This window comes from Bos indicus, chromosome 11, assembly GCF_029378745.1.
Source record: "Bos indicus isolate NIAB-ARS_2022 breed Sahiwal x Tharparkar chromosome 11, NIAB-ARS_B.indTharparkar_mat_pri_1.0, whole genome shotgun sequence".
Taxonomy (NCBI): domain Eukaryota; kingdom Metazoa; phylum Chordata; class Mammalia; order Artiodactyla; family Bovidae; genus Bos; species Bos indicus.
Window position 1 is genome coordinate 69,398,087 of NC_091770.1, and position 71,904 is coordinate 69,469,990.

General features: G+C 45.9%; 1 protein-coding gene across 2 annotated transcripts; it reads right to left on the reverse strand.

The window, feature by feature from the left end:
• Nucleotides 1-15,970: 15,970 nt before the first annotated feature.
• Nucleotides 15,971-43,093, reverse strand: LBH (LBH regulator of WNT signaling pathway). Of its 2 annotated transcripts, none has more exons than XM_070798936.1 (3): nt 42,950-43,093; nt 39,542-39,644; nt 15,971-18,602 (listed from the first exon to the last, which is right to left on the reverse strand). In XM_070798936.1, exons 2-3 carry the CDS (start codon nt 39,617-39,619, stop codon nt 18,414-18,416), a joined length of 267 nt encoding a protein of 88 aa, XP_070655037.1. In that variant the 5' UTR covers nt 39,620-39,644; nt 42,950-43,093; the 3' UTR covers nt 15,971-18,413. The 2 variants fall into 2 exon arrangements, with proteins under 2 accessions (XP_070655037.1, XP_019826040.1); XM_019970481.2 differs by lacking the exon at nt 42,950-43,093 and adding an exon at nt 42,172-42,398.
• Between the last annotated feature and the right edge of the window lie 28,811 nt (nt 43,094-71,904).

Consider the following 71,904-nt stretch of genomic DNA (forward strand, 5'->3'; position numbering starts at 1 on the left):
CAGAAGAGAGCAACGCCTCAGTGGGGTCACTGCTCAGTCCTTCCCACCCTCTCCTCCCGAGTGAAGCCATTTGTTTTTAAACAAGCTTTACATCTGTGCACAAACGCCGGCACCAAGTGGCGGCCCAGCTCCTGTTGACCATGATTCCCCCTCATTCCTCCCGGTATGCATGTGTGTGTGTGTGTGTGTGTGTGTGTGTGTGTAATGCCAACGTCACCAGTCAGCCCAGAGCCCCGAGCTCATAAAAGAATGACCCTTCAAGCCCCACTGATCCCTTCAATAGTCTAGTTTAAGCCCCCAGAGTCTTAGGTGTCGTGCGAGGACTTCTGACCAGGCTGGCACGTCAGGCAAATGCCAGCTTGCAGGGCCCTGCACCTCCCTGCATTGGGAGGGGAGGCGGCGAGGAGAAGGGTCATAATGACTGGGTAATTTAAAGGCTCTGAAGAGTGACTCAGACATTCCAATGGGGCTTTTATTTTTCCTTTTGGTTGATGTGTGAAATGTAATTGTAGTCATTTTTTCCAATGAGTTGATAAACAGTGATTATCCGTGGCAGCTTTTGAGTTGAGCCATTGTGAATCAGTTCACATGCCAACATTTTTCTCTCTCCCACCCCCAACCCCTAAGGTAAGCACCCTCCAAGCCTAAGGTCAGAGGTTTCTTGGTCCCAGGAATTTTAGCAAAGCTGTAGGCTGCAAATGGTCAGAGGCTGTCTGAGAAGGGTAGCCATAGTCATAGGCTAGAAGGCTGTGAGCTCAGGCCTGACCCTCGGCCCCACCCACCCCTCCTTTGTACTTAAGATGAAGGCAGAACACAGAAATGGCTTGTTCTGCATCAGAGGGACCGTCATCAAGAAAGGCAGAAGTGACGCATAATATTTGGTGAGCTCCTTCTGTGGCAGGAGCTGAACTAACCAACCCCTTCCACGTGGATCACTTCACGTAATCTTCCAAACAGTAGAGGATTGTCCAAACCTAATGCATGCTAAACACCACATGCTGTAGGTACCTGATCTTTACGATCATTACTGATTGATATTCTCTCCGTTCAATTTATAGATGTAGAAACTGAGGCATAGAGGATGAAGTAACATGGCCAGTTAGGGAGCAGAAGAATTAGGGGTTTGAACCCCGATCTAACTATTAGGAAAATCCATCGCTCACCAACACACAGGCTGCCTCCGATCAGAGAGCTGGGCTTGATGGACCACAGTAACCCCTATGACAGTGCCCAGCTATGACAGTGTAGTAGAGCCTCTCTGATAATTCAGGAAGAGTAGCAGATCATGGTTTTCTCCCCACCAACTACAGAGACACAAGCTTCCAAGGAAGGCCCGTTTTATTCACTAACTGGTCACTGGTTAACAGCCTGCCAGGCAGTGTCCATGGACACAACTTGCTAGGGAGTCCTTGTGACTGTCACTGATGTAGGCTATCATCCATCCTCCTTCATGCAAGAGGAGGAAATGGCAACCCACTCCAGCATTCTTGCCTGGGAAATTCCATGAACAGAGGAGCTTGGCGGCCTACAGTCCATGGGTTACAAAGAGTCAGGCACAACTGATCATGCACGCTTCACGTTTCATAAGGTCATTCTAGTTGGACTGCTCTGGCCACCTCTGTTGGTGAGAAGCCCTGGGATGTGGCAGTGGGGCCAGGCTGGGGTGGAGCAGAAACACTGATGAGAGATGTAAGGGGCATTTGGGAAGGAAGTTTGGTGAAGGCTTGGCTGGCCAGGGAATCAAAAGTGAACAAGAGATCTGAGGCAGAGATTAGAAAAATGGCAGGACCTTTTTCTAATTGTTTGCAGTAAAGACTGGGTATGGTTTGGACTCCCAAGGTAAATTTTTATTTAGATATGAAAGTTTAATATTCACAATTTTAAAAAGGGGCAGGTAGGAAGGAGCAGGTTGTTTACTCAAAAAGAGCCTATTGATGCCTTTGCGTTTAAACTGCCATTAATATTATGGGCTTCTGAGTTATAGTTTCTCATCATTAAAATTGAGGCTATCATTTTTCAAAGTTAGTATGTTGGGGGTGGCAAGGGTGCCAGGGAGAGTTGAGGAGTCACTTTGCTACTAATTCCACTGAAGTTAATCATCTTTTTATCCTGGATGCTTTTAAGATTTCCTTTATATATTAGGTATTCTAAATTTTAATTTGTTGTGTCTAGGTGTGTATTTCTCTTCATCTTTTCTAGGGGGATTCAACAGCCTTTTCAAATCTGTAGATTATTGTATTGTAACTTATAAATCCTCATTGTTCTCATCCATTTTCCTTTTTTGTTTCTTTAAAATTTGATTAAAAATTGTTTCTTCCAGTTTTATTGAAATAATTGATAAATATAGCACTGTATAAGTTTTAGGTAGGAAGCATAATGATTCAACTTATATGCTCATGAAATGATTACCACAATAAGCTTAGAAAGCATCATTTCATATAAATAAGAAATTAGAAATGGAAAAATTTTTTCCTTGTAATGAGAACTCTTAGGATTTACTTTCAACAACTTTCACATATAACCTATAGCAGCGTTAGTTATATTTATCCTGGTGTGCATGACATCATTAGTATTTATAAGTGGGAGTTTATTTATTTTGACATCTTCATCCAATTTCCCCTCCCCTTACCCTGTGCTTCTGGTAATCACAAATCTGATCTCTTCTTTCCTGAGTTTGTTTTTGAAGTATACCTGACCTACAACACTATGATAGGTCCTGGTGCACAACTTAGTGATTTGATATTTCTATACATTTCAGAATGATGACTACAGTCAGCCTAGTTAGCATCTGTCACCACAAAGATATGACGTTATTATTGAGTATATTCCCCACTATATCTTTCATACCTGTGACTCACTTATTTTGTAACTGGACGTTTGTACCTCTTAATCTCCCTCACCTGTTTCTCTCCTCCCCAAGTCCCCACCTCTCTGGCAATCACCTGGTTGTCCTCTGTATCTATGACTCTGTTTTTTTTTTTTTTTTTAATGCTTGTTTTTTAGGTTTCAGATATAAGTGAACTTACTTGTCTTTCTCTGCTTTATTTCATTTGGCAAAAGTATCTTCTAGGTTCATCCATGTTGCTGCAAATGCCAAGATCTCATTCTTTCTTATTACTGATTAATATTCCACTGTATATATTGCTGGATCATATATGGTAGTTCTAGTTTAAATTTTGGGAAGAATCTCCATACTGGTTTTCATAGTGGATGCACCAATTTACAATCCACCAGCAATGAACGAGGGCTCCCTTTTCTCTACATCCTTGCCAGTACCTCTTATTTGTCGTCTTCTGGACACCAGCCATCCTGACAGTTCTGAAATGATATCTCGTCGTGGTTTCGATCTGCATTTCCCTGATGATGAGTGATGTGAACATCTTTTCATGCGCCACTTGGCCTTCTATTGTCTTCTTTGGGGAGATGCTTGTTCAGGTTCTGTGCCCATTTTTTAAAATATTTTTTTTAATGTGGGTTGTATGAGTTATTTGTATATTTTGGATATTAGCCCCTTTTCAGACATATCACTTACAAATATCTTCTCCCATTCAGTAGGCTGCCCTTTTGTTTTGTTGATACTTTCCTTCACTGTGTAAAATCTTTTTAGTTTGATGAGGTCCCATTAGTTTATTTTGCTTTTGTTTCTATTTTCTGAGGAGACAGATGCAAAAAAAATATTGCTAAAACCAATATCAAAGAGTGTATGTTTTCTCTATGTTTTCTCCTAGGAGTTCTATGGTTTCAGGTCTTACATTTAAATCTTTAATCCATTTTGAGTTTCTTTTTGCATACTGTGTTTTACTGTGGTCCTCTTTGGGTTGATCTTGTTTGTAACTCTCTACTTCCTGAACCTGGATGTCTGTTTCCTTTTCTAGGTTAGGTAAGTTTTCAGCGATTGCATCTTCAAATAAGTTCTCTGTTCCCTTTTCTCTCTCTTCTCCTTCCGAAACAACTACAATGTGAATGTTAGTATGCTTAATATTGTCCCAGAGGTCTCTTAAACTATCCTCATTTTAAAAATTCTTTTTTTCTGTTCAGTTTGGGTAATTTCCAATATTCTGTCATCCAGTTTGTTGATTTCTTCCTCTGTTACATCTAATTTACTGTTGATTCCTTTGGGTGTATTTCAGTTGTTATATTCTTCATCTTTGGCTCTTCTTTATATTTTCTGACTCTTTGTTAAACTTCTCACTGTGTTCATTCATTCTTCTGCTGAGTTTTTTGAGCATCTTTATGATCATTACCTTGAACTCTTTACTGGGTAGAGAGTTGCTTTTCTCCACTTTGCTTCTTCTGGGTTTTTATCATGTTTCTCAAACATATTTGGAACATATTCCTTTGTCATCTCATTTTGCTTAATTTGCTGTTTTTAGCTCTATGTATTAGGTAGCTCAGTCATGTTTTCCAATCTTGGAAAACTGATCTTATGAAGGAGACATCCTCTGGGACCCAGCAATACACTCTCCTCTGGTCACCAGACCCACACACTCTAGCAAGGCCCTTTATGTGGGCCTCATGGACCTTTCTATTGTACTGGGCTGACTACTGTGGGCATGCTATTAGGTGTGGCTGACCTCTAGTCTGGTTGGTTGCCAGGCCGTGCCTAGTGTGGAGGCTGCTGGCCAATGATGGGTAGTGGCAGGTCCTGGCATAGCTGGCTGCACAGCCTGTGGAGTCACCAGTGGGTGACCAGGTCCTGGGTTAGCTGGCTGAGGGGCCCTGGCAGTCCTAGGGCTAGTCCTGGCCCACAGGTGGCTGAGACTGAGGCTGAGTCCTTAGCCCTCTGGTGGGTGGTCCTATGATAGTGGGTCTGCTGGTAGGTTGGGCTATGCTTCTGCACATCTGTCTGTTTGGACTGGAGTTTCCCAGGACTGGGGATGACCAACTCATGGCCAGGGTCACATCCCAATGCTAATAATCTAGAAGGAGGATTCCACAATGGTGCCCACAGTAAAATGATGTCCCCCAAATGGCTACCGCCAGTGTCTCTGTCCTCAAGGTAAGTTCCAGGTGCCTCGTGCCTCTCTAGGAGGCTCTCTGAAATCAACCAGTGGGTCTGACCCATGCTTCTTTCAAATTGCTGCCTCTTCCCTGGGAGCCAGAGCACGTGAGATTTTGTGTGTGCTCTTGAAGAATGGAATGTATATTTCCCACAGCCCTCTGAGTCTCCTGAAAGTAAGCTCCCCTGGCTTTCAAAACAAATATTCTGAAGTCTTGTCTTCCTTGTGAAGGAGGCCTGGGCTGGGGATCCCAGTATGGGACTTGGACCCCTTGCTCCTTGGAGATAACGTCAAGGCAATTGTAATTATCCTCCCATCTGTGAATCATCGATCCAGGAGTGTGGGTCTTGACCATACCACATCTCCATCCTCCTACCCATCTTGTTGTGGTTCCTTCTTATATCTAATTTTAGAACATACTTTCTGCTAGTGTTCATCTATAGCTACTCTGTAAGTAGTTGTAATTTTGGGAAGAGGAGGAGGTGAGCTCAGGGTCTTTGTACTCTACCATCTTGGCTACTCCCTTCTTATCCATCTTCTTGTTGAATATTTTGTCCCTTTTGTTTTCCTTCTCATCACCTTCATAAGCTCCAGTTGGATGTATATAAGATATTATATCTCTGTTTTCTAGGCTTCTACTCCATGTTTTCATGTTATTAGCCTCTTTATTTCTCTATCCTCAAATTTACTGGGGGACAATGTTTGGCACATAGAAAGCACATGATAAATCATTGTACTCTTTCCTGGTCAAGGTGGATAAACATGTAATTATTAGGGTATGGGCAGTAGGTGAGCCTTATATTTAAAAGACAAACTGAAAAATGCATGACTGCAAAGTGTATTTGTATGAAGATAAAATGGGATACAGAATGGTCCTCTAAATCTTTGCTACTCAGGCATAGTTCCTGGACTGTAACATCAACCATACCCTGCATCTTGTTAGAAAGGCAGAATCTCAGGCCTTACCCCAAGACCTGCTGAATCAGAATCTGTGTTTTAACAAAAGCCCCAGAAGACTCATATGCATTGTAAATTTTGAGAAACTCAGTTGCTTTACAAACTTGCCTGAGTGTCGAAATTATAAACTACTGGCACTCAGGTCTCACTCCCAGAGACACTGATTTTGTTGGTCTGGGCACTGAGTCTTTTCTAACATGCAGCCAGCATTAGGAACCAGCACTCTGCATCCCTGGGGTTTCGGGTGCTTGGTGCATCTGGGCAGGGGGTGAAACAGAGGAAACAGGTTGCCTGCTCAGCTTTCTCAGACAAAACCTCCTTGCCACAGAAGGAGTTGCCCTGGCTTTTGCCCAGAAGAGGATGCAGGGTTTAAAGGAAGGAAATTTGGGTACTAATTTCAACTCTGCCTCCCCAGTAGGCTGTATCCCTGAGTCTAGTCACTGCTGGCCAAAAGAAGGACGAGGAAGTGACCTGTCCCTCTGAGTCCTGGTGTCATAACTGGAAAAGGAGGCTATTTATTCCCTCCAGCCATATGGTGTAAAGTTTTCCCCTATATTTTCTGTCCCTCCTGCTTTATGGTCCTGCAAAAGAGGGCTTCTCCCAGCTGGTCTGGCAACGCTGGGACCTGAAGCAGCTTCAGGCAGAGCAGGTGTGCTTCTGAGGGGTGCAGAGAACGTGATTTCATTTATAGGAAGGTTGTGAGGGTCAGAAGAGTGGTTACCCTTTGGAGGAGTAACTGACCACAAATCGGCACTTGGAAGACTTCTGGGGAAGGATGGTATTCTATATCTAGATCTGGGTGGTGGTTTTATGGGTGTATAAACCTTCACTGAGCTATTCACCTGGGAACTGAAGACTTTATGCAAATTATATCTCAATTGAAAACAAAGAGCCAGTAGTGCTCAGCAGGCTTGCAGGGAAATAAAAAGTTCAAATCACTTGATGGCTAGAGGCTGGGAAGACTGGCTTGGGAGCTAAAGCAGAAATTGGGTAGATGGGGTGAGGGTGAGTATGGACAGAGAAGATGCTTAGGGGAATAAGCTAATCCAAATTTCAAGCAGTTGAATTAGTTCTAGGTAAGAAGGGTGGGGTTTGGCTTCCAAGTAGGGTGAACAACAGTACTGGTTTGCCCAGAACTCCTGGTTTTGGCCCTGAAAGTTTTGTATTCCGGGAAACATCTCAGGCCAGGACAGTGGGGACACCACATCACCCTGCTTCCGGGCTCTGGGCTGAGGCTGGCAGGGAAATGGAGCGTGTCGAGGGCGCCCAGGAGGGTTAGGTAGATGGGTTCTCTCCTCTCGGGCCAGAGGTGGCTATTGCTCCAGAGTCTGATGTGAGGTAGTGGCCACCTACTTCATGGCTGCCCTGCACATACATGGCTTCTGTCCAATCGCTGCTGTCATGTTACCCATCAGGCTAGTCTGCAGTGACTAATTTGCTGTGAGTATTTCTCTTGGCTTTGCACCCCTGTGGGTTGTGGATGAGGCTCCCTTGCCTATGCAAGTTCAACTCTGTCTGCTCAGGGCCCTAGTGCCAGCCCCTCAGGGGATTCCTCACTGGCTCCCTGAAGACATTTTAATCCTCTTTTCAGAATGATACTATAAATGCATAAAATGCAAAGAGTTGCACACAAAATCAATTGTGCTGACATACAGCCACGCACTTGTGACAAAGTCATAAATGTCCTTTATTAATGCTTTACCTAACAAAATGCAGCAGCAGGTTTGACTTTGAGGTAGCCATGACTACAAATGGTAATTCCTGATCCCTGCAACAAGTGTACCGTGAAAATGAAAATACTGGTCATTTCTGTTGGTGACAGTCACGGTGCTGCTGACACTCCTGTGATTTGTTGCCAACATCTCTAATAGCAGGACATGCTAAATTTTTACTTAACTGTTGTTGTTCAGTCGTAAACCGTGTCTGACTCTTTGCAACCCAGTAGACTGTACCCCGCCAGGTTCCTCTGTCCATGGGATTTTCCAGGGAAGAACACTGGAGTGGGTTGCCATTTCCTTCCTCAGGGGATCTTCCTGGACCAGGTATCAAACTCATGTCTCCTGCATTAGCAGGCAGATTCTTTACCATTGAACCATCAGGGAAGCCTTTCACTTAGTCAATGAAAATATAGATGTTCTTTTGCTTGCTTGCTAAGTCACTTCAGTCGTGTCCGACTCTGCATAACCCCATAGATGGCAGCCCACCAGGCTCCCCCGTCCCTGGGATTCTCCAGGCAAGAACACTGGAGTGGGTTGCCATTTCCTTCTCCAATGCATGGAAGTGAAAAGTGAAAGTGAAGTCACTCAGTCATGTCCGACCCTCAGCGACCCCACGGACTGCAGACTTTCCACACTCCTCCGTCCATGGGATTTTCCAGGCAAGAACACTGGAGTGGGTTGCCATTGCCTTCTCCGAGATGTTCTTTTAGTCTCCTCCAAATTCAGATGCTCCCGTGAATTCTACCCATGTGCCCAGGTTCCAAAAGTGCTGTGTAAGTGAGTGAAAGATCTGAAGTAAGTATGGTAAACCATAGAGTGCAGTGCCCGTATAATATTGTTATCCCTGGGGGATGTGGGTACTTCTGGGATGGGCAGGAGAGGATGAGAAACAGACTAAGAGCAGATGATTAGCCAACAAACAGTGAGGCCAGAAGCCAACAGGGGTGCCCAGTCTCCATGTTTCAGATCTGGCTGCTGATCCTCACCAGGTTTTGCCGCAGTAAAATAGCATTTGGCCTGACCCTTGCCCCTTCCCCTTCCATTCCCCAATGTGTAGGAAACTAACCACTGGCCAAGCTCGAGCACTGAGGGGAACAGGAAGCCTGTCTCTTCAGCCTGGAGAGAGGACTTTTGGGGCATAGTAGGAGGTGCGACGGGGTCAGGCCCCGCCCATAGCCAAGGGAGAGAGCTGCAGGGAAGGTCTCCGTCCTCACCCCACCTGCATCCAGAGACAAACCTCAGGTAAGCCCTCCTGGGCTGGGGCCCTCTTGTAAGATGAAAGTCTCCCTGGGAGAGGTGGGGCACTGAGATCTCAAGACCTCAGCATGAGTGATCTTTTATATCACCCTGTGTAAGAGTGCAGGGGAGCAGAGACCCTGGGGGCAAGGGGCCCCATTCCTGGCACCAGCCCAAATGACCTCCAGCTGGAAAACTGCCCTCTAATTAGCAATCAGGAAATGAAGGTATCGCACAGCGCCAAGGAGCACGACCCCAGCTGTAGCCTGGTGACATTCCAGCCCTCGAGACGGCATGCCCCTGCCCCCGCACCGCAGGGCTGCAGACCCTGTGGATTATTTTTATCTAAGGGCGCTATTGTTGGTTGTGTGGTAGCTGCTGTGGTGGGTCCCAGCAGCGGTGAGCTTGCAGCCAGGATTTCCTGTGCAGCTTCCTTCTCCTCCTCCCTCATGCAAGGGGCCCTCCTTCCAGTGCTCAGGAGACAATCTGAGGGCTGCCTGGAGCCTAACCCTGGCCTTGGAGGAGGCCAAGGGCATCGTGGCCTTCTCTGGCTTCTCCCGGCAACACTGGGCCACCCTGGCCCTGCCCTTGGGTGCCTCAGCCCCATTTCCTCTGCAGAGAAGGGTATAAAAGGCACTGTTTCTAGCTGCCTCTCTTCTACCCCACAACTCTAAAAGGTAAAAGCACTGCTTTCTACAAAGCCAGATTCACTCAATGACTCTATTTTAATGGCAACCTACAGCAAGAAGAAAAATTTCTCATGATCCAGTACATACATCCACACACATGTAGGAATGAAACAGACGTTTCAGGAAATAACACAATCTTCCCATGTCTGCTGCACTCTGATTTTTTTTTTCTTTCCTGTTTTATTTTAGTCTTTTTTGTTGTCTTTCTTTTAAAAAATTCTTGTTGCAACTCACAGATAAATCGGTTTCACAACCCAATAATGATTCATGATTCCGTTGGAAAAATACTGTGCCAAATACGTCTTCTGGAGCTATTTCTCTTTTCTGATTGAAGGAAGGGCACGCACTAGAGTTTATAGAGGGCTTCTTAACTAGGCAGTACCCGGTGTTGGAATTAAATTCATTTTCTAGAAAGGGATGTTGAGACTCTGACAGGCTGAGTAGCTTGTGCACAGAATCAGCCAAAGTGGGATCATTTACCCTATGGAAATTGCCAGAAGTTTTAAATCAGGTTTGTTTTTTGTTTTTCTTCTCTTGAGAGCCAGCTCTTACACATTTACCAGCACATCACTGATTCTAACCCCACTCTTTCAGACCTCAGCTTCTGACCTCAGCTTCCTCATCTGTAAAATAACATTAAAAATGTCTACTTCATGGGAAAAATATATTGAGTACCTTCTGGTAAGTATGAGGGACAATGACTGGAAGGAAACAAAGATGCAAATCATCCTGTCACTTGCCACTGGATGGGATTTGAAAGATGAGGTCCCCAAACTCTGTCTTCTACCTTGCTAACTGTAGTTGATACAGAAAAAAAAAAAATCTATATATAAAAACCCACATTTTAAAAAGCTGTTGTGAGAATTAGAAGAAGTGATAGTAAACCTAGAGCCCAGTGCTCTACAAACGGTAGCCAATATTAGAAAAGAGTGAATTCATGTTTTCCTGATTGGAAATGGCAAAGGAAGTAGTGCAAACAAATTGCATTTCAAGCAGGACCTTCTTTGCAGATAAATGGGGAAAGGGGAGTGTTGTAATGAATATTCTCATATGCAGGCTATAATGACCAATATAAAAAGTGAAAGTCGCTCAGTTGTGTCCGACTCTTTGCGCCCCATGAACTGTAACCCGCAAGTCTCCTCTGTCCATGGAATTCTGCAGGCCCGAATACTGGAGTGGGTAGCCTTTCCCTTCTCCAGGGGATCTCCCCAACCCAGGGATCGAACCCAGGTCTCCCGCATTGCAGGCGGATTCTTTACCATCTGAGCCACCAGGGAAGCATCCACATGTCAATCATTAATTCTTATTCTTTCTAGAAATTTGAAAATTAGTGAAAACATTTCAATCACTAATTTTCAAATTTCTAGAATAAGCACTTTACAGCCTCAGATTTACCCAGTCCAGAGCAGTGGTGCCCTCTCTAGCTGACAGACACCTCTGCCTGGAGACACCAAAAGAACATTTAGCCTTAAGACAGCGTGGGCTTTAGAGCTGGACAGTGGACTTGGCCTGCTTAGAACCCCTCCTGTCCACTGACACCCTGTTCTCCGAGGCCACGCAGGAAAAGTCTGTCTCAGCAGTCCCCAACCTTTTCGGCACTGGGGACTGATTTCATGGAAGACAATTTTTCCATGGACCAGGGTTATGGCGGGGGGGAGGGGGGGATGGTTTCAGGATGATTCAAGTGCTTTACTTTTATTGTGCACTTTATTTCTACTCTAACGTGGCTGCTGATCGGCTCCTGTGGTACCAGCCTGTGACCTGGAGGTTGGGGACCTCTGGTCTATATCATCATCACCACCACCATATTATAACAATGGCTGTTTTGGTTTCTTACTGTGGCTCAAACAAATTACCACAAATTTAGTAGCTTAACCTGAATTTATTATCTTACCGTTTTGGAAGTTGGAAGTCCAAAATATCACTGGGATACAATCAACATGTGGGTAGGGCTGTCAACCTTCTGGGGGCTTCAGGAATTGTTTCTTCACCTTTTCCAACTTCTGCAGAGAGGTACCTTTACTCCTTGAGGCTCCTTCTGCCATCTTCAAACCTCTCTTTAACTCCCAAACTAGCTCATCTGCTTTCCCCCACCCCCTATAAAGACCCATATGATTAGATTGGGCTCACCTGGATAATCCAGACTCTCTCAAGTCAGTCAGCTGATTAGCAACATTAATTTCACCTGCAACTTTAATTCCCACTTGCAGTGTAACATCAGAGTCACAGGTTCCTGAGATTAGGATGTGGACAACTTTGGGGAGTCAGGGGAGGGTATTATTCTGCCTTCTGCAATGATTAACATTTGAGAACTTACTTTGTGCCTGGTACAGCTCTAAGCTTGTTACTACTTGTAACCGCACTTAAGCCTCACCTCAACCCTGTGAGGTAGGTACCCACTTTACAGAGGAGGAAAGTGAGGCCCAGAGAAGGAAAGTAACTTGCCTACGGTCACACAGATAGTAAAAGGCAGGGCTGAGCTACATACAGATCCAGGGGCCTGAGCTCAGTGCCCATTCTCTTAGCCATAACCACTTTTCAGTAACTGGAGGACAGATGTACAACCAGACTTCTGCCTAGTTTAATCCTTCTTTGATGATCCAGAAACCCCTTCAGGCTGTGACACTGCCTCAGGTCCATCAATCCTGACTGCCATTTGCACTGGTGAGACACCTTTGAATGGGCTGAGCAGTGGATTTCTTGGGGCTGGGATGCCTGATGAGCCTGCTTCCTTCCCCAGTGGGCTTCTCACAACAGGCAATAGTGATTCTAAACTCCACTCTGGTATCTGACCTCAGCTACTTCTCTTTTCCTCTGCTCTAGCCCCACTGGCTTCACAGACATTTCTCCAAAAGAGTCAAGTCAATGCCTACCACAGGGTCTTTGCACTTGCTGTCACCCACATGTTGAATCTCTCTCCATTTCACACAAAACCATCACTTCCAACAGGTCTCTGCCCAAGGATCTCCTCTTATTTAAAAAGGAGCCAGACATCAGGCCTAGCTTGATGGGAGATGTCTCCCTCTCCCCTCTCCAATATTTTGGTGGACAGAGGCTTTAATGTTCCCTTCATCTCTCTGCTTTCTCCCCGCTCATGGTGATAAATAAAAGGGGCAAACTAAGAGAGGAATTTTTTTTTTTTCCTGTTTAAATTTGCTTTAAAAAAGAAAGCAACTCTGAATTATAAAAAAAAAAAAATTAAAATGCATTTATCTTCCATTAAGATCAATTAATCTCATCATTAATTGATCAATTAATTTCAGCATTTGTGGATAGAGAGCTGTCTTCACCTTGAAGCTCTTCTTGACTCTTGGTGTGCACACAGGACTCAGTGTGAAAAGCAGGGGAAAGGCAGGGGCTAGTTCCTCAGCTACCCCATCTTTCAAGGGGAAGAGAGGTAAAACCTCGACTTGTGGAGTGCTTACTGAGTGTTCAGCCTTCCCATCCCTGCACAAGAGGTACTAGAAAAGAAACCCGAAGATCCTGGACATTGAGAATCTGGCCCCAGATAACATACGGACTGAGCAGGATGGGAATACAAGTCATCCCGAATAACACAGCAGAGTTCACCAGTTGCCACCAATGCTCCTCCTTTAGGGGGAGAGGAGGTGACCTGTGGTGGAGTAGGGCAGCACTGAAGCCACTGACCAACCATGAAAAACAAATTTTTTTCCTAAATGAGTAATTATTCTATTTAGAAAGTCACATGGAGACAATAGGAGGCAGAAGTAAAGACTCATGTTTCCATCCCCAGGGGATATTTGCATGAGGATATACAATTTTTCAGAGAAGACAATGGCACCCCACTCCAGTACTCTTGTCTGGAAAATCCCATGGACGGAGGAGCCTGGTAGGCTGCAGTCCATGGGGTTTCGAAGAGTCGGACACGACTGAGTGACTTCACTTTCACTTTTCACTTTCATGCATTGGAGAAGGAAATGGCAACCCACTCCAGGGTTCTTGCCTGGAGAATCCCAGGGACGGGGGAGCCTGGTGGGCTGTTGTCTATGGGGTCGCACACAGTCAGACACGACTGAAGCGACTTAGCAGCAGCAGCAGCATACAATTTTTCTAGCACCAACTGTTGAAAAGATCATCCTTTTTTCACTGGGTTGCCTTGGGCCCTTTGTCAGAAATCAATTGAACATAGGTAAACCTATGGCTGATTCTTGTTGATGTTTGGTAGAATCCAATGCAATACTGTAAAGCAATTATCTTCAATTAAAAATAAATTTTTTAAATGTTACAACTACTTAAAAAAAAATCAATCGACCATTTATGTTTGGGTCCATTTCTGGACTCTATTCTGTTCCGTGGATCTATTTGTCTGTCGATGCCAATACTAAATGTTTTGAATACTTTAACTTTGTAATAGAGTTTAAAGTTGAGATTTGGGTTCTCTAAGTTTGCTCCTTGTTGTTTTGGCTATTCTAGATCCTTTGCATTTTCACATGAATTTTAGAATCAGATTGTCAATTTCTACAAAAAAAAGAAAAAAGCTTACTGTTATTTTGTGTTGAATCTACAGGTCAATTTGGAGAGAACTGACATCTTAAGAACATTGTGTGTTTAGGCCCATGAATATGATATATTTGTCTGATTAAGTGTGAGTGATAGTTGCTCAGTCGTGTCTGACTCTTTGTGACCCCATGAACTGTAGCCTACCAAGTTCCTCTGATTATGTAGGTCTTATTTTATTTTTCTCACTAGTGTTTCATAGTTGTTATTGAACGGGTTTTGTACCCCTTTTGTCAGATTTCTCCCTAAGTAGTTTTTTATGCTAATATAAGTAGTATTTTAAATTTTAATTTCCAGTTATTCATTGCTGGTGTATAGAAATACACTCAATTTTTGTATATTGATTTTAGATCCTGCAACCATGCTGAACTCATAGATCAGCTCTAGTAGATCTTTTGGGCAGATTTCATAGGATTTTTCTACATAAATGGTGTCATCTGTGAATAGAGATAGTTTTCTGTGGGGCTATGTTTAAGGAGGCTGTGTCCTAATAAACTCCATCCTCAACTGTTGGGGAGACACAGAGGGACAACCCAAGATGAGGATGGTCAAGACTTGAACTTTATCATCAGGGCAGCAGATCCATAGAGCAAATGGTCTGACAGGCTAATGTTAAAATGGATCAATCTTCCATTAAGATTAATCTCAGCACAGATCACTTGATTATCTATACTCTCCATGGTTAAGAGCCCAGATATGGGCTGAGTAAAGGCAAAAATATCCAGCCCCAGGTTCAAGGTGTCCAAAACCCTTTTCCACAAAGCACCACCATCTCTCACTCTGATCTCCACATAGCCCCCTTCCTGGTCTCTGGGCCTTCCATCTTGCCCCCTCCAATTCCATCTCCACTGAGCCAGATTGTGTAAAAATGTAAATGCTACTATCCTAGGCCCTGCTCTTAAAATAAAGCCCAAACTCCTCACCCAGGTCTGAGAAGCCCTCCTTGCACTATTTCCTCCTCCCCTATCCCTCCAGCCAAGCTCATTGCAAACCTTCTCTGCCGGAAGCACTCTCTCCATGCACCTCACCTGCTCCTTGTCACGTCTTCAGACGCCCCTCCTGACCCTTCCAACAGACACTCGCTATGTTTTTCCTGCCTTGCACTCAACACATTTGTCCTTTAATTTCATACTAAAGCAGTGCAGAGGGCTGGGACACTGCTGTTTTGTTTACCTAGCCTCTTAACAATGCCTGATAAGTCCTAGGCATTCAGTCAACGGTTTGAATGATTCCTGGAGTTCTCTTGAGCTACATACACACTCATTCACTCTCAGTCTTTGTGAAAAACTTTGCAATATATTGGGGGTGTTTCTTTCCCTGGGTCGGGAAGATCCCCTGGAGAAGGGAATGGCAACCCACTCCTGTATTCTTGCCTGGAGAATTCCAAGGACAGAGGAGCCTGGTGAGCTACAGTCCATGGGGTCACAAAGAGTCAGACATGACTGAGTGACTAACACTTTCTTTTCTCTTAGAAAGGTGGTTTAAAACCATGGCTGTGTGTTAAAATCTCCTCCAGGTGATTCTAAAAAATCCTAATGCCTGAACCTCACCCCAGACTATTCAAATCCAAGTCTGTGGGGGGTAGGATGCAGGTATTTATAACTTTTTAGAGCTCTGCTGATGACTCTGATGTGCATCCAGAGTTAGAACCACTAGTGTAGAAGAAAAAAGCTGTTTTCATCCAACCAGCTGATAAAAACCATAAATGGGTTCATCCCAGAAGGACCAACAGGTAAGGTACATAAGGACCCTCACACGGGCCGGCTATGCTGAACTCAGCCTCCTGCGAGAGTAGCTCCTACGCTTTGTCGGTTCCAACAGAGCAGCAAGAAAAAAAGAAACCAGACCAGAGTGGAAAGCATTTTCAAACTTTATTTACAACTGTCACAGTGACAAAAAGTAGTTTGAAAAAAAAAAAAATGCTAGTTTCTCCCTGAGCCTCAAAAAAGAACAGATAGAAGTTACAGGAGGTTCATCTTACAACAGGCATTTTTACTGAAATACTAGGGTTGGGTTTTTTTTTTTTCCCCAATAGGATCAGTTAGAAATACACACAAGTTACTTTAAAAAAAAAAAAAAAAAAAGAGGAGGCCAGACAGGAGCTCAGCCACTTGTTCAAGAGCAGCTGGGTCCCCACAGCAGGCTCACCGCTGAGGGTCCTGACTTAAGCTGTCAGCCCCTGGCCTGCTCAGACTCCATGTGGTCATACAAAGGGATCTAGCGACCAGCAAAAAATAATAAACCACCCCCATAAACACACATATACACAAAGCAGATTTGTTATGCAGTTTACAAGCACGTTCCCATCACACGGCAAGACTGGAACAGATGATACAGGGGAGCATGAGACGGGGACACAGAAACACAGGATTTTCAAAGGCAAGACCCCATCCACGGAGGGAGTCATGGGATGAGAACTGCAGCTGTGAGGGGTGAGAGGAATGGGGAAAGGCTCCCTGCGGCTGAAACAGGAGGAGATGGAGGAGGAGAGGGAGAACGAGAGAGAGAAAGAGAGAGAGAGAGAGAGATGCTCCCTCGCAGGGCCGGCTGCAGGCCTCTCCCACTTGCCCAAGGAGCTGGAAGAAGTTATTGCCATCGGTGTATGCAACATGAACAGACAACACAGAGGGTGGGGGCGGAGGGGCGAGGGGATGAGCATCGGCTGCCCAGAACCAAGTCCTGCTGATACAAGTAGCCACGCTGGTCCTCCCGCCCTAGCGTTCCCCAGAGCCACACTAACCTTGAGGTATTAAGTACAAGTCTACACGCATGTCCCAACCAAAAGGGCTCAGCCTGGACGGCCTGGGGCCCTCAGGGGACGAGGTGGGTGCCTCAGTCGGCTGCGTTCAGCCCCAGGGAGGGACTTGAGCTCACTTCTTGGCTGCACAGTCCTGCTCTGAGATAGAGATGTGTGAAGGGTTTCGTCCTGTAATCTCTGCAGCTCCAGATGGCTCTTAACTATGATAAGAAGCTCTAAGTCCAGGTTAGCTTTCTCTGCAACTATAGCCCTCGTTGAGGAAAGGGATGCAGCTCCCTCCCCACGCCACCCACCTTCTGCATCCAGGAACACCAAGGAAGAAGCCCAGGATCTCATGACACCCTTGAGTTTCAAATTCCATCCCCGGGCTGCCTGTCACCGCCATCCACAACTCCCAGGTTCTGCCAGCTCTCAGGACCTGCCTTAATGCTCACTTCCCAATGAGAAACAGAGAAAGTCTCCCCTGCTGGCCACTCAGCCCCCACCAGAAAAAGAAGCCAAGATCCCACATGGGAGGGGGTACTGCGGCTGGTCAGGCTGGCTCGAACCCACAGCGGGGCTAGCAGCCACCCAAATGGCTGTGCTAGGGCTGGGAGGGTGGGGGTCAGGAGGAGGAAGGGCCAGCCCTGGGGGAAGGCCCTGCCATGCTGTGCCTCCACCCAGAGGGAGAGCGAGTCTGGGGAGAGCAGCGGGGGACGGACCTCGGTGTCCAAGCATCTATCTCAGCCCTCCAACAAGGGCGGGAAAGGCCCTCGCTATTTCCAAGAGGCTAGGGTGGGGGGCAAAGAGGATAATCAGGGGAACGCTCAAAAGTGCAGCCTCTTAAAAAACCTCCAGATCACAGTGGGCAGGTGCACCTGCCAGGGCCCGAGGGGAGGGTCTGGAGAAGGAACCAGGAGACTTTTCTCTTTCCCGGCATCACCTCCGGCTGGCTCTGCAGGAAGCCAGGCTCCATGGCTCTCCTTCACCTGCCTCCCATTACAGACCAACACACCCAAAATAAAAACAAAGGTGGGCAGTGGGCAAAACTAGAGAGAGAGATGAAGACTTTGCGGGGTGATGTCTCAGTGTCTCAGTAGCCAGTGTGCTGCTGGGTCCATCCTTCCTGGCCGCACTTCTCTGCTCGATGTTTTCTCTCAAATGTGTATTTTCTCTTTCATCTCCCATTTGTTTTTCTTGCCCCAGACGCCCTCCCCCGGAGCCCACTGGAGTCCCAGGGCTGCCCCCAGCCCGCCTGAGTTCAGATAATGATCTCCAAGACGCCCACCTCCCCGCACCCCACCCCTGCTCTAAGAAGCTTCCTTTCTCAAAGGCCTGGCACGTAGTCGCAGAGGGCTCCGGTGCCCGACATCTCAAAAAAGGAAAAGAAAAGAAAAGAAAACCAACTCAGTGATTTGCAGGTGCAGAACGGAAGCCATCATCTGGCGTGTGCAGAACTGCAGTGGCTCACACACGCTCTCCTTCCATGGTAGTGGGAAAGAACACAGTTCAGGTACAGAGGCTGTCTGGTGTGACCCCGAGGGAGCTGGCATGGACTCTACTGCTCCTTGTTTTCACTCGCTGTCTCTTCACAGTTGTCCTGCGCATCCTCCTGGACCAAGAACTCCTCGGGGGGCCACCGGAGCTCCCCACTCTCCACCTCCCCCTCTGTGGGCTCCACCACGATGGACGGCAGACGGTCCTTCAGTTTGCAGCAGCGGTCAAAGTCTGACGGGTCAGGGAAGATCTGAAATAAAAGCAGAGGACCCAGTCACGTTCACGTGCAGGACTGAGCCCCCACTGTACACCAGGGACCATGCTATGCCCTGGGAACACCGGGGAGCATCAGGCAGGGGCCAGGGAGCAAACTCCAGGGCAACAGAGGCAATCAGCCCTCAGCCGACTAATCCTGAAGCTGAAGGCTTTCGTGGCAGTGCTACCAAAATTGGTGTTTGTCCTTTTTGGTTTTGTTTTCAGATAAAAGAACTCAAGAACACGTCCTCCACAGTAAGTCACATCTCCAATTGTGCCAAGCATTTTAACTGTAAGTCCAATGCATACAACAGGTGCCACAACAGCAAGTTCCTCCCAGGATAATGATCAGCTCTTGATGTGAGCCAGATACCAGGTATTTTATGTAGGTCATTTGCACCCAACACAGTCATGTTGAAACAAAGGTGCTGCTAATGCCACTCAGGAGATACCTGGAGAAGGAGGGTGCCCAAACCATTCACTCTAGACATGTGCAGTGGCAGAAAGGCATTCAAACCCAAGTCTGTTTGACTCTCAAGTCCATGCCCAATACCACCTGCCCCTTAAGGAGACGGGTTCTAATCTCACTACAGCTGTGAAGTTGAAGTCAAATCAGAGTTGAATGCATGGTCCCAGATACGGGCACGTGGGAACACAATCCCAGGCTCCTTTTCCACTTGTGAACAACCCCTGGCTCCTTGACAGCAAAGAGATCAAACCAGTCCATCCTAAAGGAAATCAATCCTGAATATTCATTGGAAGGACTGACGCTGAAGCTGAAGCTCCAATACTTTGGCCACCTGATGTGAAGAACTGACTCACTGGAAAAGACCCTGATGCTGGGAAAGATTGAGGGCAGAAGGAGGAGGGAGTGACAGTGGATGAGATAGTTAGATGGCATCACTGACTCAATGGACTTGAGTTTGAGCAAACTCCAGGAGATAGTGAAGGACAGGGAAGCCCGGCATGCTGCAGTTCGTGGGGTTCCAAAGAGTTGGACAAGGCTGAGCGACTGAACAATACCCACCTTGACAATTCTATACCTGAAAGAGTCTACTTCTCTTTCCAAAGTCCTGTCCACAAGGTTCCTTTTTCTAAGCCTACTGTGTGTCTTGCCCAGAGCCAGGGGAAACCCTAAACTAGGCTATAAAATCCAGGCTCTGTAGCTTCCCTTTGCGCATGCTGCCCTGTGACTACAGATGACCCAATTCTTTGCCCAGCAGCTTAAGTGCTTAATCCCAAGGGCTGCTGGTCCCCTGCTACACACAGCCCTCGGGGACACACCAGAGAGCTGGAGAGAAGAGACTGTCTGGGCTGTTGGGGCTTACAGAATCACATAGCACCTATAAGATCATCTTTTCCCAACCTGTCCTTTTAATAGATACAGAAACTGAGGCCCAGAGGGGTCAGGAGACTTGCTTAGGGTCACACAGCTTGTTCATGGCAAAAGAAAACAAAGTGAAACAAGGAGGGGGTAGAGACACATTTGAAGAGAACCTGGGGGCTCCCTGTGCCTTGGAGGTACTAAAAGGGCTCTCCTAGAACCTCAGGCCTTCCCAACTTCTGGGCTGTGATGAGGGTGCCCAGTCTTACTGCACCTGACCCCAGGAAGTGTGGTCCCCTGACCATGTCAAGGGGCCACGTGGGGCTTCTGGGAATCATGGGCCTCAACACAACCTCCCCAATCCCTGCAGACGAGTGATTATTAACCATTTATCCAATAAAGCCCTATTGCTGGGGATTAAGTCTTAAGCCAGCTGCACAACCAAGCATCATTAAAGATTTAACGAGGCTTATAAAAAGTATCCTAATGGCAGCCAGGAGGAAAACAAGGAAGGGAGGGGCTCGGCTGGGGGTGGTGGTGAAGGGAGGCCTGGGGAAAGATGACCCCACCACAGGCTTCCTCTTCCCGAGGCAGCCAGCCCTGTAGGTCTGGCCCTGGACTGGGCTGTGCACTAGACTGCAGTGCCGAGCAGGGAGGAGGTCATGGGGCTTACTCGGGCCCCTTCTGGCTTCTCTCATGTGGAGCTGGAGCCCCTCCCTGCGAGGGGGAACCAGATGCCTTTCCAAGCACAAGCCTTGGGCGTGAGTGAGGGGAACCCCACAAGTGGAAAGTATGCTACGGTTTAACAAAGCTCTTTCAGACATCACCTGCCTTAGGCCTTACTGCCACCACACCACATACCACACCCCCCACCAGGAGCAGAGAGACCCTGGGACTCTGAGGGCTACAAGGAAGAGCCAGGATTCAAACCAGATCTGCTGTTTTCAGCACCTGCATCTTCTGAACAATGAATGGATGCCACTGAGCCAACATGTCCATTTCCTGGAACGCTGAGCAGGGATGGTGGGTAAGACCCTGGGCTTTAATGGCCCATCTGGCAGTTCAGGCCCCAAGATGACCATCTGGGCAGACAGGTCCAGAAGATGAACTGTCAAGTCTGGACAGTTGTTCTACATCTTCAAGGACAGAGCTGCGAAATATCTGGAGGGGATGGACACCAGGCCAGGACAGCCCTGGACCTCTGCCTCTACCCTCTGACCTCAAGCCTGGGGCTGTACCTATGCTGCGACTCCCCAGCTGAGAGAGGTGGTGACCGGCTTCTCATTACAGTCGCCTATACTGAGGAAAAGCTGAAGGGACACGCAGCTGCAAGGCTAGCAAAAGGAAGCCTAGCAAGAGGAGGACAACAAGGAAAGGGCATGTGGTGGAGAGCAGGTGACTTTGTTCTGAGCTGGGAGGGGGTCTCTCATCAAAACTAGGGAAAATGTGAAGATAAGGATGATGCTGCTGATGATGGAAGATACGGCAGGCACATTTGCTGAGCCGAATCGCAGATCACAATAATCCTCTGAAGTATGCAGTGGTGTGATCACTATTTATAGATGAGAAAACTGAAGCACACAGAGGGCAACTGACTCACTCAAGGCCACAGAGCTAGGAAGTGGCTGAACGGGGACCCAAACTCAGACCCACAGGACTTCAAAAGAGGCACCCATTTGATAACACAAAGGGTCAAGCCACAGACCCCAGGTTCTATGTCCTTGACATCACTTGTCCAACCCTACCTAACCAAGACCTCTCAACCACCTGGGCCTGAGTTTCTCCATTTAAGAAGTGAAGTGGCCTCTGGTCTTACTAGATGGATACAAATCCTGGGCAAATACAAAGATGATCAAATGCTTTGAGGACATATGTTAAATTCAAATTGGAATGTCCTCTTTGGAACAGCTGGTACTCTTTGGACTATGGTAAGTATTCAACCTCCAAGCAAGAGGAAGAAATACTAACACAATAATTAAAATAACTCCAAACAATTTCATACCAGGAGCTGCACAATTAAGTCTTTAAAGTCCTTGGGGGAAGTCTGAGCATTGAACTTCTGATACTGCTTAGTTGCCAGAGAACTTTGCTCCCTGAATTGCTCAGAGCAGGCGCCATGGAAAAAAAAAAATTAACAAAGCCTGTTAATTACTTAAAAAAAAAATCACTATAATAATCTAACCTTCCCATCAGAGATTATATTTTATTATCAGATAATACCAATTTATGTCTCTAAAAATTGTAGCTGTCTCCAAAGACAAACAGGACGCACCCAGAACCAAACAGCTTCTCATTTCCTCACATCCAGACAGAAAGCCTTGCAAAGCATAGCTGAGTATTTTGCCAGTACAATCTTATCTCTGACAGCTGCCTAAGAGGCTGACCCCAAGGAGGTCAAGATTTTTCCACTAAGTCATGCTTTTTAATCATCTAGGCAGCAGAAAAATGAGAGGTTGCAACGGCAATTTGATGGGGTGGGGAAGGCAGTGGAAAAAAGGACTCAAGTCAGACTTGCCAAGCACATGACAGGTAGGGCTGGGGCGGCAGGCCAGGCCAGCATGCTGTTTGCCTTCAGGAACTGGCAAGGGATAAACCAGTTGCCCCTGTTCCAGAAAGAAAAGGCTTCTGGCTAAACCTCTTACCCCAAAGCGCCCCTTCTCCCTGGACTGGAGAAAGGGGGAAAACTCCTTTTCTCTTCTCTCTGCAGCAAAGGCGCCCTCTAAGAAGTCTGGAAAGGACTATGGGGAGGCTCTGAGAGGTACTTCCCACCCTCACCCTCCAGGCAGGACAGGTCAAGACACATCCCTCACAGCTGGAATTCTCTCAGCCCTGCCCCTTGCTCGGTCCACCAAGACTACACTCTACAACAAGCTGTCCCCTTGGCTGCCAAGGCCGGTGACTTGGATGAAACTAAGAGACACCAAGTTCCCTTCTTTGCACATGAAGTCTTGGCGATCACAGGCACCAAGAACATCCCAGGCCCCACCTGTCTCACTGTGGAGGAACAGCAGGCATTCCAAACTTGATAATGGTGAACTTCAAAAGGGACATTTCTTCAAAGGCATCCTTTGCCGGGTGGCCTCCAATCCCAACAGGCTCTGACATTTTGGGAACTCAAATGAGTTCACTCGAAAGGTCAGAGAAGTTTTAGGACCTTCAAGGAACAAACGATCTGCGAGCTGTACTTTGGATGCTGGAATTTTTGCCTGTGTATATCGGAGCTGTCTAATAGGACAGTATATTGGAATATGTTTTCCACAATAATGGAAATGTTTTTACTCTCACTGTCCAATGGCACCAGCCACATGTGGCTCTTAGGCACTTAAATTGAGGCTAAGTGTTTAAAATTTCCTTTAATTTTTATTAATATAAACATATGAAATATGTAAAGTCAAGTAAATATAAATTGCTACACAAGTAAATGGTTAAATATGAGGACAGTGGAAGTAGGACTGTCCGGGAAAGCTCAGGATGTTTGGCTGATGGGCCAACACGGGCTGCCTCAGAGCAGGGAAATCTGGGGTTGAAGGTGAGCTCCTGGAGATGAGGAATTAGTCAGCAGGCTTTTGTTGAAAGTATAAAAGTTGCCGGTCAGACGGCTCCCATTTCACCCACGCAAGAGAACTGAAAGGTAATACCCAAGCTCCAAAGGCCCAAAATTTGGGGGCCTAGCTATCAACTGTCTGCCTCTAAGCCAGGTGACCTAAACCTGGCTGCCTCTGGGGTGGGACAGGAGAGAGATGCCTGGCACCGAGGATGGAAAATGTGAGTGATTTTGGTTGGAGCAGCTCCCCCTCCCCTCCGCCACCCCACCATGTACACTCATCCCTCAGCCATCACCGCGACAAACAACCACAACCCGAGCTGGCCACAAACAGGGCGGAGGGCTTGGCAAAGAGTTGAAAGATGCTAATAAGGGAAAGTGGACACCAGCAAGTAGAGGAGATGAAAGGTGGTTAACTAGACACAAAGGGGTAATTACCAGTTCTGCAAGCTGAGATCCAGGGAGCTTGGCCATCCAGTTCCTCTTTGCTGGAGAGGAATAGAAGGAAGAGGCATGCTGGGGTGGGAGGGGAAGGATGGGAGGTGGGATAGAGCCTGAGATGAATAACCAGGTGGCTCTCCGAGGCTCCAAGAGGGATCTGCCTGAGCATCCAAAACCACACAGTGAGCCTCCTCCCTCCCTGAAGAGGGGAAAAAAAAAAATCAACCTCAAACCTGCGATGGAAAATTTCCACTCCCGCAGGTAGACCAGGAGTCTGAAAGATCTGGCTTTTCCCTAGTCCCTGAATCTTATTATCTCTATGACTGGGGTCAAGTCATTTTAATTTCCCTGAGCCTCAGCTACCTCCCAAGTAAAATGAGGAAGGAGTTCCCACTCTTACAGTATTGTTGGAAGGATTACATGATGCTTCAGATTGAGTGCCAGCATGGTACCCAATAGGCTCAAAGATGTGGAGGCCCACCCCCCTCCTTTCCTTATTTATAAATTGGGATTAATGCTCATTCCCATCTTACAGGGCTTTGGAGAGAACTAAATACAGGTATGTGCGAACATATTGTAAATTTAAAATTTTAACATATCTGTAAATTTTAAATTCCTAATGATGGTTCTTATTAGGTAAAGCTGGGGTCCCCAGGGAACATTTACATTGAGGAAAGTCTGTGGCTGTGGCTTGGGACAGAAGGAAATCAGCAGCACTCCTGGGCTTGTGCTCACAAATGCTAGGCAAGGTTCTCTGGAGAAATGGTTGTGACTTCATCACTTCCTCCCCAGTGCCTCTCTGTTCCCAGGGCATGAGTTAGGCCAGCTGGAATGAAAGCCACTGCCTGGTCCAGATCCTGGCCTTTCAGTGGAAGCCCCTGCAGCTAGAAGTCTCCTGATTAAGCATCCTTCCCTCCCTCCCCCAGCCTACTCCCAGGTCCTGCTGCCCAGGTTTCTTATTTTTCCTGGAGAACAACAATGGATTGGCCTTGTGTGTTTATTCCTCCCTAGGAGGGGCTGGTTTATAACAATGGGCAGATCTCTACCAGCATCCTGCTCTGCCAAAGGCTGAGTGAATGAGAGGCAGCTAATTAAAAAAAAAAAAGTACACCCTGCTTCATCATCACTTGCATTTTACTGACTTTTCAAAGTGAAATGTGGCCGGTTAAGAACATAAAGAATTAGAGCTTAGGGGCACAGTGGCCACTGATGGATGCAGGGAACAAGGAAGAACAATCTCCCATTTCCACTGGGATGCTTGTGACGTCATTCTCCATCCTTGAGACGTACCTCGCTCGAATCTCCCCCGGACAGGGTTATGGAATATCCACCTCACCCTCTCCTACACTTCCCTGGTGACTCTAATCCTAAAGGAGACTTGAGTAGAGATTCGGGGCTTCATAACAACTATTGGATCTTCTTCCTTTGGATTAAAGATGCTTAAGCCTCTACCCTTGAAACTTAAAAGAAAAGGAAATCCTCTGGATAAACACCATCTTTCATAAACATCTCTCCAACACACACCCATCCTGCAAGTCAAGAGTTCCAAATTCCAATTAATTAGCACTAATTGCTGCTGATAATTCTGGATCCAGTGAGCTGATGGGGCTTTTGGAATATTAAAGAATGTCTCTCAAAGTTCCCCAGGGTGGTAAGAAAACACTGCAGCTATCTTGCATAGGATAATTTCACATACCCACATCCTATGGTGTATAGCGTTATTGCCCTTTGAAAAGAAGACAAGCTTCTCAGTCATCTCAGAGTTGGGGAATGGCCTCTCTGTCTCTCCCATTTGTTCTACCCAAGTGTCCCACAGCCACACACCCCCTTTCTCAGAAAGCCCAGACTGAAAGGGCTGCTGTCTCCAACCATTTCCTCAATCTTTGTTTTAGAGACAAAAATCTTGAATATTTGGCCTGGTCCCATAGCCTTCCCATTCTTGTCTGGGGCTCTGCTACTACATGGCTTCCAAACTCATCATTGGATGGAAACAACTTTCAGGTCTCCAAGGACTTTCTTACAGCCCAGCTCCAGGGCCTCTGCTTGGCCTTCAGTCATCATCACCACCTTTGCAGCACACTACAAAGCCAGTCTGCTTCAGGACTCACTCTCTCCTGATTCTCATGATCTTGCTCGGGTTTGCCTGACCTGTCTAACGTCACCTTCCCTGTGCCCTCTCTGGACTCAGTATCCCCCCAGGTTTTTCTCTGGACTCAAGGCAGCTTTCTGGCTTCAACTACCCGTCTTAGACTGAGGATTCCCCAATCCATGGCTATCCATCTCTTTCCACAATCTGTGAAAAGTGTCCACTTGGACGACATCCATCACTTCCCACTCACCTTTTCCCAAAGTGAGGTCATCAGCTAATGTATGTCTTTAAAAGTTTTCTGCCCCCTCCCAAACAGGAAGCTTGATAGTAGGTCCAATAAAAGAGATCTGGAGATTTTAGTTGATCATAACTACAGTGTTGATGCAAAAACATTGAAAGAAACAGGGCTATGTTCTCAGAGGTCTGCTCCTCTCATGGAGCTCTTCTACACTATCTGCACTGAGATGCCCTGCTGCGGCCCTCTGGTCTCTGTTCAGTCTAGAGCTGCTGCTGCGTCGCCTCAGTCGTGTCCGACTCTGTGCGACCCCGTAGATGGCAGCCCACCAGGCTCCCCTGTCTTTGGGATTCTCCAGGCAAGAACACTGGAGTGGGTTGCCATAGTCTAGAGCAGTGGTTCTCAAAGCTCAATTCCTCAGGTCCTTTTAGGGAGAGAGTGTCCATGGAGTTAAAATACTTTCTTCATAATACTAAGATGTTATTTGCCTTTTTGCTCATGTTGATACCTGCACTAATGGTATGAAAAGCAACAATGAAATTGCTGGTACGGGTGGCTCCAATGGTAAACAATCTGCCTGCAATGCGGAGACCTGGGTTCGATCCCTGGGTCAGGAAGATCCCTTGGAGAAGGAAGTGGCTATCCACTCCAGTATTCTAAGCCTGTAGAATTCCTTGGGCAGAGGAGCATGGCAGGCTATAAGTCCATGGAGTTGCAAAGAGTTGGACACAACTGAGTGACTAATACTAATTACGATGCAAGAATTAATGATGGCAGTAGCAGCAAACTAGTAGTCAATGTATTCTTCACTGCCCCCCACTCACAATGAAAACAAAATTCTCCATGTCCTTGATGAAGCAGTAAAGATTAATTTTTATTAAATATTGATTTTTTAAGTACATGTTTTTTAATACACTATGCAAAGTCGCTTCAGTCGTGTCCGACTCTGTGCGACCCCATAGACAGAAGCCCACCAGGCTCCCCCGTCCCTGGGATTCTCCAGGCAAGAACACTGGAGTGGGTTGCCATTTCCTTCTCCAATGCATGAAAGTGAAAAGTGAAAGTGAAGTCACTCAGTTGTGTCCAACTCTTAGCGACCCCATGGACTGCAGCCTACCAGGCTCCTCCATCTCTGGGACCCTCCAGGCAAGAGCACCGGAGTGGGGTACCATTGCAAAGTTGGAATACAATATTTCTGGTGCGTGTCAGAGCACAACAGTTGTCTCGCAGAAAAACACTTATGGGATTGAGTTGCAAGCTGAACTAGCTACTTTTTTCCATGGAACACCATTTCAGTTGAAAGAATTATTGACCAACAAACCATGGTTATTCAGGCTTGGATATCTGGCAGACATAAGACTGGTATTTCAAAGAAAATGTCTGATGATGTTTGTTACCAATGGTAAAAACTGAGGTCTCAAGTAAAAATTAGAATTTTGGAAAACTTGTATCAGCCATCATAAGCTAGACAGTTTCCTATCACTTGAAGAATTTCTGATGAGACCAGTGGAGATATTAACTAATGTGATTTTTTTAATATTATATAACAAAATATATTAACATTTGGAAGATCTGCATAACTTGATGAACCTATATTTTCCAAATGATCAGTACATCAGGTTGTGAAACCAAGCATGGGTAAAAGAGTCATTCAACGTGCAAGATAGGCTAATGAATTTTATGTAAAAGTACAGAAAGTTCACTGATAAGGTTTCAGATTCCACATTACCACTAACCTTCAAGAAACTACCACTTATTCAGTTTTGCCAAAATATCAAAGAAAAATATATGAAAAGGCTATTAAAGTATTTCTTCCTTTTCTAAGTACATATCTGCAAAGGCCAGATTTCTTTCACTGACTTCAATCAACACATATCAAATCACAATAAATTGAAGGCTTTAGCTGTTTTCTGTTAAGCTGGATATCAAACAGATTTGCAAAAAAATGTGAACACTTTTCTTTGTTTTAGAAAGTATATTTACTTTTATTAAAATCATTAGTTATATTAATTAATGGTTTTAATTGTTATTTTAAAGGAATTAATAAATAATAAAAAAATTTTAAACACTCTCTTAATGTCAAAAGATATAACCCACATAAACAAATGTATCTCTGGGGGTCCTAAATAATTTTTAGGAATGTCAAAGAGACTAGGATTAAAAAGTTTGAAAGCCAATGGCCTAGAGAAAAAAATACCTTCATAAAGATGACTGTATAAGTCAAGGTTGAAGGATAATAGGTTTTAAAACTGGAAAAGACTTGAGGGGAACACAAAATGTACCTTCCAATAATTGAAAGGCTGACATGAACTCTAAGAGAGAGAAGATTTTTTTTAACTCCAGGGGCCAACTAAGATTAGGATGGAGGACTTCACCTCATTATATAACATTTTATCAGAAATGATAGAATCAACTCTCTCCATGACACATGGGGAAGGCAAGGCCCAAAGAGATGCTGGGAGTCACCTGAGATGATGTACAGTAGCAAAGCCAAGCTTAGAAACCAGTTGTCCAGATTCATAGTCTAAAACCCTGCTATAATGAGAGGTTCTGAGCTCCATATCACTAACAGTGTCCAAAGAACACGTGGGTGACCCAATGTCATGCTACTGGCATTTGAGTGCATCCCCACATCTGACAGAGACTGGTCCAAGTCTCAAAGGCGGTCCAGCCTCCCGCACTCCATCAGAGATGCTTTTATCCCAAGGAGAATATCTGTATCCACGATCTCCAAATATGGTATATACTTTGAAAGAATTTTGAAAAATTGTCTCCTTTCACACCTTTTAAAACTAACACCTAAAAGTTTTGCTATATTATAAACACCACCATTTTAAAATAAAACTTTTATGCTACTCTTTTAAATGTGTTCTCAATGGCTTATAAACACCATAGCAACTTGATAGCAACCATCACCTATTTAAAAAAACCTCATGAACAAGCTCTTAAGTCAAATCATATTCCTTTCCCTACTTGAAAATGTACATCCATTCTGCTGCTCTATAGAAGTTTATCTTAATATATTTTCCTGTTTGAAAGTTTTTAGTCATTAATTTTTTCATACTTCTCAGGAATAATATGTCTTTATTGCATATAAAGTGACTTGTAATGTTTTTATGTCCTGTGACCTTAAGGTTTTAAAAAAACAAAATTCTGGATTGTCTTATTGCAGCTAATAGTATATAAGTGATCAATAAATATACCACAAATAATTATTAAAGACAAAGGCAATTTTTCATTGGTTTCCTATAGACAAGTGGGACTTATGAAGCTTTTTAGACAGTAACATTTTTAAATGGTCCATTTGTTGATGCCCTTAAAGTTTCTACACGCTGGGGAAGCACCTTAAAAGATTTAAGGTGGTGAGAAGCAGGTCCTCTTACAAAGAGGATGGAGGGCAATCTTGACCAGAAGGGTAGGAAAAGAAAACTGGTGAGATCTGTCTTTAGGAAATACAGTTTTACAGAGCAACAGAGGGAAGCCAAAGATGTGGAAACTGATTTTTCCCCAAATGCTCTCTGCTGTCACATCCCTCGGAAAGTTTCTGTGAACCCCAGGGCCAGCTGTCCTCTGGTTTTAACACTTTGCTGAAACAAGACGTGGTGTATACACAGAACATTTATTAAGAAGTAATTTGGCATTAAAACCTCCAATATTAGGGTGCCAAGGAAAACAGCCAAAAATATTTCTGATATGGCTTTAACTGCTGTATCCAAGGGGCCAAATGAAAACACACACACACACAGAGAAATCATAATTTAGTATTAACTGATCTTTAAGAATGCTTCCATCTAAGAGTATATCTTCAGCTCTGGAGGAAAACAATTCCTTCATGGTGACAACAATGACACCAGCCACAGAAGTCAGGCTCCACCATTGTTACTCTTTCCTGTCCACACACACTGTGGCTCAATTATATTTTTTTATTTACTCGCTTGTCTAAAACGTATTAAAAAAAAAAGTTCTATCATTACATAAATGGGAAACTAGTATTACTTATCATAGATGGTAACCATAAAATACACTAACACTTTCAAAGTTTGTCTGTATAACACACACTAACTGTAAACCACCAGGCATATGGGGGCCCCACTGGAATGTTGGTCTAGGCTATTTACCTGTTGCAAAGAACCAGGAGTCTTGCAGTGTTGTTGGATGGAAGGCCCTTGAACACTGGCCCAAGACTTCTATTATGTTCAGATCGACTTCTAAGAGCCCAGTGTATCCTTGATTCCAGGGAAGCTATATTTCTTTTTTCGACTTTTATATTGAAATATAGCTGATTAACAATGTCGTGACAGTTTCAGGTAGACAGCAAATGGACTCAGCCACACATATACATGTATCCATTCTCCCCCAAACTCCTCTCCGATCCAGGCTGCCACATAATGTTGAGCAGAGTAGGGGAAGCAATATTTCTAAACCATGACCATTCCATGAGCCAGACCTGAAACCCCAGGAAAACCCAGAGGGTTCAGGGGACTAAACATGGATCTGTTCAACCTTCATTGGTCTCCAAGCCAAGGCAACTTCCCCAGTGTTCCTCAAGGTCACACAGTGCTCCAACGTCCTTAACAAAGGAGATGAATAGGGGAATCGCCAACTCACATACATTCATAAACCATAAAGCATGTCAACATATCCACTATAGGACAAGAATGTCGCTGGCTATTTTAGAATGCTAGCTAAATGGTGTCTAAACATCATTCACTGCTATCATCTCTGCTCAAAATAAGCAATTAATAAACTAGAGGAAGATGTACAGCATCTCTCAAACACTTTAAAATAATCAAACACCTTTCTGACTCTCTCCACAAAGCCCCACCATCATCCTACTTGTATAGAGTTTATACCCCCAGAGATTCTATTTGCTAAAGCTTTCAATGCTGGGAGCTGGGATATTATAATAAGCTCATTTGTTTTCTGTTTTTAAGGTAATATATAATCAAGAAACTTAATGATGTTGAATCTCTTTGATTCAGTAATTCTATTTCCAGGAATTTCTGGAAACGAATCAGACCTGTTTAGAGATTTGTGTAAAATTATGTTCAAAGCAGTGCTCTCTGTAAGAACAAAATATACCACAACCTAAACATTCAGTAATAACTGGTACATAACACAATGAAATGTCATTTTACAAAGAAAACCAAATGACAGGAACATAGTCACAATATCATACAAAATGAAAAAGGACTCACTAGAGTCACTCTAGCACACACAGTATTTCCTCAATTTTATCTTTTAATAAAAATAAATATAAAACTAGAAGTAAACATACCACAATGTTTCAATGATAGGAATGTGGGCATTTAAAATTTCCTTTGTACTTCTCTGTATTTCTCTAAATTTCTAGAAGGAATTAGTATCACCTTCATAAATTATAACACACACACAGACACTGTTACACCTTTTGACTCGGAAATTCTACTTCTAAGACCCTATTCTAAGAAATAATATAAACTACAAATATAGATTTATATATAAAATTATATATAAATTATCATATTATTTATAAAATAAAAATGCATACAATCTAAAAAAACTAAACAATTGGAGAACGGTAAAAGAAATAATGTTGTAACTTTATAATAAAATATCATAGCTATTAAAATGCTGGCTTTGAGGCATTAAGATAAGTTATGATACTGTGATGCTGATGACTTACATACCATTAAGTGAAAAAGCAGAACACAATTCAGTATCTTGAGCACATAAAAATACAAGTGCCATGGAAAAGAAAGGAAAAGATGCTAAAATGCTAACAGTTGCAATTTATGCATTGTCAGATTACGGTGACTTGGAAAAAGAACTTTAAAGAAGAAAATTAAAATTCCACAATGGGCATGTGTTACTTTAAAAATTTGAAAAGTAAGCATAAGAATAATAAAATATATACTTCACCAGTGAAAATGTGACACTACTCAAAAAGGGGGGAAGGAAAAGAAAGTTTTCCTACAGTTACAGAATTCTGATCTAAAATAACTGCTATTAACATTCTGCCATCTGCCATTTTGGTCATAAGTGAGTGTGTAAGTGTGCTTATGTGTGTGAGAGTTCATGTAAGTGGATGCGAATGTGTGTGTGTGCATGCACGTGCACTCGTGTAGGCATCTCAGGCTTAGTCCCTGGGAATCAGCGGCTAAGCCTGGTGCTACCCACACACACTCGCCTGCTGAAAAATTAGAGCTGACACATAGGGCTGTGTCTGGAGAAAATGTTTAGGAATTTGGGAAAATCAAGGATTCCTCTCAAATCCAGAAATGTCTCAAGCTCTACAAAGTAAAGACAGAAGATGAATTCAAGGCAAACTAATTCTGCCTGGGAACCACCTTCAGGTTCAAGTTAGGAGAAAGTCAGACCTAGAGACATCCCCCCACACACACACTGGACTGAGGTTTGTGACTGCTCTCCTTGCTCAGGGCAATTCTCCTGATGGTGAGCGATCTGGAACCTTCCTTCCTATTGGCTCCAATACAATCCCTGGCTGAGTTATAGACAGTGAGTGTCACTTCAGCTAAATGTTTGAGTGTTTCTTCTATACAGTTTATGTAAAAGGAGCTTCTCACAGTGCAAGGCAATTAATTCTAGCTGAGAGGGGGCTGAGAGAGCTCCCAAACTCCCCTTGAGGTTAAAACAGTCTGGAGCAACTTTTGGCAAATTTTAATTCTTTTTCTAAGACAGGTCTGTGCAACAAAGGGCTCTCCTTCAGTCAAGGAGTGAGGAGTAGACACCAGATTTGATTGACTGATAAAGATCCTCCTGAGCTGGGCTCAGGGACAAGGGAAGGCAGGTGGCAAGATGAGAGATGGCCGAGGGGACCCCACAGCTATGAGACTGCAAAGGAGCGAAGCCCGGGAAGCTCTGATCCCCGTGTGAATGAAGGCCTGTCTTCATCCTGAGAGGATTATTTTAGGACTTGGGCCTGAGAGATCATTTTAGGACATTCACTAGACACCCAGGAATAGCTCTTGGCTCCAGTCACAAGATTTGCCACCCAAACTCATCCCTTTTCCTCATGGTACAATCGTCCTCTCTATCCAACCTGGGAGACTAGGCCAGCGTAGAGAAAAATGCTGATCCTATGAGAACCCACGTCATGGGGTGGCCAAGTGGAGAGAGAATTCTCAGCTCAGGAAAGGGAGAGAAAAAGGGGCCAATCAATCACACAGAATCCAGTAAACAACGATTTGCCGGACTCTGCGCCCGGCTCTGTGGGAACAAAGAGCCGTCTAAGACACAGACCCTGGGCCTGGAGAGTGATGGACACACCACCGCTTGAGAGGCCTCAGGCCTAACACAGGCCCTTTGAGAGAAGGCCGGGTTGTATGGCTCCAGTGTGTGTCACGTTGGCTGGGGAAGTGAAGCAAGCTTGTTCTCTCCCTGGCGGTGCTACAGACTCACTGTTGTGACCACGGTGTGTGCGTTGTGGGGGGAGCCCCCGTGGGAATAAGTCCAGCCCTCTGCAGGCTCTCACCCAGGGGCATTCCAAAACAGTGAATGCCGTGTGTGTGTGTGTGTGTGTGTGTGTGTGTGTGTGTGAAGGCCTTGGGCATGGAAGGAAGGTGCTGGATCCCCCACACAAAGTAGACATGACCTGAACACTGACGTGACCTGGGCGCTGGCTCAGAAAGAGGCAGCACGTGCAGATGCAGGCCCAGTGCTGCTGAAAGAAATAGACCCCTCTGCTTCCTCTGCTTGTGGCTCTAGCTGCCTTGTTCTGCCTCATGTTCTTATGAATTGTACCAAGCAGGGAGTGGAGTGGATGGGGTAGGGATCGGAGAGAGAAAACGTGCTGGGATTCCAGGAATATGTCATGTTCATGGCTGGACGTCTCTTGCCAAGTGCTTTGGAATTTCAGCTTTATGTCCCTCCAGGGACAACTGAGGCTTTTTAAGTCTGATGTGAAAGATGATTTGCTGGTGACCAGGGGACTTCTGTGTGCCTGCTCAGCCAGGGCTCCCCAACTCCTGAGAACCACGTGGGGTTACTGCAGCTGGGGTTAACCAATGAGACAGGGGCGCCAGGAGGAGGAGACAAAGGGGGCTGATGACATACCTGCCGTGGCTTTGTGAGCAGCGGCTTGAGGGAAAGAGAGCAGAGACAGATGCAGAAACCCCAGCCCGTCATGGATTTCCACACCTGCACTTACACAGGAGGGAACAGGAGAGCCAGGCTCGGGGGTCTCATCAAGGAAGGCTCAGTAGACAGGTGAGTGAAGAGCAAGCGTTTCTGAGCTGCTGTCTGATTGTAGAGGTTCAGCTGAGCCTGCTCTTTGAGACAGGAGTTGCTGCTTCTGATGAAGAGTGAGGATGGGGAGAAAAGGGAGTTGGCAAAATGCTTGCCTTAGAGATGGAGAAGACAGAGAAGGTCTGTCCCAGGAGGGGCCAGGTCTCAGCCAGCCTGGTGCTTCAGACCTGTCCTATTGCAGAGCTGAAAGAGAGGCTCAGACTGCAAGAAGCAAGTGACAGGACTGTGGCAGGAAAAGGTCACCCATCACTGTCCCTCCTCCCTGTCCTACAAAAGTCAGGACATCCCTCCCTCCCGTCTCGGGAAACGCAGGGGAAGATGCAGGAAAGCTCTCAGCGCTGAGGATCAAAGGGAAAGCCCAGAACATGAGGCACTGTGGTGCATACAGAATTAGTGCTCTAGTCCACAGCACATTCTCCCTGGCTTCCCTGAGAAAGAGGGGAGTCCGCTGCTCCTCTTCTTGGTGGGTGGACATCAAATGGTAGGAGAATGAGACCAAGAACAGCAGGAGGAATACAGGTGGCCAGGGAAGGAAAGTGTGCTGATCAGAGCTTCCCTGGTGGCTCAGAGGTTAAAGTGTCTGCCTGCAATGCGGGAGACCCAGGTTCGATCCCTGGGTCGGGAAGATCCCCTGGAGAAGGAAATGGCAACCCACTCCAGAACTCTTGCCTGGAGGATCCCATGGAGGGAGGAGCCTGGTAGGCTACAGTCCATGGGGTCGCAAAGATCTGGACACGACTGAATGACTTCACTTCACTCTAGGAAGGATAAAAGTTATCAGATCTTGGTCCAGTTGCTTGAGAGGGGACAAATTTAAATGAAGACCGAAGAGCCAAATCTCTCTCTAGAACTCAGCAAGGGGGATTAAAAACTGCAGAAGCCTCAGCAAGCTGTGCTGGGGAAGCCGGGCGGCCAGGCCGAAATGCACAGCCTTTGGGTTGCAGCAACATCCATGACCAGAGGCGAACGCCCAGGATCCTATTCAGGGCCCAGACCAACTCAGGCACAACACAGAAGAAGACCCGGTCAGAAAGGCCTTCCAAAATGTCACAATCAGTGGGGTTGTGGGGTGCCTGCAAGGCAGCCACTGACCTGCTTCCCTGAATTAGAGAAAGTAGGAAGGCATGAGGCAAACATCCCTATTCATCTATCCATTGGGCCAGAGAACAAGAAGCTGACAGATGCAGTGTGGGGAGGGAGCTGCAGCCCAGCAGGACAGATCCCCATCCTCCTTCTGGAGACCCTCCCACTCAGCCCCCTGTGTGCTGGCCACCACTTACATCCCTGTCCAAAATGCACTCTACTTTCTATTAACTGTCACTCACCCACCTGGGAGGGTGTCATAATTCATGCCAAGTGAGACAGCAGATGTGGCCTGCACATATTGAATTGACTCTCTAAGTAAATGTTAAGATAAAACAGAGTATTGGCTCTGTCAATTTTTATACGTGCTCATAAAACAGCACTGACTCCCCAAGCACAAGAGATAGGGCTTCCCCAAATCTCTTAGGGGATAAAAAGACATCTGTCTGAGCCTGTATAGGGGATGCGGGTTTGATTCTTGGATGGGGAAGGGTGCCTGGAGGAGGAAACAGCAACCCACTTCAGTATTCTTGCCTGGAGAATCCACATGGACAGAGGAGCCTGGTGGGCTACAGTCCATGGGGTCGCAAAGCATCAGACATGACTGAGCAGACAGAGATTTGAGGCTGAGGAGGCCCTTTAAAAATTCTAAAGCAAAAGTGCAGGTGAGCAGCTTTAGAATCAAGAGACTCAATTTTACTGAAACTACCACCATTCACTTAGCACCTGCTTTGTCAAGGCCCCAAGCCAGCAGGCACCTCAGGTTGGGGAGGGCTCCTGCACGGGTGATGGCTGATAGGCACAAAGAGGGAATAAGGCATCCTCTGGTCTTAGAGACCTGGGCAGGGAGAAGGTCAGGCAGGACCACGGCAGCATCTTTTAAGCTCAAATGCCACAGGCGCTCGAGAAGAAAGATGCCACATCTGGGGCAGAGAAATCAGCAAAGCTTCGTTCGGGGAGGTCTGGAAGGTGGGGGGAACAACTGACAAATTCCAGTGTGCCTATTTATTTTACGACCTTATTTCAAGGTCAAACCACAAGTCTGAGATTCTGTTTCAACTGCTAAGTCGGGATTGATGTCTCCATCCCACTTTTAGTTCCTGGGAAAAGCAGGTCGCAGTAAAAGCCATGTACTATTATTACCCTCAGGAAGAATGCCAAGAACAGAGCTCAAAGCTCTGCTGCCCCCAGATCCAAGTCCAGCCTGAGCGTGTACACTGGACAGACCCCGGCCAGTCCCCAGAGCTCTGGTGGGAATGTGTTTAATTGGATAGCAGTGGCTTTGAGTGGGCCCAGAGAATACCAGTTATATGACAATTGTCAGACCAACCTGCTGCAGAGCCCTGAGCTTGGCCCAAACAGGGGCAAGCCAAAGGAGCTACAAAATTAGAGATGGAAGTGTTCTCTCAAAGTCCTAATTTTCTTTCAAGGCCGCAGTCTGACTTTCTCCTCCCAAGCCTTCCCACTGCCACACATCCCCACATTGACCATAGCTTTCCAGTTGTTCCACCAGATGGCCTGTATTCCAGTTATGTGCATGTTGGTCTCCCCCATAAGCCCTGGACCCTCCTCATAATGCCCAGCATAGCATGTTACATACAGCAAGTGTTCAATAAATGCTGATTGGTTGAAGATAACCACTGCTCCCCTCTCTCTTCTCCAGGAAGACCTTTCTGAAATCTTGTGAAGGACTGCACTGGAGTTCAAGGTAAGATATTTTGGAACTGGGCAGTAGTCTGCTTCAAGGTAGCAGGAACAGATCTCCTGAGAGGCTGTGAAAACTGGGCCCTCAGTCTAGCACCACAAGGGAAGATCTGAGGGCCCTTTGCTTAGGCAGCATCGAGTTATCTCAGGAGCCCAGAGGCAATTTTATTTTCCTCCAGCCCACAGCAGCCCCACTTGAGCTGTCCTCACCCAGCACCACAGCACCTTCCTCTGTCATTACCTACTCTATCCCTCAGATTCAACAGAGTAACCTGAAGGTCAAGAAAACGGCCCTGCAGGACCTGGCCCTTTATCCTGGGATGTATTCAAAAGGAGAATATAGAAAGCACACATGAGACATACTGACAACTGTGCCTGGAAAGGTTCTGTGATGGAAATCTGAAACCCAGAACGAATCAAACAAACAAAAAAACCCCTCACCTGTAACCACAAAGAGATTCAGTCTGATTCAGTGACTTGGAAACTGGTATCCAAAAACACCCCAGCCAGTGGGTCAGGAAACTTCTGCCCTCCCACCGGCTATGGGGCCTTCAGTTGTCTCTCTCAGACCCACTCTGAGGGTAGAAAGTAGAAAACCAACCAGGAAAGGGTATTTCCCCCCCAACCCCAAACCCCCTCCAGCCACCTGAAGACTTCTTTCCAGCCAACAGAAGAGGCTTGGCCATGTTGACACAACAAAGGGGGCCTCCTTGAACCTTCCAAGTGTGTCTGAGGAGACTCTTGCTGTCACCTGCCAAATTACCTTAGCCAACCTCAGCTTTCATCTCAGCTCTCTTTGATCACCCTCCCTCCATCACACACACCCAGCTTTCTGTGTTCTCTTTCTTCACAAAAGCAAACCTAGAATGGTTCTAAGGAGTGACTAGCCAGAGCAAAGTCTCAATTCTAGGCAAGAACCAACCCTAAGGCACAGACATATGACGCACCAGAAGAGCAAGGCTTTGGAATTCGAGACCCAAGTCATCTACTCAGTCTGAGCCTGTTTCCTCATCTGTGAAACAGAACAATAATTCCCACCTCAGAGCTATGGTCAAGACTGAACAAGCACTGTTTGTAAAGTGCATGGCCCATAGCGGCGTTCAGTTAGTATCTGCTGAATGAGCCCACTGCACCCCATTCATTTTCCCCGTTCAGCCACGCCACATAGTTTCCAAGATCTTCTCTTAAAAACAGACTCTTTCCTCCCCCATATGTAATGACCGAGGCACTCTTCTCAGAAATCTGAAAACAGTTCACTGCCCTGACAGTGAAGGCAATGGCTCCCCACTCCAGTACTCTTGCCTGGAAAATCCCATGGACGGAGGAGCCTGGTAGGCTGCAGTTCATGGGGTCGTTAAGAGTCAGACACGACTGAGCGACTTCTCTTTCACTTTTCACTATTGGAGGCAATAGCAACCCACTCCAGTGTTCTTGCCTGGAGAATCCCAGGGACGAGGAGCCTGGTGGGCTGCTGTCTATGGGGTTGCACAGCGTTGGACACGACTAAAGCGACTTAGCAGCAGCAGCAGCCCTGACGGTATCTGAAGGTCTCTGTAGTGGGCCAGGCGCAGTGGAAAGCATATGGTAGGCCAGAAAGAGCATGGGACTGAGAATCTGAAGGCGTTACTCAGACCACTCTTTTGGTCCTTATATATTCTGGATCCACCACACAGGATAATCTATGTGCTAGATCCGGGCAATCACATCCTTGAGAGAACTACCCTTTGGGGAAAGGTCTCTTCAACTCTAAGTTTGAACACTAACCCTGTTGGAATCAGTTGGTCACCCATCAACCAGAGGAAGAGAGCAGCATTTGACACAGCAATTCCTCCACCAGACCACCCTTCTTCATAAGATGCCTCTCACAGCAATGTTACTACTGCCCAAGGCTTGCCTGGGGAGGGAAATTCTAGTCTGAACTGATTGCACAAATCACCTCCCCTTTGCCACCATAAAGGGAAGAGTTAACAGCAGCCAGGATGACTAAGAACTGGCTCATGCTTTCTGAACGCTTACTGTGTCCCAGGTACTGTGACTGCCTTATCCATGTTATTTCATCATGTTGAATCTTCACAATTCTATGAGGTAAGAACAACTGTTGTCCCATTTTACAGATGAAGAAATTGAGGCTTATTGGCATTCGGGAACTTTCTCAAGGGCACATAGATCTTACAAACAGCACTGGGATACAGAACAAAGTCTACCACCAGCCCCAGCAAAAGCCACTAGGCTCTAAGAAGCCAGAAGGGAGCCTGTACTGAACTCACCTGGTAGGAAAGGCCATCCTTTCGGGGGTTGAGGCCAATTTCTTCCATGGATGGGGTGTTCATCATCACTTCAGTCATCTCGGCCGATCTCAGATAGTCAGGGCTGCCAAGAAACCCAGAACAAAAGTCAACAAACATACACACTTTCACATTCCTCCTCTCGTGCCTTCTGCTGTTAAATCAGGAAACTGTCTGGAAGGAGGATGAGAGGTGTTCAAAACAGAACTCGCAGAAAAACAAGCTCATACCCTGAGGAAGTGCCTTACATGCCCAGAGCATCAGGGCTCTCAAAAAAGCCCATTGTCTGAAAACCACTCTGGCAAACCTCCTCTTTCCTCCTCTCTCCTGTACTAGTCCCCACTGGCACAAAATGACTCCGAATTTTCTTTTAAGTGACAGAACTAGAAAAAAACCCAAAACAGTAAGTAGTGGAGGCCATCTGTCTATATTAAAACCAATTCAACCCGTCTCTATTGAAAACGAACACTGCTATTACATAATGATAACAGGCCAACCTCAGGGAAACCAAGTCCAATATGCTGCCTTCCTAAATTTCTATGTCTCTCTAGTGTTCCTTTTTGCAAAATGCCCCACATAAAGCCCCAAGGGGTCAGCTTTCCCCAAGCTTCACATCTGCCATCCAAGCCCCTTCTCTAGCCCTTGCCACAGCAGCTGAAAGCTCACAGCTTGAAAAACATCCCCTGGATTAAAAGCCTTAAGGATGCCCAGACTCTGATTGCAAAGGAAATTTCCAGAGGGGCCAAGTTGGCCCACCAATGGCTGACATGTGAAAGTGCTTTGTACTCTGTAAGCAGGATACAAGTGTTCCATTATCCTCACACAAGCCATGGGCACGTACAGGGTACCGAATGTGTAATGCCAACGTACTCGCTACACAACACAACATTTTCACCATCATGCCTTTATACATTGTTAAAAATAAAAATTAGGGTAGGCTTTAGAAAGACCACAGCTAAGGAAACAGGGGTACCAAACTCATCTTCATTTTACAGTTTCTACATAGCATAGAAATGGCACTGGATTTGGAAACAAAAGCAATAGGTTCTGGTCCCAGCAAAGCCACTCAAGTGCTGTGTGATTCTGAACAAGTCATACAACCTCTCTGAGCCACAGGTGCCCTGTTAGTTACCATGATACTAATGCAGAGCTCACAGTTTTCACAGTTATGCTCACAATGCTCCAAGGGTGAGGGGGTGGAGCACTACAAACCATGAAATGCTAATCAACTGTAAAGTGAGACCCAACCTTAATCTCTCAGGGGACAATAACCCTGATGGGCCTTGACACACATCTTGGTGAGTTTTGAGTGGTCAGGGGAACACAGCCTCCAACGGCCTTGCGAGTCTCACCCATTTGGTACCTGGAGGTAGGAAGGAAGGGGCCTTCTGCAGGAGGGCACAGCAAGCCTCAGGGTGAAGGAATTTCCACTCTGTTTTGAGAATGCAGTCTCTTTTCTAAACAGGCAGGCTGGGTTGAGGGAGGGGAGACTAAGAGAGGATGCTAGGCTTCCGGGCAAGTCTGAGGTCAGGGACTAGGACTCCCAAGTCAGTTTCCACCTAGGCTCGGGAAAGGCTATTGCCCACACGACTCTCGCCGGGCTCTCAGCCTGATGTCCCGGCGTTCACTCCTCCCGGCGCGGGGCCGAAAAGTTGGAGCAAGAAGCATGAACTTTCCGGTTTCTGAGCTGAGCAGGACTGCGCGGAGCTGGAGCCTGCGGGGCCGGGCTCTCTGCGCCCGCACCTGAGAGCGCGCTCGGGGCCACCAGCGCTCGCCCCCTGACCGCTCTTCCTCTTCTCAGCGCAGGAAGGAAGCAACAGCCGGCACGCAAGTCCCAGCGGCCAGGGGCTAGCTCTTCAACCAGCCGGGCGCCCAGGACGCATCCCTCCCAGCCCCGATCTCAGGTCGGGTGCAAACCTCCGCCTCCCTCTGCCCGGCCCGGGCAGCACTAGGACCCCCAGGCGAGCCTGGGGGGAGGGCGGCTCCTCTCCAGCCTCGGCCCCCAGAAAGGCGCGTCGGGTTTAGGGGCTGTGGAGAGGAAAAGGGATCGAGAGGTGTAGCAAGTGATTGTGCGGCTGCTTGTGGCTTCAGTCGAGTTCCGTGTGGAGAGGGCGTTTTCCCCACCCCTCGGAGCTCTGCAAACGCGGCCGCTGCACCAGCTCAGCCTGGCGGCCGCGGGCCTCGACGCCAAGACTTGCATGCAACAAAAAGGAAAAGGGGAGGGGCCGGGGAGAGCTGGAGCCCCCTGCGCCAGGCCGGGCGCGCGCCTCCTGCAGCCCTCCGCAGAGAGGGGGGTTTTATTAGCCAGGTTCAGCCCTGACCTCTGGTTCTTCTTCCACCCCACCACGACCGTAAACACACCCTCCCAGCCGTCACTTAAGTGAAGGCTGCGAGTTCACTTCCTTTGTCTGGATGCTCTCAGCACCACCACCCCCACCCCCATCTAGGCAACCTTGACTTTGACTCCTGCACGGGCTTGGGCGGATGGTTAGTGCCCGGTGCCGGCGCGCCGCCCGCTGCCCTCGCAACCCAGCCGGTACGAGCAGGCGCCCCGGGGCCCAGCAGCCACGGCCGCGAGACGGATGCCCGCCGAGAGCGCAGAAGATACTCACCAGTGAATGGGGAAATAAACAGACATGAAGTCCTAGGGGAGCCTGACCCACGCCCTTGTGATTTAAACACGGTCACTGCGTCCCGGGTAAGGATGTCAGGGGCGCAGAGAGGGGCGGCAGGCTGCCGGGCGCGGGCACTAGGCGTTCGCTGGTCCGCCTCCGGTAGACAGCCCCGACAGCAGCGATGTCGGCAGGGCAGACGAGCTCGCGGCCCCACAAAGAGCCCGGGAAGCGGTATTTATAGGGGCGGGGGCGGGGCTCGGCTCCAGGAGGCCACGCCCTCCCTCTCCCACTCCTGGAATAACGTCACCAAAATCATGAATGGCTTCAGCGCTCGCAGCTCCGGCTGGCGGCGGCTGGGGGGCGCGCTCGGCTCCGCTCCCCGAGGGCCGTGGTTTGCTGCAGCTTTCGAGCCCGGCCCCCACTCCACCACTCACACACGCAAACACGCGCGTGGACACGGGCACGCGCGCACCCGCACGCATGCACTAGGACCTGAGTTCAATGTCAACGCCACTACCCGCTTACAATCCCGCCGGCGTCCGCGCCCCTCTCCCTGCACACACCCCAGGGACTTCTGGGCTGAGGACTGTGGCGTGAGGAGGGCGCCGGGGCCCGCTCTGGACAAGACCGCTCCGCGGCCGCCCTGCGCTGGGGGAGGGCGCCATCCCTAAACCAGCGCCCTCTTTTGCACCCATGCGCCGTCCCCAGCCCACACCTGGGGTTCATCCCCGCTCCCCCACCTTAGGCCTTTCCCTGGCATCCTCGTCCGCAGCACCTGGATCGCTGCGCCCGAGGCGAGGCGCGTCTCTTCTGTCCCCCGGGAAGCTGCGTGGAAAACCACAACTCCAAAAGAGGCGGTGGGAGGGTACGCGGAGCTGGAGGCGACCGAGTGCCCGCGGAGGGTCACGTTAGCTTGCAAGGGGCTGGTCTGCAGCGCTGGGAGCCGCGGAGGGTTTGACCTGGGTGAGAAAAGATGTGGTGTCGTCGTAGGGTTTTTTTCCATTGGACACATACACACTCGGCCGGCGGCTGGGGACCGGGGGTGCTGGGGGACGCGCCGCACAAGAACACACCACCCACCAGCCTGGGCTCCCAGATTTGCTCCAAGGAGAAGAAACAAAAGAGCTTCAGCCGAACCCTCCCAACCTGCCCAGGAACGGCGGTGCCGCCGCCGGGAGTCTCTGGGGCGCTCAAGCTGCAGAGCAGCCCCCATAGCAGGGGTGGAGTCTGCCCCTCTGTGGCTGGAGTGCGTTGCTTCACACCTCTGCCTCAAAGCCTCCTGTAAAATAGCTTCATAACCCTGACTTAAGTGTGCAGAGGATGTCTGTGGGGCGGTAGGGGGAGGTGGGGGAGGGAGGTATTCCAAACTAGGTAAAATGAAGTGTGTGTTGAACTCAGCTCTTTGAAAGACAGTGAATGTATTGGGTCCATATGTTTGTGCTTAAAAGTAGAAACGTCAGGTTTATCTCAGGTAAAGGAGGATAGGATTAATGGTGAGGTTTTAACTGTGGCAGAGTCATGAGGTGGCCCTCATAATTTGATCAACCCTCTCAAGCCAACCCAAATAAAAATAATCGATAAGAATGTACAAGAATAATTACATGAAAACCAATTTTGCTCTTTTTAGTCATTCATATATATAATCTGAATAAAAACAAAGGACTTCCTGTGAAAATGTGCCTCCAGGCCAGATCCCCAGTTGCTCCTTCCAACCAGAGAAATTCAGGAGCTTCTCACCAACTTGTCCTCCACTCCTACCCCACAAGATCTATCAGAAATTGATTTCAGCTGCCAAGTACCACCTTCATTCTGCTCCTTTGACGGTAGTATCCTGCTGAGAGTGATGATGCTTCTGTGGACAGGTGTCATCGGGGTAAGTGGGGGTTGGATTCCAAGTGTGCGTTTACTGCCGACAGGGGGCGCTGTTTGTGCCTTGTCTGCAAGGTAGGGAAGCTTCTCAAAGGATGCCTGTAAGTGTGACATGTCATCTACTCCACCCAAATAGAAGCCAGTGATTGGAGACCTGGTTTCCAGCCTGGACTTTCTGGGCACCTAAACAAGAGTTGCTGAGCCAGGGCCTGTGTGCTCTCTGCCATCTTTCCTCAGTAACAATCCGTGGCAAGGCCTGGCATGAAGGGCTGTCTTACCACTTATACAACCAACAGCCCTGTGTTGCATCTTTGTGATTATTGCTTTATGAAACTCTCAAAACTCAGAAAGCTACCCCCCCACACACACACTTATACACTCCTTAGTGTCAAAATGGCCTCATTTGGAGAAGAGGGTGGGAAGTAAGGCCCCCACCAGCAGATATCTGGCCTATCTGGTCTCTGGAAAATTTTCCTACATTGGAGAACATTGAGGTAATTATCTTATGCTCCTCTTGGGGAAACTTTCTATTAATACCAGCTTTAGCTAAATTTTACCTCCATTTCTTAGGATGGAATTGAAAGTAATCTTTGGGTTGGGACCCCAAATCTATACTTTCTGTTTCTCCTCTGGGTCCTTGTGACACATTCATTCACTTGAAAATATGGGAAGCAGGGGGCTAAACTTTGATACAAGTATAACAGCTACGCGTGCATGCATGTGCATGCTAAGTCGCTTCAGTCAGCATCTGACTCTTTGCAACCTTATAGACTGTAGCCCGTCAGGCTTCTCTGTCCATAGGATTCTCCAGGCAAGAATACTGCAGTGGGTTGCCATGTCCTCCTGCAGGGCATCTTTCTGACCCAGGGATCAAACCAGCATCTCTAATGTCTCCTGCATTGGCAGGTGAGTTCTTTACCACTAACGCTAACTGGGAAGCCCATAAGAGCTATACCGTTTCTCAATTAGAATACTCTATATAGTACCTTGCAGGTTTTCAAAGCATTTCCATGATCTCAACTCTCAAAAGAACATATCAATAGAAAGATGACCATAGCACAACTTTACAAATATTCCAGCTGAGTCTGAAATAAATAAAGTGGTTTTCCAAGGATTACACAGCCACTCAGCTACACTGCTGTGGGTAGCTGCTGCTAAGTTGCTTCAGTCATGTCCGACTCTGTGCGACCCCATAGACGGCAGCCCACCAGGCTCCCCCGTCCCTGGATTCTCCAGGCAAGAACACTGGAGTGGGTTGCCATTGTCTTCTCCAATGCAGGAAAGTGAAAAATGAAAGTGAAGTCATTGAGTCTTGTCCGACTCTTAGCGACCCCATGGACTGCGGCCCACCAGGCTCCTCCATCCATGGGATTTTCCAGGCAAGAGTACTGGAGTGGGGTGCCATTGCCTTCTCCGGCTGTGGGTAGAGACATAGGTTATTTTAACCTGCAGGCTGACCATTTCTTCCCAATATCCCATGTGATAGGTTTCTATGGCCTTTGAATAAATGAAGAAACAGGAACACAAATGCATGAAGTTGCATAGAGGCCCAAAACTTTAAAGCTGAAAGAGACTTTCCAAATCACCGAGTCTAGTCTCCTCATTTTACAGGTAAGAAGACATCGAAGATTAAGTGGCATGTCCTGGTCGCCAGGCTGTTAAGGGGGTATAGATGGAAACTGAACACAGGCCTTCAGACTGCTGGTCAAATGTTCTTTCCACTACAACCCCACACCTTGCATTGCACTTGCCAGGAAGTCAGCAGCAGAAATCAAACACATAATCTGGTCTCTCAAAACCCTCTCAGTCCACCACCAACATTTACCAAGCATTTACTATACGCAGAACAGGGATCTAAGTACTCTTCCATATTCCCTTCTCCTGTCTTTAACCCCAGGAACTAGAGAGTTGAATTGCAATTATGCTTTGATAAAGCATAATCAGAACTGCCTTGCTTTCCAACATTCCATAAATCCAGTTTCCCAGCTCTTTCTCCTCTCACCTAAAATAAGAATTAAAAAAAAAAGAATAAAAGTACTTAGCTTTATTTCTCATTAGAGCTATCTCAGGCAGCACTGTGCCATGTATGCAGGACACGTAGCTGATTATTCATCGAGGAGAAAAAGTCTCCATCCACATTCATTTAGCAAAATATTTCCACACATTATCTCCCTCTAGCTTTGCCAAAAGGCAGTATTGCTTGTCATTTGCTAGCAATGGTGGAGCTGGTCCTTACTGGTGGAGTCAGAAGGGACTTCACAATGTAAGCATGCTGAGGTACACTCAAATCTGTTAAAACCCTTATGCCTCATAAACAACTTGAAGACAGTGGTACTATTGCTTCATTTTATAGCTAAAAAAGAGAGGGTCTGAAAGGTTAAGTAACATGACTCTCAAATGGCTCAACTAAAATTTGACTTTGAGGCTTGTTGGTTCTAAAGCCTTTTTCCCCACAAAACACAGACTTTATTCTGGCCTCTGTGGTTTTATTTGTTTTAACTACTAATCTATAAACTGAATACAAAAGTGTTGATTCCAATAGCAAAGATCAGGACTACTTTGTGTCCATCCAGTGGGGTACAGCTGGCAGAATAAACAAATTTCCTACCCTGGGGATCCAGGAACTTCTCAAGGTATCGGTCAAAGGCTTGGGGCTTAAAAAAAAAAAAAAGTGAGTGGGAGATGGGGAGTTTCTAGCCTTTTTCAGTGAAACTCATTTGAGTGTATAAGAAATCTGAAAGGCAAGAATGTGTGTGGGTTGATGTGAGGATGAAATGAGATAATGTTATGAAAACACTTGGTGAGTTGGAAAGCCCTGAGCAGACGCGCAGCTTGTTTTTAAGGTGTGGGGCGGGAGGAGGAAAGGGGTGTTCAGCAGACATGATTGCATACGCTTCAGTTTCTCACTTAGTTCAACCACAGACTGCCCCATTTTCCCCTGGAGCCCCTTGACTGAAATTTCCAGCTTTGGGGGCGGTGGGGGAGGGCAGACATCAGAGGCAAGTGGAGAAGCTCGGCCTGGTGGGCATTGCTGTGGCCCCAGCAGCACAGCAGCTCACCTCAACATCCCCTGGAGTTTCTGGTGCCTCCTAGCAAGCATTCAGCTGGGTTCTGGGCATGCGATGAATGAGCAGGCCTGAGAGTGTGGGCACACTTTCCCACCTCAGCCACTAGGGACTTAGCAGCCCACCATGCAGAGCAACCCTAACCCGGCAGACAGAACCCTCTAGCCTTCCTCTGACTTTGCTGTAAGTCCTCAGCACGTTGTGTGAACTCTGGTCTCAGGCTCTGAAAGCAATAAAGCAGGCAATAGCGTCTCTTTTTGGCTCTCAGGGTGCTAATAAGGCCGAGAGAAATTGCTTCTGTAAATGCTCGAGAGGGAAGTGCTTTGCATCCTCCCCTCAGAGCTCTGCAGCCCAGTATAAAGCCCATGGACGCGTTTGCCGCGTGCCATTGTGAGAGGAGCCTTCATTGTTCTGCCCAGATTGCTCTCACTGCCCCCATCCCCCACCCAGAGAAGCCTGGGGTCTGTCAGCCCGTGAACTCTTGCCTTCCTAAATATCAAAGACATTCAACCCTGGCTTATTCTTTATTTCTATCAAGGGGCCTTTGAACCAAAGGGATTTTTCAGAGAAAGAAAACTCTATGGAATCCTTAGGGTCCAGGCTCTTAAAAGAAAACACTGAAACTGGAACCAGTTCAAGGCTCTTATGTCCAATTAAGGAAATAGTCACATTCCTGTCCCGGCTCTGGCCCTAGCTTGCTTTCTCTCTTTCCCCATCTACACAGGAATGCACTTTAACAGCCAGAAAAGAGGTTACTATCACCAGGATGCAGATCACAGATCATATAGCTGAGGGCTCCTCGGGGTGGGCTCCAGTAGGCTGACACCTCCCTCATATCAGACAAAGAGCATGCACCACAGAACAACCTAAATTCCCTTCATACCACCCTACACTCCACCCCCCACCCCTCACTGTTTCACCCACAACTCTGGACCCCAGAAACTCCGTGGTACCTGAGGGGTTAGGAAAAAAAGAGGAAAACACGTACAATGGTTTCTTGTGAAGAAAAGCGCTTTCAGTTTTCTTTTCGAATGTACAGGATGTCAGCTAGCTTCCTCCAGGGGCAGCGGCGTCCCTGTTGATTTCACACCCTCTGCTCTTCCTTGGAGGAACAAGCAGTGAATTATGCACAAGGAGCAGCTCCTTCGGAAGGCCCCTGCCAACTCAGTAACCCGAGCTAACACCAGAACGCTGGAGTCCCTGGTGTGCTTCACACCCACATGGTGCCCAGTCTCAGGATCAGATAGCTGGGTCCATATTACATCTTCCTGACCTTTCAACAACAATTCTACCTACAGGTAGAATTAGGAGGTATTAAGCCAGGCTTCAGCAATATGTGAACCGTGAACTTCCTGATGTTCAAGCTGGTTTTAGAAAAGGCAGAGGAACCAAATTGCCAACATCCGCTGGATCATGGAAAAAGCAAGAGAGTTCCAGAAAAACATCTATTTCTGCTTTGTTGACTATGCCAAAGTCTTTGACTGTGTGGATCACAATAAACTGTGGACAATTCTGAAAGAGATGGGAATCTCAGACCACCTGACCTGCCTCTTAAGAAACCTATATGCAGGTCAGGAAGCAACAGTTAGAACTGGACATGGAACAACAGACTGGTTCCACATAGGAAAAGGAGTACGTCAAGGCTGTAAATTGTCACCCTGCTTATTTAACTTCTATGCAGAGTACATCATGAGAAACACTGGGCTGGAAGAAGCACCAGCTGGAATCAAGATTGCCGGGAGAAATATCAATCACCTCAGATATGCAGATGACACCACCCTTATGGCAGAAAGTGAAGAGGAACTCAAAAGCCTCTTGATGAAAGTGAAAGTGGAGAGTGAAAAAGTTGGCTTAAAGCTCAACATTCAGAAAACGAAGATCATGGCATCTGGTCCTATCACTTCATGGGAAATAGATGGGGAAACAGTGGAAACAGTGTCAGACTTTATTTTGGGGGGCTCCAAAATCACTGCAGATGGTGACTGCAGCCATGAAATTAAAAGACACTTACTCCTTGGAAGGAAAGTTATGACCAACCTAGATAGCATATTGAAAAGCAGAGACATTATTTTGCCAACAAAGGTCTGTCTTGTCAAGGCTATGGTTTTTCCAGTAGTCATGTATGGATGTGAGAGTTGGACTGTGAAGAAAGTTGAGCACCAAAGAATTGATGCTTTTGAACTGTGGTGTTGGAGAAGACTCTTGAGAGTCCCTTGGACTGCAAGGAGATCTAACCAGTCCATTCTGAAGGAGATCAGCCCTGGGATTTCTTTGGAAGGAATGATGCTAAAACTGAAACTCCAATACTTTGGCCACCTCATGCGAAGAGTTGACTCATTGGAAAAAACTCTGATGCTGGGAGGGATTGGGGACAGGAGGAGAAGGGGACGACAGAGGATGAGATGGCTGGATGGCATCACTGACTTGATGGACATGAGTCTGAGTGAACTCCAGGAGTTGGCGATAGACAGGGAGGCCTGGTGTGCTGCGATTCATGGGGTCACAAAGAATCGGACACGACTGAGTGACTGAACTGAACTGAAGCAGTTACTATGTGTCAGATAGTGGAGTTCTAAGGAATTACTTTCGGAGATCTTCAGTTCTCTCCCACCTCCATCACCCTTGAAAACCATCCCAAATAGACACACAAACTACGTGATAACAAGAGATCTGACAGGCCAACACAGCTCTAAGACAAATCACTAAATTGCTTTCATTTCAGTTCAGTCACTCAGTCATGTCTGACTTTTTACACACCAGGCTTCCCTGTCCGTCACCAACTCCTGCAGCTTGCTCAGACTCATGTCCATCGAGTCAGTGATGCCATCCAACCATCTCATCCTCTGTCACCCCCTTCTCCTCCTGCCTTCAATCTTTCCTAGCATCAGGGTCTTTTCCAATGAGTCAGTTCTTTGCATCAGGTGGCCAAAGTATTGGAGCTTCAGATTCAGCATCAGTCTTTCCAATGAATATTCAGGATTGGTTTCCTTGCAGTCCAAGGGACTCTCAAGAGTCTTCTCCAACACATTTCAAAAGCATCAACAATGATAAAACTGAATAAAAACAGCACACAAGCTACACAAGTACAGTTTGCATATAAGACCCGTAGCCTCTACCCTTCCCACCAGATTTTCTGTCCCTGAGTTCCATATATAAAGAAATCAGGGGCTGCCTCTGGTGCTTGGCATGGTGTCTGTCCCTGGGGAGATGGGGCAAGGCCATCCCCTTATAGAACCATCTGATAGGGTGATAGAGATGTGAGCATGGGGGTTGTTGTGATTGCTCTTGTCTTGGGAAGATGGGTGCTGACCACCAGAATATAAGCTCTATAAGGGTAAGGATTGAGTCTGTTTCATTTCCTGCTATACCTTCACCACCTGGAAAGGTACCTGGCACATAGTAGGCACTCAAGAAATAGTGGTTGAATGATCGACTGAATGTTATCTGGAGAAGCTAAAGGGAAAGGATGCTACTGAGTCAGACACGACTGAGTGATTGAACTGAACTGAACTGAGCTGGCCTCAAAGGATGGGGAAAAGTCAGAGAAGGGAACTCTTAGCAAAAGAATGGCATAAGCAAAGACTAGGGGTGAGAAAGTGGCAGCGTGTGCTGGGAACCAGGAATGAGCCAAAGAATCGAGATCTTGGGAAGGGGCGTTGGAGGCCCCTGGGACCCCAAGTCTGCATGCTAATCAGATGCTTATTTGTTAGGAAAGGGCCATTTGCTCTGCAGAGTGGACTGTGCACGGAATTTCTGGCAGGAAAAAAGTCCGTCACTTCTATTAGCCAACCCAGTCCGGTTTTCCTCGCCTCTCTGTTATTTGAGTTAATATCAGCATTTCTCCTCCTGCTGGGTGGGGCCTAAGCAGAAGTGTTAAGTAGGTCAGATTGAATTTATGTGAAATTGTGTCTTCTGAGACTTCCCCTTTACATCTCCTCTTGTTTCTCACCTTTTAATGACCCGCCTCGGGCACCCACTGATCTTAAGAAACCCATGCTCCCTCCTTCATAACAGCCGCTAAACTCCAAAACCATCTTTTTTTTTTCCATTGAAATGTCTGCCCTTCACCTCCTAATCTCAGGCAGCTTCCAGGCAAGCAAACTTGATCTGCCAAATAAATTCACACTATTGTGAGAATGACATGCTCGAAGTACCTCCAGGGTCTCCGTCTAATAGTGTCATTTCAGGCGGGCTGAGTGAGGGAGAAGGAAGATCTCTGGGCTCGAATGCTGGATGATGGTTGCTGGTTGAAGGCTGGGGACAGAGAAGGAAGTGCACCCCTCAGAAAGTCTGGGCGGGTGCAACCACATATGGAAAATGATTTCCATAGTCGGTCACAGCCCTTCTGGAAGGATCTGATTGAAATTCTAGTCCCCAGCTCTAACCTGCCGACAGCATAGTAGCAGATTAACACCAGCGAGGAGGGGTCAACAAAATGTCCGGGCAGATCATTTTCCTCCTTCCTTTTTACTAAGAAGGGATGGAACGTCAGACCAAAGGGAATTTCTCCAAGTGGATTCCAGGCACCCAGTGCCTCTGGTCAGGCCCAGGCCAGGCCAAGCAGCTCAGGTGTGCACCAGGATAGAGGTGGCCCTGACGTCACTGCTGAAATCCTGCACCAGCCTGAGCAAAGCCGATGACAGATTGGGATGATGAGAAAGACAAGTGCCCTTTCACCTGCTTGCTGAGGCCCTGGGGAGGGGACGGGGGTGGGGGGCAGGGGCTTCTGTGAAGGCTTCTGAGCCTAGCCAGCAGACCGTGTGGCACGTGAGCTCAGGCAAAGCAGGAACAGTGCTGCTCACCAGCTACTGAGTACAGTGGGGCAGCTGGCCTCCATGACCCCCATCCTGACATGTGACGCCCGAACTCCGGCAGGAATCTTGCCTTGCATCTCCACTTGCCCTCTGAATGAGCACCTGGCTGTCTTGTTCCTTGTTACCTTGGCCTTCTCTGAGGAAAGGAAAACCAGAAAGGGGGAAAGAGATTCTTCGGAGGCTGTTTTCTAAATTTAATGCCCTTGATGTTACTACTGAGGACAGCTGGAGCATGAGGTGTGTTTGAGTCCTTCTGGAGGGTGGGGGAGGGCGTGGGAGTGGGGTTCCCTACCCCTAGCCACGTGCTCTTTTTTTTATTTAGGAGTAGGTGGAGAACCCAGCAGGGAAAGCCCTGATCCACTTCATGTCCCTTTCCTCACTAGAGGGGTCCCCTCCACACCTACTCCCCAGGGTTTTTCTCACATTATTGCCTCCATCTGCGGGATCCTAATCTTCCACAGTAATTACTACTAATTTCCTCATTTAAAAAGAAAATATAAAGACTAATGAATTACACACCAGATATGATGTTGTCTGACATTCTTAACAAGAGAACAAATGGGTCTCTTCACTAGTCTGGCCTCAGTTTGCCCCTCTGTGAAATAGGCCTGATATTCGCCATCATCAGCTCCTCACACGTAAGGGTACAGTATTGGCAGACATGGGCTTCCCTTGGCTCAGTGGTAAAGAATCCACCTGCCGTGCAGGAGGCACAGGAGACGTCGGTTCGATCCCTGGGTCAAGAAGACCCCCTGGAAAAGGGCGTGGCAACCCACTCCAGTGTTCTTGCCTGGAGAATCCAATGGATAGAGGAGCCTGACAGGTCCGTGGGGTTGCAAAGCATCGGACACGACTGAAGCAACTGAGCATGCCTGCAGGGGCGGACGCTCAGCTTCCTTGGCGGTGTGGTGCTAAATTAGCCTCTACCGGATCTGCTTAAAGATGAACGGGAAAAAGAAGGGAAAGTAAAACCTGCATCAATTATTTCATTCTGTTGCTTGTTAACAGGAAAACATAGTAAAGGCAGCAACCCTTTCTTATTTCCTGAGACAGAAAGGCCAAGCCAGTTGTCTTAGAAGAGAATGATGCCACATATAATTGTTGATAACCCATCTCTTCTTCTTCCCAGAACATTTCATGGAATATCTGCACCGGTCTCACACCTGCCAGTGCCTTAACTAGAAGGCATGGTATATGAACTGCTGCATTTCCATCAAAGCCCAGGGAGGTTCCACTGGCCTTCATTGGCAGGCAAATGGCCTCCCACCTTCACAGCCAGCCTGCCCTTTGGCACACAGGGACATAGGCAGATGAAAGCTATTTATTCAACAAAGAACATTAAGAAATACCCTGGTATTGAATGCCAGCAAGTCACCCAGCTCTTCTTTTGTTCTTGGGACCTCCACATGTCCACACAGGCACATACACTTATGTGCCAGGGGCACCTCGGCCGTTGAACAAGTGCTCTGTTTTCTGGGTTTAAGGTAGGGAAATAACGCTGACCTCAGTCCAAATAGAAACAGAAACTTCTTATCCAATTCATGTTGTTTAACCACCTTTGTTTGTGTCTGAGTCTTTGTCACAAGCAGCAACAAATACCTCCCAGTGACTTCAGGGGAAACAGGTGCGAAGGATCGGCGTGACTCCACTCTCTCTAATGTTCTTGCCCTTCTGTAGAGCGATGATGGAGCGCAGCCGGGGCTGTCTTCTTGACAGGAGCCCGCATGGGGATAAACATCCAACAGTAAGAAAGGAGGGGCAAGATGGAGAAAGGGAGGTCAGAAGGGGATCTGCTGTGATGGCCCAAGAGGGAGGTTGTGTCCATGGGAGATGCAGATGACAAGGTGAGAGGCCATGCAAAGATGAAGGCTTTAGAACTCAGTGTTTGGATGTGGGAGCAGAAGGCAGAGGGAATTGGAAGAGTCTTGGAGTCCTTGAGCTTGCATGACTGCAAAACTGTCACCATCTGCTGGAAAAGCAAAGCCCAGAAGGGGCTGGTCTGGGGAGAAGAGGGTCATGTTGGTTTTTAGATGGGTGGGGTGTCCATGTGACGACTGCCCGTTGAGATGCAGCTGTGGTTGCAAGTGCTGTCATACCATCAACGCTAGCTATTTCTCTCCCTCTGGTCCTTGGTGACTAAGGCTTCTGTTCTGAAGGTCAAGTGCCTGGCAAGTCTTTATGCTGTGAGTGCTTTGAACGTGTTTCTGATTAGGTTCTTCAGAGACAGCTGTGGAGAGAGGGCTTGGGACCAACACTGATGAAAGGAGGGGGAAGAAGCCGACTTGGGCTGAGAAAGAAATCTAACACTGATGCAGGCTCAACAAATCTCAGCCAAACCTATGGGGAGTTTTGGGGCAAGTATTACCTGTTAGAGTATCCTGTGCTGTGCTGCGCTTAGTCACTTCAGTCCCGTCCGACTCTCTGTGACCTCATGGACTACAATCTTCCAGGCTCCTCTGTCCATGGGATTCTCCAGACAAGAAATCTGGAGTGGGTTGCCATGCCCTCCTCCAGAGGATCTTTTTGACCCAGGGATCGAATCAGCATCTCTTGCTTCTTGCACATTGCAGGCAGATTCTTTACCTGCTGAGACATCAGGGAAGCCCTTAGAGTGTCCTACTTTGGGACAAAACTTACCTGGGCCTTTTTCCTCCTGCATCTGCAGTGTGAGTTGTCCTGAGAAGGGCCTGATCTTGGGAGAGGAGGCTTGGGGCTGACCTTGAAGGAGTCAGCAGCTGGTGAGAGTCTGCTCACCCCACTTGCAGCAGCTGGCAGCAGGTCCTTTCCTGAAGGCGATCCAAGTGGCACATTTCCATTTCCACCACAGACCCCAAAGCTGGTAGCCCTGCTTTCTGACCGCTCTTCAATCTGCCATGCATCACACAGAACAGTGGCTGGGGGAATCCTCCGGGAAGGGACAGATTAGATGCCAGCCCACCTTCTCCATTTTGGAGGCAGCAGAGCTAAGGCCCAGAGAGAGGAGCTGACTTTCCTCAGTTCTGACAGTCAGCGTGAACTCAGGACCAGCCCTGGCCCTTGGCTCCTCGGCTTGTGCTTGCTAGGAAAAGAGACTGCTCCATGCCCAGAGAGCCATGGGGAGCAGACCACTCCCAGTTCAGGGAAGGGCTACATCGCCTTCATTGTCTGCAGATTTGCTGGGAGTGCTAAGGACTCACACGCCAAAGCATTGAGTGAGGTGGGCACGAGACCTGGAGAGCAGACAGAATTCATTTTCCCAGAGAGTCAGGCCTGGGGAGTGCTTAGAAATCACACTGTCAGATTCCCAGAGCAGTTCTTTGCCTCTGATTTTTATCCTGGGACTAAGCCAGCTCTGAAGGGGTCACTCTGGAATCTTTTACAATTGCTCTCAATGATTAGGCAAGGGCACAGCCATCAGCCCACACTGGCCACAGTAGAGGAAACGTCCCGAGGAAACAGCCTGTGGGATTCCCCATAGAGTTGGTGTTGAGGACACTGTCAATGACATTCTGCTGTGTCTTGATTCTCCATCCTAAAGCCCTATGGGGGAGCCTCAACACCAGGAGCAACCACTGCTTCATTTTTACAGTGTAGGTATAGTAAATACTGTCCATGTTTTTCTTTTTTGCTTTGTAGGTTAGGATGTCATAGCTGGCTTTAAGATACCTTAATCCTGTGCATGGGACCCTAAAACATCTGTTAAGTTATTGACCACACTAGACTCAATCCTCTTTTACCTTTTATTTTCCCTTCCTCTCATAGTTCCGTTGCTTTTTTTCTTTTTCATATTTTGTTCTATTTTATATAGTTTCTGAAAACTCCTTCAAATATCAGTTCTTTCTGGGATGATTTAATATGTAAATAGCCAAATTAAGTATGAATTTTTCAGTTCAGTCACTCAGTCATGTCTGACGCCTTGCGAAGCTGGCATGAACTGCAGCATGCCAGCTTCCCTGTCCATCACCAACTCCTGGAGCTTGCTCAAACTCATGTCCATCAAGTCCGTGATACCATCCAACCATCTCATCCTCTGTTGTCCCCTTCTCCTCCTGCCTTCAATCTTTCCCAGCACCAGGGTCTTTTCTAATGAGTCAGTTCTTTGCATCAGGTGGCCAAAGTATTGGAGCTTCAGCTTCAGCATCAGTCTTTCTAATGAATATTCAGGACTGATTTCCTTTATGATGGACTGGTTTGATCTCCTTGCAATCCAAGGGACTCTCAAGAGTCTTCTCCAACACCATAGTTCAAAAGCATCAATTCTTTGACACTCAGCATTTTTTATAGTCCAACTCTCACATCCATACATGACTACTGGAAAAGTCATAGCTTTGACTAGATGGACCTTTGTCAGCAAAGTAATGTCTCTGCTTTTTAATATGCTGTCTAAGTTGGTCATAACTTCTTCCAAGGAGCAAGCATCTTTTAATTTCATGGCTTCAGTCACCATCTGCAGTGATTTTGGAGCCCCCCAAAATAAAGTCAGCCACTGTTTCCATTGTTTCCCCATCTATTTGCCATGAAGTGATGGAACTAGATGCCATGATCTTAGTTTTTTGAATGTTGAGTTTTAAGGCAACTTTTTCACTCTCCTCTTTCACTTTTATCAAGAGGCTCTTTAGTTCTTCTTCACTTTCTGCCATAAGGGTGGTGTCATCTGCATATCTGAGGTTATTGATATTTCTCCTGGCAATCTTGATTCCAGCTTATGCTTCATCCACCCTGGCATTTCACGTTATGTGAATGGCACCCCACTCCAGTACTGTTGCCTGGAAAATCCCATGGATGGAGGAGCCTGATAGGCTGCAGTCCATGGGGTCGCTAAGAGTCAAACACAACTGAGAGACTTCACTTTCGCTTTCCACATTCATGCATTGGAGAAGGAAATGGCAACCCACTCCAGTGTCTTGCCTGGAGAATCCCATGGACGGAGAAGCCTGGTAGGCTGCAGTCCATGGGGTCACACAGAGTCAGACACGCCTGAAGCGACTTAGCACTCTGCATAGAAGTTAAATAATACGAATGACAATGTACAGCTTTGACATATTCCTTTCCCAATTTGAAACCAGTCTGTTGTTCCATGTCCAGTTATAACTGTTGCTTCTTGACCTGAATACAGATTTCTCAGGAGGCAGGTAAGGTGGTCTGGTATTCCCATCTGTTTAAGAATTTTCCACAGTTTGTTGTGATCCACACAGTCAAAGGCTTTGACATAGTCAATAAAGCAGAAGTAGATGTTTTTCTGGAACTCTCTTGCTTTTTGATGATCCAACGGATGTTGGTAATTTGATTTCTGGTTCCTCTGCCTTTTCTAAATCCAGCTTGAACATCTGGAAGTTCACGGTTCATGTATTGTTGAAGCCTGGCTTTGGAGAATTTTGAGCATTACTTTGGTAGGTTGTGAGATGTGTGCAACTGTGTGGTAGTTTGAGCATTCTTTGGCATTGCCTTTCTTTGGAATTGGAATGAAAACTGACCTTTTCCAGTCCTGTGGCCACTGCTGAGTTTTCCAAATTTGCTGGCAGATTGTGCAGCACTTTCACAGCATCATCTTATAGGATTTGAAACAGCTCAACTGAAATTTCATCACCTCCACTAGCTTTGTTCGTAGTTTGGAGGGCTTCAGTTTGTCTTGGGACTTGTTTCTCTGAGTATTTCCTTCTGTGATGGAGTTATAATAGCCTCCCAGAGGGCCTGAACCTGGCCTTCCCCACCCTGTAGTACAAATCGCGGTTGCCTCTTAGAACCACCGTTGATGAGGTTCAGATACTAATGGAGTCCTACAGCAGTCCGGTTTCCTGAATGGTCACCAGAATATAGGTCTTCCAAGGGTCTGGGAGAGAGTTTCATGTTTTTCCTGCTTTGCCTGCGTGTGGTGCGGACGAGTCAGACTGCCTTGCTTTTTGAGATGCAGACATGATGCAAGTGCCTATGAGGAAGCTGTCTAGGTTTCACAAGGGCACATCACAGTTCTTCGAGGTATTTAAATATCTCCAGGTGGGCCAGTCAGTTATAATTGCCTTCACTCTGGTGTTTCCACAAGCTGGGGCATTTTTTTTTCCCCTCCTGCAGTCCTTAATGGCCCTTAAGAGGCATTCTTTCCAAGCTGACACATCAAAGCGTCTCCTCCTGGTATTAAGAATCTCAAACCGCATGTCCTAGGGGCGAACACATCAGTACCATAGGGATCTGAAATCCAGACATGTCCACCTTTCTGAGCAACTGTCTCTATTGAGACCAGGGATTATGGGCCAAACATTCATTCTAGGATTCCTGAATTCCCGTACTTGGCCCTGACTCTGAACAAAAGGTATTACTCATTCTCTGGTTGTCAAGAGGGCCGATCACCACAAGCAGACCACGCCCAGCCCTTCCATGGGGTGTTTGTTATCCTTTGTCTTTGGGTTATTTCAGATGGCTGTGAAGGGGAGGGAAGGCAGCAATGAAAGCTCTTGGAAATGACACTTACATAGCAGGAATTAACCTCTCTTAGACCTCAACTTCCTTGCCTGCCAAGGAAGGGGTAGGGATAACAACGCCCACCTTGCAGAACTGGTAAGAAGATTAAAAGAGCCTGAGGACAGAAAACACCTAGCATAGCACTTGTCACAGAGTCAGACAGAGCTCCTTAAATGGTAACTATTTCAACTGTAAAATGTACACAGTCATTGAAACATTCAGGCTTTGCTAGCTCACCATGTGGTCCACAGGCCAGCACCATCAGCATCACCTAGCAGCTTGTTAGACACGCGATTTCTCAGCCCTGCCCTTACCTGCTGCATCAGAAGCTGCATTTTAACGAGATCCCTGGGGAACCATATGCACATTACAGGTGGAAAAACATCAAATTAAAGGACATAAGTTTTACCTTTGAATCTGGTGGAGTTGATGGCATTTCTCTTGACAACCAACTGACAGTCTATAAATGAGTCCGTCAGTCAAATCTAGGTAATATTTACTTAACATGGCCTGCTGGGGCCAAGCTGACTCTGCATTGACTCCAGCCAGCCCGTGGCTCACCTCGCTCACCTGCCTGCCGCGGTCATCTGCCCAGTGGCCAAGGCTCCGGGGAGCTGGAAGGCTCTTTGTTTACAGGACAAGCACAGATAAGGTTTCTCACAGCCCCACCTGAGCTCCTGTGCCAAGGTAAACTTGTTCTCCAGAATCGCTCCCTGACTGGAAAATGTGTCAGTCTATTTATTTCTCACTCCCACTGGAAAAAAGGTGGGGTGGGGGGAGTGGTTGGTCATGATGTCATTCTTTCCACGGAACTTCTCATAGGCATCGCATTTCACGGTGACTTCCAGGCACCACTTGGGTTTCACTGCATGGTACAGGGCAGAATTGTCCAGAAGCACAAGTTTCTCTTCCTTCTGCCAGTATTCTGTCCCCTGCCCCCACCTCTGCCTGGGGTTTTCACTCCCTGAGGGTTTTGGAGGGAGCCCTGAAAAGCAACCTGGGAGCCACAAAGTGTGGGGAAGTTCTCTTAGCTTTTCTTGCAGAGATGACCTGCATCTGGGGAAACAGTTGCTGATTGGTGGGGATGGAGGGCAGGTGTTGGGCTCTGAGAGGATAGGGGAAGGACTCCCTGGTGGCAAGGTTAGCGTTTTCTGACACATCAGAGAATTAGGAGCGAAGGGTGAAATGATTTTTCTAAAACCAGACAAAAAGTCAGCAACTGTTGGGACCATTGCATTCATCATAATTCTTGTTTACATTTCTCTGGAGAAGAGCTGAGACTTTCTAATTGAATTTCTTACTCCCACAAGCTGATGAGAGATGCTCTAGGCTGCCAGACAGAACTGTAGGAAATCTGGACTCAGGCTAGGAAGGCAAGCCCATCATTCATTTCCCCTATCAAGGGATCTAGATCTCCTGTCATTCAATGTTGCTTCTATCTGCAGTCTGAGATACTAAGAAAACAAGCATTGATAAAATAAGAGAGGAGACCTATGCAGACCAATAAAGATAATGTGCCATGAACTGAGAAATGTGATTAATCCAGTCCAATTTTAAAGCTGTTTTTAAAATGTCTTTGTAATATTTCAACATGTAGATAAAATCAGAGACTAATAAAGTGAACCCCTGTGGACATACTTCCCAGCTATATCAGTCAGGACAGAATTTGTTGTGCTGTGATAGCAAACACCTCCAAATCTCAGTGACTGAAAGGAACAAAAGTTCATTTCTCACCCATCTACCTGTCCTTCACAGGTTACCCGGAGATATCATGTCTGCTTAGGGCCTGAGGCTTTGCCCTTAGGCTCCCATGTGGGGTAACACTTATGTGTGGGGGCTCATGAGACCAGAAGTGTAAGTCACTTCCACTCCAGTTCATTGGCCAAAGGCTCCAGGCCACCCCTAACTTCAAAGTGAATGGAAAATGCAATCTCACCATGGGCCTGGAAGGCAGAGAGCCAGAAATATTTTGTAGACAGCACTAATGATGGCCACATCAGCTTTAGCAAATATTAGCATATTGTCTTATTTGCTTCAGGTCTTTTTACTTCAAAGAAAGTAAATATTAGAGACACAACTGAGTTTTCCTCCGTATTCTTCCCCACCCCATTCTCCTCCCACATTTCCCAGGCTGAGGCACCATTTTGAATTCAGTGTTAAATCATCTTCCTGCATGTTTTTATATTTTTTACTATATTTATTGCATTTTTATGTATCCATAAACATTATAAACTATTATTATGCTGAGCCAGCTTTTAATATAGGTATGTATGTGTACATGTACATTATCATAATCTTCTGCAATGCGTATGTCTCCCCTAGCATTGCAATTATGAGATTTTTATCTACGCGGACACGCACTGTATTGTATTCCATTGTATAACTATAATACAATTTAGTCATCCATTCTCTCGATGGGCATGCTGCAGCAAACGCCTTCATGCATGTCTCCTTGTGCTCACACACAAGACTCCTACACAAAAAGCCTAGGAGTGGAATTTCTGGACGTGACCACCTACAACTTTACTAGTAACTGCCAAATTGCTCTCCAAAGTTCTTGTATCAATTTACAATCCCACTGGCAGTGAATGAGGCTCCATGACTTAGCATCTTTGCCAGCACCTGGCATTGGCTGACATAAATTTTTGCTGATCTGGTGGGTGTGTATGGTATCACATTACTATTTTAATTGGCATTTCTTTGATTAATAGTGAGAGCAAGCATCTTTCTGTATTTTTATTGACCTTCCAGAGTTCCTCTCTGCAAATCGATAGTTTATATTCTTTGCCCATTTCCCTCCATGTGTTGTTTATCTTTTTCTAATTAATCTTAGAGATTTCTCTACATGTTATAGTCACTGTGAATATATTCTCCCAGACTAAGGTTTGTTTTTCCCTTTGTTCTAGTGACCTTTTGTTGTATAGAAGTTAATTTTTAGTGTAGCAGCCAAGATTACCCATTTTTTTATGGTTTCTATTTGTATGTGCATGTTTCTGAAAGAAATCTTTATCTTAAAGTCATGAAGAATTTTTCTACACTTTCATCTTGTATTTTAAACGTATGCTTTTTGTTTTTAGTTCCTTAATCTACCTGGAGTTGATCTAGGGTAGAAATCTAATTTTGTATTTTCCATATGGGTAACAGTTGCTCCTTAGACTCATTGATTAAATAGATGCACACTGATTTGTGACATTTCTGCCTTGTATTGTCTCCAAGGATGGGTGAGCCAGTGGCAGGGCTCTCTATTCTGCTCCATTGGTATATCTTTCTGCCCAAACAATAGTGTCTTCATTACTAAATATTTTGATAATAAGTCTTGATATCTGGTAGGGCAAGTTTTACCCTGTACTTTTTCAAAATTGCTTCTCCATTATTCTTGGCTCTTTCCTCTTCCAAATCACTTTTGGGATCAGATTGTCTAGTTCCAAATGAAACAAAACACCCTGTTGGACTTTGATTAAAATTCCACAGATGAATTTGACATCCTTATGATTTTGAATGTTCCTATTTATTCATTTCATTTTGTATGACATGTGATTATGATTCCAGACTCTCCATAAGACCCCTCATTTCCTCCTTCGCACCCTTCTCTAACCTTTTTCACTTTGATTCAAACATTGCTGCTGCTAAGTCGCTTCAGTTGTGTCCGACTCTGTGCGACTCCATAGACGGCAGCCCACCAGGCTCCCCGGTCCCTGGGATTCTCCAGGCAAGAACACTGGAGTGGGTTGCATTTCCTTGCTTACTTCTTATTTCTTATTGCAGCTTCATGATTTGTACTTGCAGTTCTTACCTCCTTCGAAGGTCTCCTAATTCTTCCAACTTTTCCTGGTGTGCAAAAGGTAAAACCCATACACAAAATGACAAGAGGCAAAGGAAAGGGTTCCAGTAGTCTCATATGAGGAAACATAAGAGCATAATTATATACAGGGGGTGTTCAATAACCTCTTCTGAGCTTCAGGAGGAAGTATGCAGAGTGGGAAAGAAGCCATTCTGCTGAGCTGAGTTTGAATCCCAAGTCTATCGTTTACCAACTTCAATTTTGGGCAAATGACTTAACCTTACTCGGCCTGTTTTCCCTTCTGTCACATAGGGATGAAAGTATTAATTATCTCATAGCATTATTACAAGAAATAAATAGGTTAATGAATGTAAAGTACTTGGGACAGTGCCAAGTTTATTGTGTGTTATCTATGGTTGTCATTACTAAGACAGAATTTCCAATGCACACTAGGAGTGTAGTCAGTTTGAATATTCAACCTAGATAATGTCAGAGAAACTCAATAATCATAACACTAGATAAATAACTTACTGGTTAGGCTTGTTTCTTCTCATTAAGTAGATAGTTACCATCCACATCGCTGCGGGTTTAATCGCCAGTGGTCCTCAGTGGTGCCGGTTTAGTGTTAACCATGTTGCAAGTTTCAAAGAATCATTGAATTCAGGGTTGGATGGTGCCCAAGAAAATCAAATCCAATTTCTTACCTCATGCACTTGAAACCTCTTAAAGCTATAGAAAAGGAAGACATTTATGAAAGAAGATTAGAAAAGCAGGAATACTAAAAGGGCATCAGATCTACTTAAAAACTAAAACTGAAGAGGACTTTCCTGGTGGTCCAATGGTGAGGAATCCTCCTGCCAATGCAGGGGACATGGATTCTATCCCTGGTCCGGGAAGATCCTACACGCCTTGGAGCAATTGAATCCATGCGCCACAACTATTGAAGTCCACGCCTACAGCCTGTGCTCTGCAACAAGAGAAGCCTCTGCAATGAGCTGCCTGAATTTCACAGCTACAGAAAGCCTGCATGCAGCTGTGAAGACCCCGTGTAGCCAAAAAAAGGAAAAAGTTTTCTGAGGTTGGCCACTGAGAGAAGTTGAAAGTAAGGGCATGGTTCTAGAGAGCTGATAGCCTTGGTCCGAAAGAATCTCATTCAGAAAAATGTCTGTGCCTGGGAAACCAAGGGCATATTCTGAAGAACACTGTTGCCTAACTGGGTTATTTGAAGGGCTTGGAACAACCCTCTCCTCTCTTCCTGCTACCGGGCTGCCAAGAGACCTGGTATTTCTACCTTTTGTGTTAAGACTTTGGGTCTCCTATGGAAATAAAATATATCTGTCTAGTCAAGGCTATGGTTTTTCCAGTGGTCATGTATGGATGTGAAAGTTGGACTGTGAAGAAAGCTGAGTGCTGAAGAATTGATGTTTTTGAACTGTGGTGTTGGAGAACACTCTTGAGAGAGTCCCTTGGACTGCAAGGAGATCCAACCAGTCCATTCTGAAGGAGATCAGCCCTGGGATTTCTTTGGAAGGAATGATGCTAAAGCTGAAACTCCAGTACTTTGGCCACCTCATGCAAAGAGTTGACTCATTGGAAAAGACTCTGATGCTGAGAGGGATTGGGGGCAGGAGGAGAAGGGGACGACAGAGGATGAGATGGCTGGATGGCATCACTGACTCGATGGACGTGAGTCTGAGTGAGTCACTCGATGGACGTGAGTGAACTCCGGGAGTTGGTGATAGACGGGGAGGCCTGGCGTGCTGTGATTCATGGGGTCGCAAAGAGTCAGACACTACTGAGTGACTGAACTGAACTGATGAGGAGTAAGCCCATATCATCCAAGGAACTCTTAGATTGAATTCCTCAGCTTAGGCCTACCTGAGAGCAGGTCATAAGGTATATACATACAAAGGCAGTTCTTCTTGGCAGAGGGGAAAGAAATGCTCAGAATGTGGGACCCTCTTACAAGCAGGGAAGGCCAGAATGGAAACTCAATGAAACCAGAGCAGGATACGGTGAGGGGATGGAGTTAGTCAGGGTTAGGGGTGTGAGTGAAGGTGTGGAAGGGGAGGGTGAAGGGTGATTGGAATCATCCACCTGGAGTTGGCTCTAGCTCTCAGAAGTTTCAAATGATCTGAAAAGCCACAGACCTGCAGGGAGTGTTGCTCCTCTCCAAGGAAGCAGGGTTATATTAAGAACTATGTAGCACCATGTGGGCGCTCCCTTCAGAACACAGGCTCCAGGGTCAGAGATTTTTACATGCACTATGCTATGTCCTTGAGGACAGCAGCACCCTGTTTACAGACACTTAAACATCTCTTTTCCTTACTCCCCTGGAAGCTGCATAATCCCCAAATTATGAAAAAGAAAACTGAGGATCAAAGAGGAGGGCAGTTTGCCATAGGTCCCACAGCTGGACAGGAAGGACTCAGACCAGCAACCCATTGGGATCCCCGTGGCTTTCAGAAAGGAGCTCTGGGTCAAGTGGAGAGCTACTTGAAGATATGGCTGACTCTTATCCCAGGTCATTATCTTGGAGCGTGACTGGGCTGTGCTGGGTGCTGCAGGTGTTTCCTCCCAGAGGGAGGGGTCTGCTAAAGAGGCTGCCACCCTGTAGAAGTGATACAGCTGGGTGTGGGCACACCGTGTCAGGAGGCTTAGTTGCTGCCCTGGCCCCACAGCAGCTCCTACTCCAATCCTGCGGCCACTGCCACTCCTCTATTCTCTAAATTCATTCATTCATTCAACTCACAGTGAGCACAGATGCAGTAAGAATACTGAGGCAAAACAGGCCCCTATCACTGCCTTTCACGGTGTCAGGGAGGGAAGCAGTGCCTAAACAGACAAGGGCAGCAAAACGTTGACTTAATTTTCAGAGAGGGAGGACACTGTTGTGGTTCATATCACAGGCTTTGAAGCCAGAATGGGAAAATGAATTAAGAGGAGAGGATAAATTTGAAAGTATAATAACTGAGAATTTTGTATAAATAAAAAGCTTCTGTCGAAAGGACTCAGTGTATCTAAACAAGACAGATGAAAAAGGAAGTCACACCTAGAAATATTGTAATGAAATTTAAGAATATTAACAACAAGGAAAATTCTCAAAGTATTTATAAACAGAAAATAGATGACATAAAAAGGAAAAAGAATCAGAACAACATGAAGCTGCAGTAACGAAAACGGATATAAGAAAACAATGAAGTAATATTTTAAATGTTGATGGAAAAAGACTTCAAACCTAGAGCTTTATATCCAATGAAGCTGTCATTTAAATGCAAGTTTAAAAGATGCGTTAAAATAAAATAGTATCAAATATATAATTATGAAGATAGTTTATATCCAAACCCTTTTTGAAACATTCTTAGAGCTAATTTTTCAATGCAGGAAACCAGAAAAAAAGCTCCAAAATAAACCTAGAAGAAGACGGAGGAGGAGAGGAAAAGAAAACATACATATACCGTCAGCAAAAACAAGACCAGGAGTTGACTGTGGCTCAGATTATGAACTCCTTATTGCCAAATTCAGACTTAAATTGAAGAAAGTAGGGAAAACCACTAGACCGTTCAGGTATGACCTAAATAAAATCCCTTATGATTATACAGTAGAAGTGAGAAATAGATTTAAGGGCCTAGATCTGATAGATAGAGTGCCTGATGAACTATGGAATGAGGTTTGTGACATTGTACAGGAGACAGGGATCAAGACGATCCCCATGGAAAAGAAATGCAAAAAAGCAAAATGGCTGTCTGGGGAGGCCTTACAAATAGCTGTGAAAAGAAGAGAAGCAAACAGCAAAGGAGAAAAGGAAAGATATAAGCATCTGAATGCAGAGTTTCAAAGAATAGCAAGAAGAGATAAGAAAGCCTTCTTCAGCGATCAAAACAAAGAAATAGAGGAAAACACAGAATGGGAAAGATTAGAGATCTCTTCAAGAAAATTAGAGATACCAAGGGAACATTTCATGCAAAGATGGCTTGATAAAGGACAGAAATTGTATGGACCTAACAGAAGCAGAAGATATTAAGAAGAGGTGGCAAGAATACACAGAAGAACTATACAAAAAAGATCTTCATGACCCAGATAATCACGATGGTGTGATCACTGACCTAGAGCCAGACATCCTGGAATGTGAAGTCAAGTGGGCCTTAGAAAGTATCACTACGAACAAAGCTAGTGGAGGTGATGGAATTCCAATTGAGCTATTTCAAATCCTGAAAGATGATGCTGTGAAAGTGCTGCACTCAATATGCCAGCAGATTTGGAAAACTCAGCAGTGGCCACAGGACTGGAAGAGGTCAGTTTTCATTCCAATCCCAAAGAAAGGCAATGCCAAAGAATGTTCAAACTACTACACAATTCCACTCATCTCACACGCTAGTAAAGTAATGCTCAAAATTCTCCAAGCCAGGCTTCAGCAATATGTGAACCGTGAACTTCCTGATGTTCAAGCTGGTTTTAGAAAAGGCAGAGGAACCAGAGATCAAATTGCCAACATCCGCTGGATCATGGAAAAAGCAAGAGAGTTCCAGAAAAACATCTATTTCTGCTTTATTGACTATGCCAGTCTTTGACTGTGTGGATCACAGTAAACTGTGGAAAATTCTGAAAGAGATGGGAATCCCAGACCACCTGACCTGCCTCTTGAGAAATCTGTATGCAGGTCAGGAAGCAACAGTTAGAACTGGACATGGAACAACAGACTGGTTCCAAATAGGAAAAGGAGTACGTCAAGGCTGTATATTGTCACCCTGCTTATTTAACTTCTATGCAGAGTACATCATGAGAAACGCTGGGCTGGAAGAAGCACAAGCTGGAATCAAGATTGCCGGGAGAAATATCAATCACCTCAGATATGCAGATGACACCACCCTTATGGCAGAAAGTGAAGAGGAACTCAAAAGCCTCTTGATGAAAGTGAAAGTGGAGAGTGAAAAAGTTGGCTTAAAGCTCAACATTCAGAAAACGAAGATCATGGCATCTGGTCCCACCACTTCACGGGAAATAGATGGGGGAACAGTGGAAACAGTGTCCAAAATTTTTTGGGCTCCAAAATCACTGCAGATGGTGACTGCAGCCATGAAATTAACAGGCGCTTACTCTTGGAAGGAAAGTTATGACCAACCTAGACAGCATATTGAAAAGCAGAGACATTACTTTGCCAACAAAGGTTCGTCTAGTCAAGGCTATGGTTTTTCCTGTGGTCATGTATGGATGTGAGAGTTGGACTGTGAAGAAGGCTGAGCGCCGAAGAATTGATGCTTTTGAACTGTGGTGTTGGAGAAGACTCTTGAGAGTCCCTTGGACTGCAAGGAGATCCAACCAGTCCATTCTGAAGGAGATCAGCCCTGGGATTTCTTTGGAAGGAATGATGCTAAAGCTGAAACTCCAGTACTTTGGCCAACTCATGTGAAGAGTTGACTCATTGGAAAAGACTCTGATGCTGGGAGGGACTGAGGGCAGGAGGAGAAGGGGACGACAGAGGATGAGATGGCTGGATGGCATCACTGACTCGATGGACGTGAGTCTGGGTGAACTCTGGGAGTTGGTGATGGACAGGGAGGCCTGGCGTGCTGCGATTCATGGGGTCGCAGAGAGTCGGACACGACTGAGCAACTGAACTGAACTGAATGTCAGAAATATGATAAACAAAGAGTGCAGAAACAACAAGACATAAAACAAGCTGGTTTATTTAAAAGGTTATAAAGTATACAAACAATATGTAACAAAATTAGCGAAGGAAAGAAAGAGAAGATGTAAATATGCAATTAATACGGAAAGGAGCATGAACACAAAAAGTTTTGGATTAACAATGTCATGAAGAATTATAATTTGGAGACATTAAAATTGATACAATTTTGGAAAAATATGAAATTCTAAAATTGCAACAATAATAAATAGCAAACTGAATTGTCAAGGGTTAATTAAGAATTACAATATAACCAAAGATGTCCCCTACTCCTGAAAAGCCCTAGGCTCCAATGATTTTAGAGATAAGCTCTATCCACTTGTAAGAATGAGATAATACTGATATATACAAATTGTTCCAAAAAATAGAAGTCAGTTTCTCCTTTGCTATAACATAGGTCTAACTTTCATAGCAAAGTCAGATAAAGATGGTAAAAACAAACAAAAAACTATATACAGCTATTTCATGTTGGAATAAAGATATGAAATTCTAAATAAAATATTAGCTAACTTTATCCAACAGTATATTTATAAAGTTATGTCCAAAGTAAGGTTTATTTTTAGAATATGGGAAAGTATGGTGTGAGAAAAAACTATTAATGTAGTTTTTACCATTAATGTGCTGAAGAAGAAAATTCCCATGATTATTTCAATGAATGTTTTTTAAAATATTTGAACTTTTAATTTGAAAAGCATTTCTATCAAATAAACACTTCTGAATTTTTTAAAGTCTCTCACAAAGTTAGAATAAATGTATATTTTCTCAACTTGATGAGGACTATATATTAAATATCTGGGGCTTCCCTGGTGGGCCAGATGGTAAAGAATCTACCTGCAATGCAGGAGACCCAAGTTATAGATGTTACATGAAGAAAGTTAGATTCATCCCCACAACCAAGGGTGGCTATTATAACTATTATGGTTCAGCTGAGTACTAGAGACTTAGCCAAAGCATTTATCAGAAGAATGAAAAAGAGCTATAGGAAGGAAAGAGAGAGAATGATGACCAATCACATTGAAAATCCACCATATTATTAGAACTAATAAGACAGCTCAGCAAGTTTGCTTGATAAAGCTATCACAAATATCTTTCTTCTACATCACCAAAAATTATACTAAAATAGAAAATATATGAGAAGTATACTGTTTTCTTCAGAATAACCAAAACAAATGATGGAGTATTTGAGTATCATTCTTACAAAAAAGCATCACACCTTTAAAAAGAAAAAAAAAATTAAACAAAAAAATTTAAACCTACAGAATGGGAGAAAATATTTGCAAATCATATATTTGATAAGGGGCTGGACAGGACTGATGTGACTTAGCAGCAGCAGCAGCAGCAGCAGCAGAATCCCAAAGTGTGACGAGTTCATACAACTCAATGGCAAACAGAAAAGCCATTCTTTTTTTTTTTTTTAAAAGACATCTTTCTAGAGAAGACACATAAATGGCCAACAGGTGAAAAGGCACCCAACGTCACTAATCATCAAGGAAAGGTGGTGGTTTAGACACTAAGTTGTGTCCGACTTTTGCGACCCCATGGACCGTAGCCTGCCAGGTTCATCTGTCCATGGGATTTCCCCAGGTAAGAATACTGGAGTGGGTTGCCATTTCCTTCTCTAGGGGATCTTCCCAACCCAGGGATTGAACCTGGGTCTCCTGCATTGCAGGCAGACTCTTTACTGACTGAGCTATGAGGGAAGCCCCAATCATCAAGGAAATTAATATCAGAACAACAATAAGATATTACCTCACTCTTGTTAGAATGACTATCCTCTAAAAGGCAAAAGATAGCAAGTACTGGCAAAGATGTAAAGAAAAAGATATCATTTTGTACTATTGGCAAGCTTGTTAATTGGTGCGGCCACTATGGAAATTCCTCAAAAAAATTAAAAATTGAACTACCATATGGTCCCAACTGCCGGGGTCCAGCCCCGGCTGATCCAGGGTATTTGAAGGAGAGATGGCTTTGGCGACCTATTTATTTATTTATTTATCAAAGATATAAAGAGTAATAGAATAAGGATAGCTCAGTAGGAAAATTCAGTGGAGAAAAGAAGCTGAGTAGCTTGGTTTACGCGGAAAATCAATATAACCTGTGACACCAGGTTAGCTCTGACCACTGAGGCTGCAGGCACCCTCTCGAATAGCGGAAGGTGCCCCACCTTAGACACCTTCTCGAGTGGGTCTTAGAAGCCCAGGCAAATAAATGGTTGCAGAGGATATCCGCGCTCCAGATGGAGACTCAGCTGGAAATTGAGGGGAAGAATGACATGGGGAGACCAAGCTTTGGTGAGCAAGGCCCGTAGCTTTATTTTCAACAGGGGCTTTTATACCCTAAGTTACACATAGAGGATAATAGGGGATGCAAAGTCAGCAGTTTTTGATCTTTATCAAAAATCAGGGTTTCTTACCTGCAAATTTATCCTATACAAATGGTTTAGGTGATTTACATCATCTTCTGGCCAGAAGGCCTATTAACATTTTATGACTCTTGACAAAGACTTATCAACAAAGACTTATTTTCTCTAAGAGTAATTATTTTAAGGTTTGGCGCCATCTTCTGAAGATAAAATTGCATTCCTATAGGGTGGATGTGTAATGGGTTTACAACAAAGGAAAGAATTTATTACCTTAAGGGTCTAAAATTACTAACACCAAGGCCACTACTTATTTTTTCTACATACCAACTATATTAATTAATATACATTCAAGGATACAATACAGGGGATGTGGAAACTTGGCAGCAAGCATTGGCTCATCAATGAAATCTTTTACTAGTTTTATTCTGACAGTTTCTAACTCTCTGAGAGGCTCTAAGCTATTTGAATATCTTAAACTTCCCGTGACTCTCGAGGCTGGGAGACTGTAAACAATCGTACACATAGCTGTAGGAGTCCGGGTAAACTTGTCAGGCGAGTTAGAGAGCCATCTGAAGGGTTTGGATTTAAACACTCCTAATTGCCCAGGAACTTTATTAATTGGAGCTGTAAGTTAACTCTTTGACAGAGAGAGCGAGATGGTGGTGAGGGACAGCCCCTAGTAAAGTCAGAGGTGAGAGCACAAAGCCTAAAGTAGGCAGACTCTGGTTTTTTGGGGGGTAGATGCTCGAGAATATCCAGGGGGACTCCTGAGGCTCGATCCTGCCTTTGCGTATGCCGAGCCTCCTTCCTCATGACCTTTGTCATGAGTGGAATGTCTCTCGCCGGCTCCCAGCACCCAGTGACCCCACTTCTAGGTATATACCCAAAGGAAATGGAAATAGGTTTTCAAAAAGAAATCTGCATTCTCATGTTCCTTTCAGTATTTTATTCAAAATAGCCCAAATTGAAAACCATCTAAGTGTCTATCAACAGATGAATGGATAGAGAAGATGTGATACAGATATAATCTCACATCTTCTCCATCCATTTGTATGTGAAATACATATCTATGAACACTGCTTGGCCTTGAGAAAGAGGGACACCCTGTCATTTGTGACAATATGGATAGGACTTGGGGGCATCATGCTAAGTGACTAACAAGTCAGACGGAGAAAGACAAATACTGTATATCACTTGTATGTGCAATCTGAAAAGCTGAACTCATGGAAATAGACTACAGTGGTGGTTACCAGGGCTGGGGGTGAGGGAAATGGGGAAATGTTGCTTGAAGAGCACAAACTTCTGGTAATAATATGAAACAGTTCTACGGATCTAATATACAGTGTGGTGATTATGGTTTAGAATACTGTATTATATACTTGAAAGTTGCCAAGAGGGTAGAACTTGAATGTTCTCACCACAAAAAAGAGATGGTAATTATGTGACATGATGCAGGTGTTAGCACTGTGGTGGTCATTCTCAGTATACAAGTATATCAAATCAACACCATTGTATACCTTAAAAACTTAGACAATCATATGTCAATTATATCTCAATAGTTCTGGAGGAAGGGCAGAAAATTGCATGTGCATAGAAATCATATGGGGAATCTTGTTAAAATGCAGAGCTAATTCAGCAGACCTCGGTATGCCTGAGATTCTGCATTTCTAACAAGCTCCCAGCTTCCAGATGGCAATGCTTCTGGTCTAGGGACCATA

Excerpts from the sequence above, each read along its gene's own strand:
- LBH (XM_019970481.2), bottom strand. The coding sequence starts at position 42,197 with ATGTCTGTTTATTTCCCCATTCACTG. Across the intron at positions 39,645-42,171 it reads GTTTATTTCCCCATTCACTG|CCCTGACTATCTGAGATCGG; the intron begins GTGAGTATCTTC and ends GTTTCTTGGCAG. Across the intron at positions 18,603-39,541 it reads AGGATGGCCTTTCCTACCAG|ATCTTCCCTGACCCGTCAGA; the intron begins GTGAGTTCAGTA and ends CTTTTATTTCAG.